Raw genomic sequence first — 72,089 nt, forward strand, 5'->3', positions numbered from 1 at the left:
ACATAACATATGAAACATATGAAGAATGCTATGTCAATTCCTAGATGCTAAGTAGGTGGGCTTGTTAGTGTTAGAGGTTAGGGTTGGAACCAAGGTTCAAAATTTTGTAATGTATTGGTTTGTATAGGGCGATACATATCGTATCTTTAAGGGGTTTGCACAGGAAATGCTACAAAATCATTTGTATTGTGTCATTCGTCATGCTGACCCCTTATCGTGGCCATATCGGGGTATATCGGGGATTTATTGGACCTATATCAGGGTGTATTGGGACTGTATTGTAACCATATCAGGGTGTATCAGCTGATACAATATGATTTCCTATAGGCAAAAAATGAATTAATTTTTTTTGAGAAAAAAAAGGCTTCTAACTCTCTCTAAAAACTTTCTTTCTCTCCCAAACTCACCAAATCATCCCTAGACATTCTTGGATTGTAAAATCTTAAGAAAAACCCAAAAACAACCTCTGAAACACAAGACTTTTGAGGTTTTTTTTCCAACATTTTAAAAAAATTGAAAAAATAAATACTTGTTCAATTTATTTGATAGTATGTTACAATAATTTGTGTTTTTTAATGCTTGGAAATTTATATACATATATATATATATACTCTCCTTATGTTGAAAATCCTATATGTTTTTGTGCTTTAAATAATTTTATTTAATTTTTTGAAGAAAATTTAGGAAAAATAAAAATAACAAAAAAAATTATATTTTTTGGTGTAATCTACCCATGAAGAATAATTGTGTCAGAGATCTATGGGTGATCTATCATATCCATAGATCTATTGAAATTTCTAAAATATTTATTTTATATTTTTTGTATTTTTTGAATAAAAATATAATTTTTTCAATTTTAGTTTGAAAAATATTTATTTTTTGTTAAGCTAAAAGTATTTATTTTTTAACTCTTTGTAATTTTAAAATATATATTTTTTGTCAGTTTTAATCCATATATCTATTGAAATTTATTGTAAAGTATTTATTTTTATTTTTTGTAATATTTATTATTTTCTAATTTTTGGTGTGATCTAACCATAATATTTACCATGTTGTAAATCTATGGATGATCTACCACACCCATTAAATTATTTTTCTATTACATTTTATTTTATTTTTTGAATTTTTGTATAAAATATAAAATAATTGTTTGAATAAGAAATTAATAATTGTTTAAAAAATTTTAGAAAACATTTCATTAGATAATTATTAAGCTTATATTTTGTAGTTATAACCTTATTAGAGAATACTCTTATGTTTCCTTATGTTGATAATGACATTTTTTTTCCTAAAAACCACTAAAAGTTGTGATTTTTTTGTATATATAGCTTAATTAGGCCCTATATTTAATGTTATTGATGTATATTTATGATTTATTGGATATCTATAATGTTTTCGTGCATTTCCATGTGTATCTTAATTTTTTGTTCATATTCATGCATATCAAAGGCATATCCTGATACGCCTCTTAAATTTGTCTTTCTAATACATTTACTGTTTCTAGTACTTTAAACCTTGGTTGAAACACCTATCATCAACCTTGGACTTGAGTTGACCTTAACATTACACAGTAAGGAAAGTCATTAAAAGAAAAGGTAGAGAAAAAGAAGGGTTTTACCTTTCCCTACCTTTTTGGCTGCAATTGTTTTTGGCACAAAACTATATATATGATTCAAAAACCCCTTTGACTGATTCATGAATACAAACTGGTTTAATTTTACACTGATAGTTGAAAAATTTTGTATTACAATCAGTTTCTGACTGTAATGAGTATAAATATGAATTCAAAGACTGAAATCCATCTTTTTTACATTAACAACTGTAAGTGCAAAGTTATTATTATTATTATTATTATTATTATTATTATTGATATTCAAACTCATGCCTTGTGCCCCCATAGGGGCCATAAATCATATTGTCATGGCATAGTACAATACTTTTTTATCAACTATTAATAACTCTTCTCCAAATGGTAGTGAAAATAGATATCAGAGCTTGATACCACATCTATTATAGGATTACCCAATTGACATACCAATCAAGCCACCACAGAGTTGATGTTTGTATTAATTTTTTGGATACAAACTTTGTTTTCATTTTAAATACAAACATGTCTTGAAAGTTGCAATAACTGTCACTATCATTCTAGAAATGCATACTTACCCAAACTTGCAAATCTGAAGGAGAGTACATTATGTATCAAACTGGCATTTGCACCACAAACAAATGTAGCCTTTCTTTCAAAACCAAATGCAGGATTAGGGTTGGAGCTAGAATTTTAAGTCAAGTACCCAATTCAATTTGAAGTTTTAACATTGCATTAGGCCCAGGTCAGACCTATTCAAATTTTAATAAAATCCAAACATGCAGAGCCCGCCTCAATTGTACCCATTGGAGCACCCTGATCCCGGGGGATTGGGCTTGAGACCTTTTGTTGACGTTAACTCGATTCAACTCAGCCTGATTTGCATACGTAACGATTCATCCTCTGTTCATGGTTCGGTGTATATCCTTGGCTTCTTGTTGGCATCCCAAATCACATTTTTTTATGGCCAGGACCAATGATTAATAAGAAAAGAGTTGATGGTGAGATAATTTTCACCACACTATATGAAAAAGCTTCAACAAGACAACAGGTCTTTCTAACTGATCCTAGAAGATTTTCTTTTATTGATGAAATTTTCATAATGGAAGGTTTTATTTTACACTTAAAATGCCACATTTATGAGGTAAAGGTGTCAATTTTGTCAAACTGGAATCATATAAGGTGCAACTTGGATGGGCCCAACGTAAGCTCAGTCTGTCCCATCCCAAAAGCTTGAGTTTTATCATTTTTCTTTTGGGCCGGGCGTAAACCTGATCTTTGTGTAACCTGAGTATGCAAAACCAAATCAGCCCCTACAACATCCCACAGCACATTCCTGTTGTGTATTGAGAATATTTCCCCATGATAATTCCAAAAATAATGATTTTATCATCAGGAGATATTCCTAATACACAGTGAGAATGTACTGTGGGACGTTATGGGGGGCAATCTTGTGGGGGTTGATTTGAACTCTGATTATGTACTGAACTTTTTTTCCATGAAATTTTAGGAGTATCATTTACGACTGTTGGAAGCTAAAAGAGAGGTGCAAGAAAGGAATCATCTATAGGCACATCTACCGTTAGATGAATCAAGCTGCTGATCGGTTGGCCCACCAGAGCCATGAAACCCAGTCATCTGTACATGATTTTGTTTCTTTAAATTTCTATAAGCTTCCTTAGTTTTTTGTCTTTACTTGATCTAGTGATTTGTGGGGACGTGTTACCCCCATCTTGTGTAGCCTTTCTGATTTTATAAAAAAAAAAACTGTCTTCAATCGTAGTACAGCTCAAACCCATTCCAGTTAGGCCGCTAAATATATACTTGCATATGTAAAAATTCCTATTTAATGATTTAGATAAGCTTAGGGTCATTTTTTAACACATTAGGCTTTAGGCCAAATAGACCCCCCTAAGCCTTAGTGATCAATTGAAGCCTATCCGGACTGAGTCCAACATGAGTGTATCAAATTTTAATTTTGGGCTTGTTTGGACAGATTGGATTTAACCTCTGGGCTCGGGCCTTAACTGATAGGTTGGGTTTCAGTTGAACATAAAACAAGCCCAACTCACCCAAATTGCATCTCCTAATAATTAAACACTTATAGTAGGTTGGACAGTCAGAATTGGGAAAAACAGCCAAAACGGTTTTTGAGTAAACCAGTTATTAGAAATGTTGAATTGTTCAGATTTAATCAAAAAAGCATGTCTACTTTAATCTCTAATATTTTCTATTTTTTTTATTTTTGTGTATTTTATTTTAGCTAAACAAATGGTTGAACCATTCAACCAGTGACCCAGTAACTAAAACGGTTCTATATATGTTGAGACCAAATTTGATATTATTGGAATTAGTAACTTCCAACCATTAAACAGTACTCTACTCCCCAAAGCTTTTAGCCATCCTCTCCAACAGAGAAAGATAGATTGTTTCACGAGCTGATTCATGGGGATACAATTTGGGTGGACTCGGATTGAGCATTTGTTAAAATTTCAAGGAATTAATACAGGGAAAATTTTTAAATGCGCACCCAAGTTCTATCCCTACCAATTCGTTGATATCATTACAGACGAGTTGTAGTCTGAAGATAGATCCTCTTGTGCAACTAAAGATAGATCCTTCACTGATGGCCCAAACCAGAGAAAAATAGTGATTTGGTGGATAAGGATACCCCAGGATATCACCTTTTTTTTCGGGTTAAGCCTGAAATATTTGGTCCTAGCACGAGTTCTAAAATTTCCAGGTCTAAACATAAAACCTAGGTTTAAACCTAAGAAGTTTCTGGATTAGGCCGGGCCAGGCTGGAAATGATCACCTTTCTTCTCAATTGAGCTAAGCCATTCCAAGTCCAACACGAGCATTAGTTTTTAGGTTTTGTCTAGCCAATTTAACTACAATACTAGCACCAAGTTAGAGTGACTTAATTATATGTTAGTTTTTATTATTTTTAAATGGACTTTAAATTAGTAAAAATTAAGTTAAAATCATACGTTTCTATTATATTGATTATTATTTTTTATTACTATTTTAATATTATTAATAAAAGTTAAAAAAATAATAATAAAATTATTAAATTTTTAATAATAAAATGAATTTAATATACTGTTACTAATTTTTATTGTTACTTTAGAACATTTTAAAAGAAAATTTTAGATGTTTTTTTTGGGGGACGTGAGATAGTTTAGGGGATGATTTTTTTCCACTACAAATAGTTTATGAGTTGTTTTAGATGAAAGAATTTTAGGAGAGGATATGCTTTAGGTGATCAGGAATGTATGAGAAAGTAGAGATTATATTAGAAAACTATAAGAATTTACAAAATTAGAAAAAAAAGTATTGGGAAGGCAGAAGTGTGACGCTAACTTGGACAACTACCTTTTAGGAATTAATCCCATTCGCACGCGTGAGAGGGTGCTGACATGGCACCCTCTAATACAAGAGAATCTGCAGGGATAAATGTGCAGGAGATCCCAACTCCCTGGAACGTAGGATCTCCTGCACATTCATCCATGCAGATTAGAATGAATCTCACATGTGCGAGTGGGATTAATAGAAAACAAGGGTTAAGGATTAAGGGGTTTTTTCTTTCTCTTTCGTTCAAATCTTTATCCAATGAATGAACTGAATAACGCTTGTAGAAAAACAATAATAAAGGTTCAGAGAATCAAATGCCTGGCTGAGATGACTCTCTCTCATATCTTTCACTCCAAGCTATTAAGTATCAACTATCAACCAAATACCAACTGTGATCCACGAAATACAAGACATCTATCATCGATCTTAATTTTTTGTTCAACAGCCAATGATTTTCACAAGATTTGAAACTCTAATAAGCTATAGTTGACAATTTCAATATTTTTTTTTTCTGGATTTCCATTGCCTTAAGGTTTCAGATAATCAAACACCTAGCTGAGGCAACTCTCTCTCTCATACCTTTCACTCTTGCTGATTTTCTGCTTAGTGATATTCAGTTCGTTGGAAAGTAAACCCTTGTTTTTTATTTGATAAATAGGAAGGAGAAACCATTAACCCCTGTTTTTTATTTATTTTAAAATTTAATATAAATTTTAATATATTAAAAATGGGATGGAGAGGCGTTTGAAACATCTGTTAATCTCACTCGCACATGTGACATCCATGCATGAGATGGTACTGACATGGCACCCTCTGATTTGATGTACAAGAAGATCTGTAGGGATGAATGTGTAAGAGATCCGGACTCGTAACTAACATGGTAATGCATGCATGAAATGACATTGATCAATACTAAGAAGGTAAAGAAACAATACTAGATGCAAACCAATGCCTGAAGTGACATAAATATATAAATCAAACAATTGAACAAGGGAGCTGGAGATCATTTTAGGTTCAAACTGCAAAGAATGATGGTCTCAGTTGTGACTCTAGCTCCGAACCCAAATTAAACTCCCCATTCTAACTCCTCCCCATGGTCAAAAGCCCTTGTTCCTTTAACTTCTTTTGCATCTTATCGAGTATGAAGATCAATGATGCACTCATGATTCCATAATCTCTCAATGTCTTCCAACTATTTTGCAACTTTTTTGGATTCAACTTAAGCTCGGCTTCAACTTGCTCAAGGACTGCAGAATCTGCTAGATGAAGAACCCAAAACAAAGAGTTGCAGTTAGTGATTCCAAGTGGCTTCATTGCCTCGATGACACAATGTACGATGTTCTCAGAGATGATAGTGGGAGTTAAAGAAAATAAAGCACTATAGAATAAACATACGATGAATGGATAACTATGGCAGACCGACCCCTTATGTATTTATAGAGTTAGCAAGCATGATTACTATAAGACTCTTTGAGAGTTCTAGATAGAGTACAATAAGAAGATAAGAAGATAAGGAGATTAGAGTTAAGATTAGGAGATGAGAGAAATACAAATTAGATTCAAACTCATAGAAGAAAAGAGTTCGATTAGAAGAAGATATGGCACTTACATCGAAGCAAACATATAGCATATGTGAAGCTTTGTTCTTCTCTAAAAGTCCACACGAAGCATGGTTGCACCCCCCAGAGTAGCCTTGTTGGTAAAGGAGACATCCAGATTCAAAAGGTAGTATCAACGGAGAACGTGAGAGACCTATTGACTAAGCCACTGACACAGAAAATTTGAGAAACACGTGGATAGTACACGACTGAGGTTTATATCCGATTGGACCAAAGTGCAAGTAGGAGTTGTTAGACAGTGTATGCCCTTACCTCCAATCAAAATGATGTACATAAATATTTAGTTGTAAATGAATAAAGTACATTGTTGTTTCATGTTAATATTGGTACATTTCTATGTATTTACCCCTTAAACTGGATATTTATGAGACTTGTGTTAGTTTATAATGTTCTCAGTCATTGGATAGACTTGGGGAGTTTATCTTGCCAAGGCTGACACTGATGTATTGCCAAAGAAGTTGGGTCAGCTTGTCTCAGCTACTAAGGTTAGACCCGAAGCACATGCAGTATGTGTTTGGATGAAACACTAAACCTTGACCATTTTTTAGTTATGCCCTCGACCTTGGAGATTGATGGGCAAAACTGGAATCTTACACATAACTCTGAACTACACTAGGTGTTAGATTGGACTATCTTTGATAATGCCAATCAGTGAGATCCATCAAGGGTCAAAACCTAGGTGTGTTGGGGTAGTCTGAGAATTCACCTGAGTAGGTGAGCATAGTGATAGGATTGGCCCCTTTGTCGAACAAAGTGAATGATAAGGTTTACACTCTCTCTGATGGAAATTTAAACTACTGACAATGAATTTCAATTGTATTTGAAATTTGATTTTGTAAAATATATTTATGATATATATAATATAATATTAATGTTTTATGAAAAATGTTTGCAGAAAGGTTTTAATTCCCAAGATCCATCTAAGCAAAGAGTGTGATATTGCACCTTGTAGCCAATGGAGAATTCCTTATTTGTCGTGCAATGTTTGATCTTTATGGGCTGAGAGGTTAAGTGTAAGAGACCATTACAGAGTTGATTACCTGATAGGTTTTATCTTACTCAAGTACATTATCCTTAGGTCTTCAAAGGATGGCTGAATTCAATGATCAATTAAGTGGTTGGGCCCATATTGAGCCCATAGTGATGTGCTCAGGGGTTCACTGCATTTAGTAGTGAATTTGGCCAAGCCTTTCCACAAAGGTTGGGCCGAACCCATGTGAACTTATGTGAGGTCATTGTGGGGTCCCATGCCATACAAATCAGGCCTAAGTTGGCCATGAAACACCTTGGATCGTGATCCTTATAGCTGATGGGCCTAAGGCCCATAATTAATATGATTAATTAAACTGGCACATGACAACTGCCATGGGGCGAATCTGAGTATGGAACACCTATTCTTATAAGAAGATAAGGTTTATCTCTAATTAGAGTCCATATCTGATTTGGATCTAGATTATCTCCTAATTAGATTAGGAGATAGCTCCATAAGAGCTTATAAAAGATGAGGGGGCAAATCAGCCAAAAACAACTTAATCACTACATGAAAAATGACTTTTAGCAGTAGTCAAGAAAAATTGCCACTAGAACTTCTACCGACAGTTGGGAAAATGCCACTAAAAGAAGTGTTGCTAGAAGTTCTAGCGACAGCTTTCTTAACTGTCGATAAAAGCAAAAAACTACCGCTAAAACTTCTTTAGCGGCAATCAATAATTGTTGCTATTAGTTCGGTGCATGGTTTTAGTGGCAGTCATGACTGCTGCTAAATCTATTTATACATTTTTTATATGACCTGTATTTTTTAAAATTTTATTTCTAATTTGCTTCAAATAACTTGTTTTCTCTACATTTGATGAACATACAATTTATCTATAATTTATGAGGTCTTTACATGAATTCTTATACCGGTTTTATTCAATTTTGCCCTAATTTAGCTTAATGCCAAAAAAGATTTCAAGGGTAATCAATTCAAGAAAAAGAATGCAAAAGGTAAGAAAAGAAGGCAAAAAATTACCAATTTCAGCCTAGCTCAGCCATGAAAGCAAGAAAGCATAATTCGGCCCATGTAGTGCATGTTAATTCCTTTGGAAAACATAAGGAAAGAAGCCTAGCAAGGAGAAAATTTAAGCCCAGCAAGAGGAGGCCCATTCTCAGCCCAAAGAACAGCCTAGAGTGTAGCTAACATGTGCTAAGAAGGAGCTTAATTGCAGCCCAAAGGAGTTAGGGGCGGCAACCCTTAGAAGGTTCTTAAGAGAGCACTCTAGAAGGTTCAAAGGGGGTGTAATACACCCCATTCTAGAGGCTTCAAGAAGGCGCAAGAGCTCCCTTGAAAATCTATATAAGGAGGCCTCTAGAGGGGGGAGAGGTGTTCATTTGCTTGAGTTCAAGGCTTTCCCATCCCTTGGGGTTCAAACACCTTGAAGAGAAGAAGAGAGAAAAAGAGCTAGGCACAAGAAAGAGAAGGAGAAGGGCTGAAGGAGTTCAAGCTAGCAAGAAGAGAAGGTTTTTTTTTTGTTTTTTTTGTTTTTGTTTTCTTTTTTCTTTTTTTTTTCGGAGTTCAGAGGAACTCAGATCTGCAGAACTCAGACCTGCAACACTCAACCGAAAAGATTTAGTTACTTTGTTGTTTCAGCCTTTTATTTTTCCATTACAAAAAGAAAAAAATTAAAATGAAAAGAAAAAAAAAGAATTGAATGACTGAAGGTAGGGCAATTGAGAATTTAGATCTAAACTCAGACCTGAATTCTATTGTTGCAAAACTGCTCAGTTCAGATCTGAGTTCCTCTTAACTCAGACCTGAACTGATGCAAGTTTAAGGAGAAGAATTGGGTGTCATCACTACCCCAATTCACCCTATGATACATCTGACATACCCCAAAGGTAATTGGATAGCAAGGAATGAGGAAATTCATATCTGAACTGGTACAAATCTGAACTACAGTTGAGGACTGAACTGATACAAAGCACATTTTGGATTTTGGGTGAACTGATCCTTTGCTTTATCCACTTATAACCGAGTTAATATGGCTAAGGATGTGTGTGTTTGAATTTTATAATTGAGATGTCTCAGATATTTAATAAAAAGCAGCACTTTCCAAGTATTTCTATTAGCATTCAGATCTGTAGCATAGCTGCTACAGTACAACAGTTAACAGACCTGATTTCAGGATAGGTTTGTGCTTTCAAGCACCCGCGCACTCTCGGATGTTCCTTGCAAAATTTCAAAATTTTTTTTCTATGATGACTAGCTTTGATTTCTATGGAGAATGAACATGAGGTCTGATCTGAATTTAGACCCAGATCTGCTCTGCAACTTGCTAAATTGCAACACTAGCAATAATGCGGACCTGATTTCAAGTGACTGCAAAAGTTGTGTGGAATGAATAGCTTGGTTTACATAAACTAGAAAGCTATGGGGTTGATATGGTTGATGTGGACTGATATGCACTTGTATGAACTTGTAAGAAATCTGACATGAGCTGAATTAACTGTGGGCTGAATTGCTGCCATTAATCCGAATTGTAGCAGCACATACAGGTTGTATGCATTGCATACCTGATTTTAGGTCTTAGAAGATCTTTAAAGATTATGAGCTATACACTTACATAGCTCAAAACCCTAAAACCAAGCCTGGCTCAGGTCTGGTTACAACTCAATTCAGATCCTCTGAATGTACCTTGAGAATTCAGCTCTGATAGCAACCTACAGTCTAGCACAACTAAATTGGATATGAATTCGGATGCTGCAATTAATTAATGTAGATAAGGCATGCAATTTGGAACTTTGAATAAGATTTGGATCCCAGCCCTAATTCAAATCAGATCTGATCCCAGCCCTAATTGATGTATCCTTGAGTGCAGCACTTTTTCTTCAGATCCACTGTCCTAGCATCTGGTAGTTGTTGTATATGATTGAATAAATAGCTGTGTATTTGATTTCAGCTGCTATAAAAATTCACAATGACCACTGATTTCAGTATCAGTGGCTACTGTAATTTCAGATCTGAACTCATATCCAAAGGTGGTTGTTCTCAGTAGGTAAGTTTGCAGATCTGATTTTAGGTCTCTGCAATCAATTGAGGCATACAAGACATATAAGTTGAGACTTGAAAGAGAAGTCTTAAGCTCTTGAGTTCAAACTTATTTCAGACCTAATTGCATCATATTTCAAATCCACTTATTGATATTAGGTTTCTTTTGTAAGTAACTGTTCTCAAAAGCTAAGATTTCAGGTCTGATTCTATAAGGTTAGAGCCTGAAGAGCAGCCTAAAGATCCTAAATTCAGCAATGATTTCAGATGTGTTTACAGTAGATCTTAGATATGTTTACTTCTATTCATTTAAATTTAGAACAGTGTGTAATAAACCCCATTGCTAATTTAGCTAGCTCTCTTTTCCATTGATGATCTACTTCACACTTAGGCTGGTCTAAGTTTCAGTAATGGAGCTATGTTTTTCTAGTTTGCAAATTTCAAAATATATATATATATATAATGATAAAAAAGCAAATAACTTTGGTTGTGTGCCATTCTGTACATCAACAATCTTTTTTGCTTGGCTTTTGATACTTATTCTTGAAATTTTTCTTGTTTATAGAATTTAGACTTCTTAGCTTTGTAAATTTCTCTTTAACATGTAAATTGCTGCTAGATTAGGATTACTAATTGGTTAAATTATTTACATTCTTTTGTATTGTGTATAGTAGTCTTTTTATTGCTTGGCTCAGATTATTTAGAACAAAGCTCCTGATCTCTCAAGTTTGAATTCATTTCTAGCAAAAAGAGGTTTCCCACCAAAGTATCCATTTTATTATCTAGGGAGTCTTCTATTCACCCTTCTTTTTACTTGATATTGCTCTTGTTGGTTTTATTGTGATTCCCGAACACTGGGAACATTGAGGACAATGTTCATCTTAAGTGTGGGGGAATGAGCCTGAGGCTAGGGTGTGGGGGCTGAAACCATGCACCTCATTCACCCTAGCACACATATGCAGGCAATGACATATCCAAGTAGACTGGAACCCCTTAAGCTCATTGCTATTTATTGGGTGAATTTTAAGAAGGAATACAATGAGTTGAGGGAGGCCAATGTATTTGTTAAGTTTTTATTCTTGTGAATGACCCAACTTAGTATATGCATGAGAAAAAAGGAGAGCTGAATATGTCTTTCAGCACAACTAGCCTTAATTACCTTCATGTGTATGAAAGCACTTGATTTCATTGTTAATGGTCAAGAAAACTAGTGCACATTTGAATTGCTGATACATGATATTCAATAAGGACAAAGCCCAAATTGACTCCACTATTTTGATCTGAATAGTAAAACTAGCAGCTCAGAACATGAGTCTTGTTAACTACCTCAAGCATGTGACCAGTGTGAGATGGAGCATAAAATGCACTCACACCAAAAAAAAAAAAGAAGAGTGTGAGATGGAGAATAAAATGCACTCACACTAAAAGAAGAAGAAAAGGGTGAGGCAGAGCATAAAATGCACTCACCCCTAAAAATAAGTGATGATGGTAACAGCTGAGGTTCAAAGGGGCATACTAAAGTTGAACTCTCATTAAGATATAGTTACAGATGTGAAACTTAGTGCAATTTGATTATTAACTTTGACAATTAAGGATTTGATTTATATATTGATTGGGAGTGAAGGTTGGACTTTGAAGAAATTCATATTCTCCTTTCCTTGGATCTTATACATGTGTTAAATGGTAATTTACAAGAATAAGAGATGAACACTTACAAAAGTTCCCCGACCACTCAATGCATTTCTATATTAAAAATTCACCTGATAAATGGTGAGAATAGAGGGGGGGAGAATGTTCAGTTTATGGCTGATGTCTTTTCTTGAGGACAAGCAAAAGCTTAAGTGTGGGGGTATTTGATGAACATACAATTTACCTATAATTTATGAGGTCTTTACATGAATTCTTATGCCGATTTTATTCATTTTTGCCCTAATTTAGCTTAATGCCAAGAAAGATTTTGGGGGTAATCAATTCAAGAAAAAGAATGCAAAAGGTAAGAAAAGAAGGCAAAAAATTACCAATTTCAGCCCAGCTCAGCCATGGAAGCAAGAGACCATAATTTGGCCCATGTAGTGCAAGTTAATTCCTTTGGAAAACCTAAGGAAAGAAGCCTAGCAAGGAGAAAATTTAGGCCCAGCAAGAGGAGGCTCATTCTCAGCCCAAAGAACAGCCTAGAGTGTAGCTAACATGTGCTAAGAAGGAGCTTAATTGCAGCCCAAATAGCATCCCAAAGGAGTTAGGGGCGGCAACCCTTAGAAGGTTCTTGAGAGAGCACTCTAGAAGGTTCAAAGGGGGTGCAATACACCCCATTCTAGAGGCTTTAAGAAGGGGCAAGAGTTCCCTTGAAAATCTATATAAGGAGGCCTCTAGAGGGGGGAGACGTGTTCATTTGCTTGAGTTCAAGGCTCTCCCATCCCTTGGGGTTCGAACACCTTGAAGAGAAGAAGAGAGAAGAAGAGCTAGGTGCAAGAAGGAGAAGGAGAAGGGCTGAAAGAGTTCAAGATAGCAAAAAGAGAAGAAGGTGAGTTTGAATTTGGGGAATTTTGATTCAGAGATCTTATGTAATAATTCCTTTTATTTTCATCTTTCTTTGGTTTGAATTCAACTTCTTTTTATGTAAATTTTTCTCTCCCTCTTCCATTCTTTCTTGTTGAATTTAAGGCTGTAAAATTTCAGATTAAGTAATCAATTTCTTTCTCATTCGAATGGATCTGATTTGTTCTTGATGTTTATTGAATAAAGGGTGATTCTAGATCAAATTAGCTAATTTATCTTTCAAAACTCAGATCTGAAATCTTAGATATGAGATTTGTAAGATCTAAATTGCTTGAAAAAGAATTCAGATCTTCAATTTTCAGGTTGGCCAATTTGAACTAATGCTTGGAATCCTTAGAGTGCTTGAGAAAGACTCTAGGAATTCAGATCTACTATTCAAGAACTGAATTGGATGCAAGGTTAGAGATAACTTGCACAATTCAGTTGGTGATCAATTCAAATTTAAATTGATGCCTTAGATATGTTTGAAGAAATGCATGCATGAATGATTAGATTCTTGCTAGAGATAGAAGAACTGTCACTCATGCATAGGATGAACATGCGCTTGAGAGAGGTTGTTCATGACCTTGGGGTTTTACCAAACCAAGGCTTAATCATGTTCTATTCGAATGACTCAAGTTGATTGATTGCTAAATCTTGAAATTGAGTTTTATTGCTTACTCTTTTAACTTGAATTGAAGGCATTTGAGCCAATGTTTTAGATAGATTTTAGCTTATGATTTTAGTTTTTGAATAAAGTTATATTGTGTTGTTATTCAGATAAGAATTGACCAAATTAGCATTAATATGTTTCCTAAATCCTTGTGGTAACGATACTCTATTCATTACTTTACTACTTGAACAGCTAGTGCACTTGCTAGTGTCACAATGAGCCACATCAACATTCATCGATCTAAATTGAAATGAAATACAAAAATCAAAACATCAATTACAAATAAAATTCAAAAATCTATTCTCCATTCAAAACATTTGAGTCACAAATATATTTGTTTCAAATTGGTAGATTCTTCATTTGCACAAGAGATGTTCCCTTCACAATGCCATTTTGGGAGATTTTTGAATCAAGACTCAGCCTGCTGAAGGGATGAGAAATCCATCCTATGGACGCCCAAAGATTGCGGAATAAGGGGCGAATTTCAAAAATTTTATCTCTCCCTTCAACTGGGAATCGTATTCCCCATTTAGAAAATCATATTTTCAAAGATCAATCTTGAACCATAAACTGAACCAGATCTGAACCAAAAGGAGTGGGAGAGGATTATACCTGATACGGAGAAATACTATCTCCCAATGGAGGTGTTCACGCCCAAGGAAGGATCCAAAATCTGCTCCCAGTAAAGATGGCGCAGTGAAGGATGGAAAAGAATCAGCAATGTTCTTCAAAAGAACTTGACCCTTCGCAAGAATCAACTGGACGGCTTGTGAGTACAGCTCCAATCAATCTTTTCCCAAAAGATTGAAATCAAGATCCAATCTTGATTTTTCCCAAGAACTGGAGATCGAACTGAAGGAATGGCAATGGCAGGAAGGTGGCGGCAGAAGAGAATTCGCAGTATGCAGGAAATCTCTTAATCTCTCTTTCTTAAAGAGAAGAATGCTATTGATGTTATTGTGTTCTTCAAGGCTGCCGCCCCCTTCCCCTTTTACAATCTTAAAGGGTTCAGCTCCAAATCTGATTAGGAGTTGCTAATCCAAATCATATTTGGGTTAGAAGTCCCTTAGTGATAAGGGATAATCCTTATCTTATCTGCAGATCAGATCAGCTGTCTCCTAATCTAATTAGGAGGTTCCCAGATCTAAATCTTATTTAGATCTTGGACTCTCTGAGTGGATAGGGTCTAAGCCCAATCCTTTTAGCTGACCCACTTCAGAATTCGCCCCCTTTAAATGACTGATCAATCAAATCAGCCCAGTTCGAAATGGGCTTAAGGCCCATTTTGGTTATGTACTCAAAAAAACTTTCAAATTGCTGCCCAGTTGAGCTTCCTTGTATGGCGTGGGACCCAAGCATTGATCTACACATCAGCCACATGGGTTCAGCCCAGCCTTTGTTACAAGGCCTGGCCGAATGCACTGCTGAAGACAGTGTACCCCCTGAAACCCATCAAATGAGATCTATGGGCCCAACACTTACACTAAGTGGTCCCTGGGCCAAGCCACCTTGTAACACCCAGGAACTGTGGGCAGATGCAAGATTAGCCCATCAGGCATTATCCTCAATGGTCTTACACTTAACCTCTCAGCCCATAATGATCATACACTGCCCGACAAGAGAGGACCTCTCCCTCGGCTGCAAGGAACAGTGTTGCACTCTCCACTCATATGGATCCCGGGAATTAAAACCTTCTTGCAAACAATTTAGAAACCATATATATATACTTTTATATCTTATATAAAATATATTTTGCAAAACAAATCTCAACGGTTGAAATCGGCTGCCGGCAGTCTTGGTTTCCATCAGTGAGAGTGCATCCCCGATCATTACCTTTGTCCGACAAAGGGGCTGATCCTGTCACTATGATCACCCACTCAGATGAATTCTCGGACTGTCCCAACATACCCATGTTTTGACCCCTGCTAAGGATCTCACTGATTGGTACATCAAAGATAGCCCAATCCGACACCTAGTGCAGTATCATAATCGAGTCTAGGGGTCGGGTGTAACTTTCCAGTTTTGCCCATCAATCTCCAAGGTCCAGGGCAATACTGGAAATCTGGTCCAGTTCAAAGATTCAATTAATCCTACACTGTATGTGCCTAGGGTCTCACCCTGGCAGCTGAGATAGGCCACCCCAACCGACTTGGTGGCACCACAGTGTCAGCCTTGTCAGGATAGGTCTCCCCAGACCGACCCACCGGCTGTGAACATTCTAAACTAACACGAGTCTCATTAAGTGTCCAGTTTAAGGGTATTACACAGAAACATACCAAGGGAACATGAATCAAATATGTATCTTTATTCATTTACAATAAACTCATAAAGTTCATCATTCTGATTGAAGCTAAGGGCATACAAAACTGTCTAACACCTGCATGTTCTACTTCTGTGATCGATATTCTCTTCATCAGCAAATAGCTGCTATTCTGAGATGAGTTTCTCAAAGGTTCCATATCAAAGGGATCCTCACTTTGAGCAAACAACCTGTCTTGTGAATCTAAGCTACTTCCTAAAGATGAATTCTCATGGAGTTATAATTCCCCGTATGAATATATTGACCCCTCATGAGAATCATATATGCACTTGATGTTCTTGGCCATAATGCCTTTGACTTTCCACCTCCTTAGGACAAAAATGGTTGTATTCCTCTTGCTTGGTGCAGCTACATGACTCCTGCCTATGTCCACTACCCGAATCCCCTGTATAACAACACAAGAAAGATCTTGCCTTGCACATGCATATGCTTCATCTTTGGATAGCTTTTTATCCATCAATCTTCTATGGCAAAACCACCCAGATAATAATCAGATTTATATAAAATTAATTTCAGATTATTCGCCCATTAATTTTGGGAACAAATTTCCCAAAACCCATATCTGCGCAAATCGGGTAGAACACCTTCTGCCCATTTGCACAGGTTCAGATCTGAAACTAGATGGTTCAAGATTTGAACCATGGCTCTGATACCACTGAGGGGATGAGAGATCCATCCTATGGACGCCCAAAGATTGCGGAATAAGGGGCGAATTTCAAAAATTTTATCTCTCCCTTCAACTGGGAATCGTATTCCCTATTTAGAAAATCATATTTTCAAGGATCAATCTTGAACCATAAACTGAACCAGATCTGAACCAAAAGGAGTGGGAGAGGATTATACCTGATACGGAGAAATACTATCTCCCAATGGAGGTGTTCACGCCCAAGGAAGGATCCAAAATCTGCTCCCAGTAAAGATGGCGCAGTGAAGGATGGAAAAGAATCAGCAATGTTCTTCAAAAGAACTTGACCCTTCGCAAGAATCAACTGGACGGATTGTGAGTACAGCTCCAATCAATCTTTTCCCAAAAGATTGAAATCAAGATCCAATCTTGATTTTTCCCAAGAACTGGAGATCGAACTGAAGGAATGGCAATGGCAGGAAGGTGGCGGCAGAAGAGAATTCGCAGTATGCAGGAAATCTCTTAATCTCTCTTTCTTAAAGAGAAGAATGCTATTGATGTTATTGTGTTCTTCAAGGCTGCCGCCCCCTTCCCCTTTTATAATCTTAAAGGGTTCAGCTCCAAATCTGATTAGGAGTTGCTAATCCAAATCATATTTGGGTTAGAAGTCCCTTAGTGATAAGGGATAATCCTTATCTTATCTGCAGATCAGATCAGCTGTCTCCTAATCTAATTAGGAGGTTCCCAGATCTAAATCTTATTTAGATCTTGGACTCTCTGAGTGGATAGGGTCTAAGCCCAATCCTTTTAGCTGACCCACTTCAGAATTCGCCCCCTTTAAATGACTGATCAAATCAGCCCAGTTCGAAATGGGCTTAAGGCCCATTTTGGTTATGTACTCAAAAAAACTTTCAAATTGCTGCCCAGTTGAGCTTCCTTGTATGGCGTGTGACCCAAGCATTGATCTACACATCAGCCACATGGGTTCAGCCCAGCCTTTGTTACAAGGCCTGGCCGAATGCACTGCTGAAGACAGTGTACCCCCTGAAACCCATCAAATGAGCTCTATGGGCCCAACACTTACACTAAGTGGTCCCTGGGCCAAGCCACCTTGTAACACCCAGGAACTGTGGGCAGATGCAAGATTAGCCCATCAGGCATTATCCTCAATGGTCTTACACTTAACCTCTCAGCCCATAATGATCATACACTGCCCGACAAGAGAGGACCTCTCCCTCGGCTGCAAGGAACAGTGTTGCACTCTCCACTCATATGGATCCCGGGAATTAAAACCTTCTTGCAAACAATTTAGAAACCATATATATATACTTTTATATCTTATATAAAATATATTTTGCAAAACAAATCTCAACGGTTGAAATCGGCTGCCGGCAGTCTTGGTTTCCATCAGTGAGAGTGCATCCCCGATCATTACCTTTGTCCGACAAAGGGGCTGATCCTGTCACTATGATCACCCACTCAGATGAATTCTCGGACTGTCCCAACATACCCAGGTTTTGACCCCCGCTAAGGATCTCACTGATTGGTACATCATAGATAGCCCAATCCGACACCTAGTACAGTATCATAATCGAGTCTAGGGGTCGGGTGTAACTTTCCAGTTTTGCCCATCAATCTCCAAGGTCCAGGGCAATACTGGAAATCTGGTCCAGTTCAAAGATTGAATTAATCCTACACTGTATGTGCCTAGGGTCTCACCCTGGCAGCTGAGACAGGCCACCCCAACCGACTTGGTGGCACCACAGTGTCTGCCTTGTCAGGATAGGTCTCCCCAGACCGACCCACCGGCTGTGAACATTCTAAACTAACACGAGTCTCATTAAGTGTCCAGTTTAAGGGTATTACACAGAAACATACCAAGGGAACATGAATCAAATATGTATCTTTATTCATTTACAATAAACTCATAAAGTACATCATTCTGATTGAAGCTAAGGGCATACAAAACTGTCTAACAGCTCCCACTTGCACTTAGGTCCAATCAGGTACTAGCCAGAGTCCCATGCTTTCCACGTGTTTCTCAAACACTTTCTGTGATAGTGGCTTTGTCAATGGGTCTGCTACATTTTCCGCTGACGCTACCTTCTGAATCAGGACTTCCCCTCTACCAACAATCTCCCGCAGTACGTGGTACTTCCTCTCGATGTGCTTCGACTTCGAGTGGGCTCGTGGCTCCTTAGCCTGAGCAATGGCTCCATTGTTGTCACACAACAATGGGATGGGTGATGTGCTGGACGGAACAACTCCCAACTCGTGAATGAACTTCTTCATCCACACAACTTCTTTGGTAGCCTCACCTGCGGCAATGTATTCGGCCTCGGTCGTGGAGTCTGCAGTGGACCCCTGTTTGCTGCTTTTCCAGCAAACAGCACACGATCCTCTCGTGAAAAGGTATCCAGATGTAGACTTTCTATCATCTGGGTCTGACTGGAAATCGGCATCTGTAAACCCTTGGATCTGTAGTGAGCTACCGTTGAACACCAGACAAAACTCTTTTGTCCTTCGAAGGTACTTAAGTATGTTTTTCACAGCAGTCCAATGCTCCTGCCCTGGGTTGGCCTGAAATCTGCTTACTACACTCACTGCCTGAGCAATGTTAGGACGAGTGCACAGCATGGCATAAATGATGCTCCCTACGGCAGAGGCATAGGGAACGTCTTTCATGCCATCAATCTCCTCAGAAGTCTTGGGAGACATCTTCTTGGAGAGAGTGACTCCGTGCCTGAAAGGAACATTTCCTTTCTTGGAGTTTTCCATGCTGTATCTTTTGACTATTTTATCAATGTAAGCAGATTGGGATAATCCTATTATCCACTTCGATCTATCTCTATAGAGTCGAAGACCCAGTATATAGGAGGCTTCTCCAAGATCTTTCATGGAGAATTGCTGTGAAAGCCATACTTTCACCGTAGTTAACATTCCTACATCATTCCCAATGAGTAGAACGTCATCTACATACAGAACCAAGAAAGTAACCTTATCCCCACTGTACTTCCTGTAGACACAGGGTTCATCCGGATTCTGCTCGAATTCAACGGATGTTCCAACTTCTAGAAGCTTGCTTAAGCCCATAAATGGATCTGTTAAGTTTACATACCATGTTTTCCTGACCTGCAGCAATGAAGCCTTGCGGCTGCTGCATATAGATATCTTCAGTAAGATCTCTATTCAGGAATGCAGTTTTGACATCCATCTACCAAATCTCATAATCATGGTATGCTGCTACAGGTAGCAGGATCCTAATGGATTTTAGCATGGCCATAGGCGAAAAGGTTTCCTCATAATCGATGCCTTCTTTCTGAGTGTACCCTTTCGCCACTAGACGAGCCTTGAAGGTCTCAATCCTGCCATCGGGGCCCTTCTTCCTCTTGTAAATCCATTTGCAACCGATTGCTTTTACCCCGGAGGGTGGATTTACTAGAGTCTAAACTCCATTGGCCTCCATTGAGTCCATCTCTACTCTCATGGCCTCCACCCACTTCTGGGAATCTATGTCCAACATTGCTTCCGCGTAAGTCATGGGATCATCCTCACTAGTCAAGGTTTCCACCAGGTAACTATCCTGGTCATAACCATAACGGACTGGTGGCCTGGATGCCCGAGTGGATCTTCTAAGTTGGTCACTACTTGGAACTTGTGAGACATCTCCCACTGCTCCTGAGCATTCCTCATCAAGAACAACTTCCTGACGATGGGTGTCCAGGATATAGTTGGTTTCCAAGAATTGTGCATTTCGACTGCAAAACACTTTCTACTCACTTGGGTCATAGAAAAGGTAACCTACAGAGCCTTTTGGGTAGCCTACAAATAGGCAACGGCTGGTCTTAGATTCCAACTTGTCTGCACTCGTTCTTTTAACGTGTGCTGGACAACCCCAAATCTTCAAGTGTCTGACACTTGGTTTCTTTCCGGTCCAAAGTTCATTTGGAGTATTCGGAACCGATTTGGTTGGAACCCGATTCAGCACGTAAATCGCAGTCTCTAATGCATAACCCCAAAAGGATGTGGGTAACTCTGAGTGTATGAGAAGCGACCGGACCATATCTAATAAGGTCCTATTCCTCCTCTCTGAAACACCGTTAAGTTGTGGTGTAGCAGGAGGAGCTAATTGTGATACTATCCCATTGTCCTTTAAGTAGTCCCTGAATTCGTCAGAGAGATATTCGCCACCTCGATCTGATCGAAGGGCTTTAATTTCTCTCCCTAACTGTTTCTCGACCTCTTGTCTAAACTCTTTGAACTTTTCAAAGGATTCAGACTTGTGTCTCATTAGGTACACGTAACCATATCGTGAAAAATCATCTGTGAAGGTGATGAAATACACGTGTTGTTTTCGTGTCCTAACACTCAGGGGACCACATACATCAGTATGTATTAGGTCAAGTGTGCCTGTACATCTTTCAGGCTTACCGTTAAATGGCCGTTTCGTCATCTTGCCTTGTAGGCAAGGGTCACAAGTGGGAAGATCTTCTACAGCTAGAAAATCCAAAGGACCATCCTTTACCAACCTTGTGATTCGGTCAACACCGATGTGGCCAAGTCGGTAATGCCACAAACACGTGGGATTAACTGTATCACGGGCTCTCTTCTTGGGGTTTTCAACCGACGTAGTTTCGATTATGTTAGTTTCTAGAGAAGGATGTAGAACATAGAGACCGTTCTCCAGTTCCCCGTATGCGATGAATCTGTTATTTCTTTTAATAGTAATCGTATTACTAAAGAAGACAGAATAACCATCTACACACAGTTTTGAGACAGAAATCAAATTTCTTCTTAAATTTTGTACATAAAGACAATCTTTCAGTACAATTATTCCTTCTCTAATATAATTCCACGATTCCTATGGCCGTGGCTGCAACAGTTGCAGTAATCCCCAAGTAGAGTGTGACTTCTCCTTCACTCAGCCTTCTGCTTACCTTGAACCCCTACAGTGAGTTATACGCATGAGTTGAAGCCCCAGAGTCAATACACCAGGACGCAGAAGCTACCAACAAATTGGTTTCTATAACACAAGTTTCGAAGTTACCTTTCTTGGATTCCAGGTAGGCAGGACAATTCCTTTTCCAGTGGCCGGTCTTCTTACAAAAATGACAGGCATCTGATGCCTTGTCCTTCCTCTGTTTCTTGGGTTTGGCAGCCTTTTTCTGGGGCTTTCTTTTCGCCTTCCTTTTCTTGCCCGATTTGCCAGTTTCAACAAGCATGGCAATGGGCTCATCCTTTTTAATCAATTCTTCGGCCCTCTGCAACATATTGCTGAGTTCCTGCAAGCTGACGTTCAGCTTGTTCATGTTGTAGTTCATGATGAATGGATTAAAGGATGGAGGCAGAGAGTTGAGAATAGCATCGATCTGAGTTACCAGATCCAGCCCGGATCCAAGAGCCTCCAGTTCGTTGATATAGCCCATCATCCGGAAACAATGGTCGTGAACTTGTTAGCCCTTGGTCATCTGTGCGGTCATGAACTGTTTCAAGACCTTCTGCCGAGTAGAACGATTCTGCTCTTCGTACATTGTCCTAAGACTGTCCAATACATCCTTAGCAAGTTCGATCTGATCGAACTGCCACTGAATTGGATTGTCTAAGGAGGCAATGATATAGCAGCGGGCAAGGGAGTTTTTCTCCTCCCATTCTTGGAATTCTCTTCTTCGGGCCTCAGAAGCCCTATCCCCCGGACGATCCGGGGCAGGATTCTTGGCTACCTTGTCCAATTTCTCAGAGGTTAAGACCAACATAAGGTTCCTGTACCAGTCAGCATAGTTTGGGCCTTTCAACTTGTTGTCATCAAGTAGCTTTGCAAATGATCCGTTTGCCATTTTCTGATAAAAGAGCAAACATCAGTCCACGAACTAATTCGATTCATCTTCATTTCATAGATTTGGATTTTAATCTACGATCCATTTCCATTTATTCGTCTCTGAGATTTCCCTCCTTTCTCAGTGACGGAGACTACGGGTTGTCTCTGGAAATGTGGGAAATCACATAGGGTGCATGAGGCCAACTGTTTCAGCTGCATAACCCCACCACCTTTCTGTGAATGATCATATCCACTCATCATATGAGTTTTCCCTTTGGCCTCTGTCAGACAAGGTTCAGAGCCGTTTTCAGGTAAACCTTTCTGTCCAGTGAGTGCTTACCCATCATATTCGTCAACGCCAAGGTACCGTGAGAGAGTTCCCATTTTCTGGTGAAGCCCCTCCCACATCGGTCTATGACGCCCCTATCATCTTATGAAACACTTAGACGAGCCCAACAGCAAATGGATAGCCCATTTTCTGGTGCGTTTCCTCATTACTGAAGGACCCATCCTCGTGCTAATGATGGAAGGCCTTTAGAGAGTTCATCATATGAATCTCCCTATCACATGCACTCATATCAACTAGAGGGAACAGATAATTACGCCCTAGTTCTATTTTTAGGTCAAACCAAAGTGACTCCCACTGACTTTCTTAAAGCCAGATTTTGGTGGGCCTAAATCGGCTAGGGTTCCGCACGAGACCTCATGATGAGGTGTGGGGCCCTCCACTGAGGGAGGTCATCCAATGACCAAAAGGGACACCATGGCAATGATGTGCATTCAGCCATGGTGTGCGAAAGAGCCACTGTCGATTGAGCATGGGCCAAGTACTTATGGCCCATGTACGTAGCACATCACACATCCATACATCACATGTAGGGATAAATTGATCCAATCAATTAATTATTTGTAAAGCCCATTTGAAGCCCATTTTAAATCCATAATATTAACCATTAACGTTATCTAGGTATATGGGCCGAACGGTTCAACCCATATAGCTTTATGTGTTAAGTGGGCTTATAGCAGTTTTAACTGTTTAAAACTGGGCCTTTACAGGTTGGGCCGAATTAACCATTTAATTAAATATCAATCCTTAGGCCCATTAGTGGGAAATTAGGGCTGACTTTCAGCCTTGATTAAACCCTAGATTCGGTTCAAACAGTTTGAACCAATCTTGGTTCGAATGGGTCTAGGGTTTGATCTTTAATTAAATATTTGATTCAAGAAATTAATATGAAATTAATTACTGATAAAAGAAAAACAACAATCAGTAAATCAGGGCTGTTCACACAATCCATCCTGCAAAACAGAGGTTAAATCACAGAATGCAGTTTCACAAACTGCAAATCGCAGATACCGATTCTCCCATCTGCGAAATCTTCTTCTCTGCGAAATCTCCCTTTCTGCGCCGCCATCTTCGATCCAAAATTAAAATAAATAGAAATCCTATTTCTATTAATAATTACATCAGATCGAATACCTATACATTCAGTCTAGAAAAAAAATTATTTACAGACCAAATGTAATAAATAAATCAAGAAACTGCAAATCTTGCAGGTTCCCTACGCAAACCAAGATTTTGATCTCCTCTTGTACGAACAGCCCATAAATCAAGAAAATCATAAAGAACTATTCTAAATAATAATCAGATTTATATAAAATTAATTTCAGATTATTCGCCCATTAATTTTGGGAACAAATTTCCCAAAACCCATATCTGCGCAAATCGGGTAGAACACCTTCTGCCCATTTGCACAGGTTCAGATCTGAAACTAGATGGTTCAAGATTTGAACCATGGCTCTGATACCACTGAGGGGATGAGAGATCCATCCTATGGACGCCCAAAGATTGCGGAATAAGGGGCGAATTTCAAAAATTTTATCTCTCCCTTCAACTGGGAATCGTATTCCCTATTTAGAAAATCATATTTTCAAGGATCAATCTTGAACCATAAACTGAACCAGATCTGAACCAAAAGGAGTGGGAGAGGATTATACCTGATACGGAGAAATACTATCTCCCAATGGAGGTGTTCACGCCCAAGGAAGGATCCAAAATCTGCTCCCAGTAAAGATGGCGCAGTGAAGGATGGAAAAGAATCAGCAATGTTCTTCAAAAGAACTTGACCCTTCGCAAGAATCAACTGGACGGCTTGTGAGTACAGCTCCAATCAATCTTTTCCCAAAAGATTGAAATCAAGATCCAATCTTGATTTTTCCCAAGAACTGGAGATCGAACTGAAGGAATGGCAATGGCAGGAAGGTGGCGGCAGAAGAGAATTCGCAGTATGCAGGAAATCTCTTAATCTCTCTTTCTTAAAGAGAAGAATGCTATTGATGTTATTGTGTTCTTCAAGGCTGCCGCCCCCTTCCCCTTTTACAATCTTAAAGGGTTCAGCTCCAAATCTGATTAGGAGTTGCTAATCCAAATCATATTTGGGTTAGAAGTCCCTTAGTGATAAGGGATAATCCTTATCTTATCTGCAGATCAGATCAGCTGTCTCCTAATCTAATTAGGAGGTTCCCAGATCTAAATCTTATTTAGATCTTGGACTCTCTGAGTGGATAGGGTCTAAGCCCAATCCTTTTAGCTGACCCACTTCAGAATTCGCCCCCTTTAAATGACTGATCAATCAAATCAGCCCAGTTCGAAATGGGCTTAAGGCCCATTTTGGTTATGTACTCAAAAAAACTTTCAAATTGCTGCCCAGTTGAGCTTCCTTGTATGGCGTGGGACCCAAGCATTGATCTACACATCAGCCACATGGGTTCAGCCCAGCCTTTGTTACAAGGCCTGGCCGAATGCACTGCTGAAGACAGTGTACCCCCTGAAACCCATCAAATGAGCTCTATGGGCCCAACACTTACACTAAGTGGTCCCTGGGCCAAGCCACCTTGTAACACCCAGGAACTGTGGGCAGATGCAAGATTAGCCCATCAGGCATTATCCTCAATGGTCTTACACTTAACCTCTCAGCCCATAATGATCATACACTGCCCGACAAGAGAGGACCTCTCCCTCGGCTGCAAGGAACAGTGTTGCACTCTCCACTCATATGGATCCCGGGAATTAAAACCTTCTTGCAAACAATTTAGAAACCATATATATATACTTTTATATCTTATATAAAATATATTTTGCAAAACAAATCTCAACGGTTGAAATCGGCTGCCGGCAGTCTTGGTTTCCATCAGTGAGAGTGCATCCCCGATCATTACCTTTGTCCGACAAAGGGGCTGATCCTGTCACTATGATCACCCACTCAGATGAATTCTCGGACTGTCCCAACATACCCATGTTTTGACCCCTGCTAAGGATCTCACTGATTGGTACATCAAAGATAGCCCAATCCGACACCTAGTGCAGTATCATAATCGAGTCTAGGGGTCGGGTGTAACTTTCCAGTTTTGCCCATCAATCTCCAAGGTCCAGGGCAATACTGGAAATCTGGTCCAGTTCAAAGATTCAATTAATCCTACACTGTATGTGCCTAGGGTCTCACCCTGGCAGCTGAGATAGGCCACCCCAACCGACTTGGTGGCACCACAGTGTCAGCCTTGTCAGGATAGGTCTCCCTAGACCGACCCACCGGCTGTGAACATTCTAAACTAACACGAGTCTCATTAAGTGTCCAGTTTAAGGGTATTACACAGAAACATACCAAGGGAACATGAATCAAATATGTATCTTTATTCATTTACAATAAACTCATAAAGTTCATCATTCTGATTGAAGCTAAGGGCATACAAAACTGTCTAACACCTGCATGTTCTACTTCTGTGATCGATATTCTCTTCATCAGCAAATAGCTGCTATTCTGAGATGAGTTTCTCAAAGGTTCCATATCAAAGGGATCCTCACTTTGAGCAAACAACCTGTCTTGTGAATCTAAGCTACTTCCTAAAGATGAATTCTCATGGAGTTATAATTCCCCGTATGAATATATTGACCCCTCATGAGAATCATATATGCACTTGATGTTCTTGGCCATAATGCCTTTGACTTTCCACCTCCTTAGGACAAAAATGGTTGTATTCCTCTTGCTTGGTGCAGCTACATGACTCCTGCCTATGTCCACTACCCGAATCCCCTGTATAACAACACAAGAAAGATCTTGCCTTGCACATGCATATGCTTCATCTTTGGATAGCTTTTTATCCTTCAATCTTCTATGGCAAAACCACCCAGATACCTGATTTTCTGATAATCCTATCTCTTCTACAAGTTGTAACTTCATTGACTCTGTGGGGTACTTGTGTTCTGGATAAAATAAAGTTTTTGGTAAGAGACATTTCTTAAAAGAATTAAGTGAACTTAACAGCAAGTCAGAACAGTAAAAGTTGAAGTGTATGTGGATGATATGCTGGCTAAAAGTTGAGCTGCATTGATCATATTGACGACCTAACAGAAATATTCGGGGTGTTAACAAAGTACCAACTTAAACTCAACCCAAATAAGTGTGTCCTTGGTGTCACATCGGGAAAATTCTTGGGATTCATGGTAACTCGTCATGGCATCAAAGCTAACCCTGAAAAGGTACAAGCAATACTAGACATGCGACCTCCAAGCTGTGCCGAGGAAGTTCAACGACTAATTGGATGAGTGGTAGTCCTCAGTAGGTTCATATCTGGGCTCGGAGGTCGGTGTCTACCGTTCTCCAAAGCAATTAAAAAGCTTAAAGATTTTGAGTGAACTCAAGAATTTCAAAGTGCCTTTGAAGAACTTAAGCAATACCTTAGCTCGCTTCCTTTGATGAAGACACCATAACCTGGAGAAGTGTTGTCCTTATACTTATTAACTAGTGACAAAGTCATTAGCTCTGTGCTTGTATGAGAGGTAGATCGAGTTCAGCATCCCATCTACTTTGTCAGCAAAGTACTGCGAGATGCAGACACTCGATAGCCAAACATAGAAAAGCTAGCCTACGTCTTGATCGTGTCTGCTCGAAAACTCCGACCTTACTTTCAGGTGCACATAGTCGTAGTCCTCACTAACCAACCACTATGACAAGTGTTAGCAAAGCCAGACGTCTCAAGGAGATTGGTTAAATGGTCGGTTGAACTCAATGAATTCAATGTGAGATATGAACCCCGACATGTGATCAATGCACAAGTTCTTGCTGACTTCATAGTTGAATGCACTTTCTTACGAGAACCTACCTTGGGAGAATCGCCTACTACATCGGTACCTATCCCTGATTCGGACCCATTGACGACCTGGGTTTTGCATGTAGACGGGTCATCAAACTGGAAGGGCAATGGTGTTGGGCACATTTTGATCAGACCTAGGGAGGAAGTTAAGTTGGAATGCACATTGCGTTTCGGGTTCAAGGCCTCTAACAATGTAGCAAAATATGAGGCATTGATCATCAGGCTCAACTTGGCTAGAGAAATTGGGGCAACAAAGTTAGTGGTATATAGCGACTCTCAGCTCGTAGCCCACCAGGTAATAGGACTCTATCAAGCTGGGGAGACCACTATGGCCAAGTATCAATCTAAGGTACAAGGGTTACTTTGTCATTTTGAGGAGTTCCATATCCACCAGATTCTAGGTCATAGAATGTCTAGGCTTATGCACTATCAAGACTAGCTAGGTTAGCAGATGTCAGCTCTAAGAGGACAATGCAAGTGAAGGATTTGCAGCAGCCAAGTATTACAAATATATCTATTGTCGAGGTCGTTCCAGTGTTGGCACCCGAACTGAACTAGATGGACTCAATTTTGAGCTATCTACAGACAGGAGCTTTGCCCTCAAATTGGCTATAGGTGAAAAGGATACAAAGGAGGTCAGCTCGGTACACAATCATCAGGGACCAGCTATATCGAAAGTCATTTACCTAGCCCTACCTCAGGCTTATTAGACCTTCTAAGGCTAAACGTGTGCTTCAGAATATTCATGGAGGAAGGGGCATATACAAGAGGTAGGTCACTAGCACAGAAAGCTCTACAACAAGGATATTATTGGCCTACCATGAAGGTAGACGCACTCCGCCTTGTGAAGAAATGTGATCATTGCTAGTGCCATGCTAATGTATCTCCTAACTCATTTTTGACCTCCAGTATCATGTCAGTCCTTGGCCCTTTGTCTAGTGGGGAATTGACTTATTGGGACCTTTTCCAGTAGTGTCAAGGCAACGAAAGCAGCTCGTAGTCACTAAAGATTATTTCACCAAATGGGTAAAAGTCGAGCCACTAACCATAATCACATCATGTAACATACAAAACTTTGTTTGGAAGAACATTATCTATAGGTTTGGCTTACCACGGGTGCTCGCCTCGAACAATTGAAAACAGTGATGATGTTGGATTCCATAATTGGTGAAGAGAGATGGGTATCCACTAGCGGTTTACCTCAATCAACCACCCACAAACTAATGGGTTGGCCGAGGTGACAAGTCACACATTACTACAAGGATTGAAGACCCGACTAGGTCAAGCTAAAGGACGGTGGGTTGAATAACTCCCAAGTGTGGTATGGGTGTATAGAACTACAAGTTGAACAACCACTAGAGAGACACCCTTCAACCTAGTGTACAGGACAGAAGTAGTAGTCCTAGCCAAGCTAGAAGTGCCAACACTATGGACCGTAACTTATGAGGAAGACCTCAATGATGATGAGCTCAGGAACAACTTAGACTTAGTTGAAGAAACAAGTGACAAGGCTCACATAAGGACAATGGTGTATCAACAACATGTAGCTCGATATCACAATGCCCAAGTTCGTAAGTAGAGCTTCAGAGTGGGAGACCTCATCATTAAGAAAGAGATTGTACCTGAGCCGGGAGTAGGAAAGCTTGGTCCAAATTAGGAAGGCCCCTACAAAGTTGTCGAGGTATTGGGTCCAATGACCTATAAGCTATAAACTCTAAGTGGGTGAGCTATACCACGCACCTAGCATGCCATGAACCTGATTCTCATAACTGGGAACCTCATTCTCATAACTGGGAATTTGTTGCAACTTAGTTCTAATAAAGTTCTTATAACTTATTCTAATAAAGTTCTTAGTTTTCAGTGATCGGATTTGTTGCAACTTAGTTCGGAGTAAAATCGAACTGGGAACCTCATTCTCATAACTTAACGCTGTGTTAAAATACTATTAAAACATAAAAGCGTTGAGGCAAGGTTCAAAGTATCGATACGTATCATGCTGGGAGCTTCCCAATATGCCTCTACAAGGGTTGTATCGAGTCAGACCATGGTTCGGAGGGTAGCTGGGACTTAAATTGACCCCTCTGAACTAGTTTTGAAAAAAAATAAATGAAACATAAAAAAAGTATAGATACAGGCTGATACGCCTTACCAGCATATCGACCTATGTTGACACTTTGAACCTTGCATTGAGTTACTAACTCGACTCCCTATCGGGATGACTCGAGCAAACCGAGAAAGTCAACTTGGGAAAAAGGGGTAACGGTTAGGGATTAGTAACTCAATTGAGGTTTTAAACACATGTGTGAATGGCAATAACTCAGCTGAAACCATAGATATGGCAAAAAACGTACACTTTCATTACTAGTTAAAAAAGTTCTGTACAAAAAGAAAAAGGAAAAAAAGAAGAAAGACCAAGAACAACAAAGTTCTTTCAATTTATACCGAGCTCAACAACTCAAGGGTACATCTAGAAGATAGAAAAGCAGATCACTGGGCCTGGTCGCTAGGAGTGGTAGACCTGGGATTGTCAGTCGTTGGTTGGTCTCCATTTTCCTCCTCCTCGGGCTCACTCTCCACATTAGCTGCCAAGATGAGCTCCTTGGGCTCTTGTTCTACTTTCAACTCACAGATCGAGTAGTCGGGTATAGTGGATGAGAGGAGTTTGCAGAGTCTGAAACCCTTTATAATGAAAGGGATGGCGAAGTCAAGCTTCTCAGCATCAAACTCCCCCAAGAGCTTGAAAGCAGCAACTGCCTTCTCACCAGCCACCTCTAGCTCAGCCTTAAATTCCTCCTCACGCTCTGTGAGCTTTGCCTTCAGAGCCTCTTCCCTCTCTATGTTGGCATTGAGTTCGATGAGTGACTTCTGGCACTTCGAGTTGGAAACCTCTAGCTTCTGCGTCAACTCGGCAACAACAGATCAGAGACTAGAGACCTCACAATCAAACTCGGCCTTCATAGCAGCGAAGTCATATTTGACCTGGGCCTTCTCCATTGCCAAGTTATTGATCTAGCATAGGTAGCCCTCCTTAATCTGAGTCATATTATCAACTCGGGCCTACTGACTACGAGCTTGGGCACAAACCCCCTATGCCATGGCATTGGCCTGAAAAGGTAAATGTTTAAGTAAGCAACCCAGTTGAATCAACATAAAAGAGGATAAGAGCAAAACTTACCTTCACGATGTGGGAGAAGAGATGAGTCTCCAAAACATCAAAGGGGAGGTTCTCCATCTCCTCCTAAGACATTGGTAGTACCACACCCTTACTCAGCATGCAAGCGACTACGAATTGTCTAGTCAGGATTCCAGATAGGCATGCACTCGGGGGGGGGGGGGGGGGGGGGGGAGGGGGCAAAGTAGAGATGCCCTCTATTGTCAGAGTTGAGGAGGGAGACCGAGCAGTAATTCTCAAAACCACTTCAGAAGGAAGGTGTGTTGGGGTTCCCTCCCACTGAGCCTTCACCTCGGTTGCAGAAGCTAGGGAAACTTCATCTTCCAAAGTAATGACCACCATCGAGCTAGTGGAAAGTCGAACAGCGGCGACTTCAAATGACACCCTCCATGGTCTTCCTCTTCTTCAGCCTCAACCTCCTTGGAACTGTCATCCTACTAACAAGTCGATCCATATCTGAACCTGGATCTAAAAAAAAGGGATCAGTACTGAAAACAACTCAGAAAGGAGAAAGCAAGAGAAGTGACATGAACTATGTTCCAACTACCTCAGCATCCTTGGCATAGGCCAGCTCGCAGGAGAGCATCCTCGGTCAAGTAATCATCTATCTTCAACCTGAGACGTGCAAGCTCTTGTAATTGATTTTGTGCCTCCGATGACAAGAGCGGGCCCTCAGGGTCAGTGACAGCTGCGACCCACTGCTTAATGAAGTGCCAAGGGTCGTCATGGACAACAAAGAAGTATTTCAACTTCCAATCTAAAACCTTGCTAGGAAGACCTTTAAGGAATTTCTTACCGGACTTAAAAGCGAAGTAGAGAAACTTCTCATCCCTAGGATGTGCTTGATAACACACAAAGTAATGAAAGCTTGGATGTCGATGGGGATGCCATGTGTATGACAAGCCGAGATGACATCAACAATTATTCTGATGGCATTTGGGGTGAGCTGCCCCAAAGTAACGAGGAAGACACACAAAACATCGATGACTATATCAAGTAAGGGGAACCTTAAACCCGCAATGAAGTGTTGCTCGAATATGCAGACCTCATTGTCAATATGGTGCCAAGGGGCCTCATTGGGAGTAGGAAGTCTGAATTGGAACTCATTGGGGACCCCGTAAAGAAGTCAGATCCTTTACAGGTTGGCCAAGGTAGATTGAGGAGTAAAGAGCTCAGTAGGACTGATGACAAGCAAGTTCGGGATAGAGATGTGTTCACTAGGAACCGAGGTGAGTTCCCTCGAATCCCTATGAGCCTGAGAGGCTGACTCCATGACCTCCCTATACATTTGTTTGACTCTCTCCATCTCAGCAAAATCTTCCACCGTGGAACTCAACATTGAAATACTAAGCAAATAGAAAAAAGAACTCGGGAAGAGAGGACTCACCCGGGACAAGCTGGGAACGAAGATGAGCAAATTGGAACAAGAAGAAAACCAAACTTTAGTGGACCTCCAACCTCAATAGGACCACTCCAAGGATGAATGTTCAAATGGTCCCCCCTTGGGGACTCTATTTATAGCCAAAAGGGGTTGATGTCGAACAGTTGCGATCGAACGGTCTCAACGGCTCAGATTTGCGACCGTTGGGCTTCTTGAGGTCCTAAATCAGTTTAAAATGTTTTTGAAGTTTGACAGTACTTAACCAACACTATTTCAAGTTCGTGCATTCCAGTTAGAATGCTTCATAGAGCTCCCCCAAACATGTCACCAAATAAGGAGGTAGGGGTAACAAAAGAGTTAACACCCAAATAGGGGACATAGTCAGGTACTTCCTTCACCTGAGTTTAGTCACCTCGGCTTCGGAATTGGGAGGCAAGTGATGAAAGTAAATCTGACCTCCGAACTACCAAATACGTGGCACATTTGGGTGAACTTACAACCTTGCCTTCAGCATAGAGATCATCATCTTGCCGTCACCTCAAAGGATAAGAGTTACCTTAGCGACATATAAGACCACCTCGGGCTTCTCAACTCAGCCTGTATGTACAGGCATTACTGGCCTCCAAGGAGACCTCCCTGTCGAGACGAGCTCCCACCTAGGAGAACTCCTTCCTTATTAGCAAGATGATATCCCTTCCAGGAGAGCTCCACACTTCGACACTTGTCCATTAAGTGACCACTTGGCGGCACATGCAACAAGACCATTAACACATAAGGTAAGCCTACCAAGTAGCCGGTTTTGGGCCCACTTCAAACATTGGAAACATGGAGGACAGATCACCACAGCAAGTCATAGCTATGCACCAAGTGGCCAATGCATGCTACGGGGTGGCTTAACAGGTAGCCCTGATTAGGCTCCATGTGCCCGAGCCGGATTCTAGGTGTCTCGACTGGATACCAGCTACCTAAATCAAGCCATAGATGTCTGGGCCGAGCACTATGCGGTCGAGCTCGAGTAACAAGTGTCTCGACAGAGTCCTAAGTGTCCTACCCGAGCTCCACCAAGGCAAAGCAAGCTCCGGGTGTCTCAAGCTACGACAGGTGTCCTACATCTATCTAACACATACATACTCTGACAGGTATCTTGAATCCTATATAAGGGGCAGGTTAGCATTCAATTCATACTTTATAACTCACTGAATTCTCAACCACCCTCTAGACAACTCGACATACTGACTTGACCGTCGGAGCTACAAGCCTGGGATATCGCCCTAGGCCCTTTGACCTCGTTTTCCTCCTTATAGGATACATCTGAGCTATTCTAGGGACTTAAGCACTTTTCAACTACATCAATTCCCTCAAATAAGAGAATGCCATTCTAACAAGAATGGGAATATGATTCTGGTTTTGCTCAACCAAACAATTGGAATCGGATTCCAATTCTAGACCCTTGTTCCTAAAAATCAAATGGAGCCTTAGTTTCTTTGTCTTGGCGTTTAGCTGTATTTCTAATTGATAAGTATTTCTCCTGTTTCTCGTTAAAAAAAATATTGATAGATATACATATTCACCCTACTCATAGTAGGTTGCAGCCACACATGAATAACATCTCTTGTAATTGTATGTTTTAATTCATGAGAAATGTTCGCAGTGTACAACTGCAATTGTTGTAAGGTGGGTAGGATCATTACGTGATTAAAATCCGGATTTTATGTGATGATCGGATTAGCTGAATTTGATGGCTGTGTTGGGGGCTGTATATAATGCCCCATGTGAGGAGAACGGCAGATCGTGTAGGATATTATCCACCACTCAATTTTTCACTTCACGTGCACGACTGATATGGGGCGTATCTCTCAACCACTCAATTTCTCACCTCACGTGCAAGACCGACGTGGGGCGTTATTAGTGGTTATACAGCTTCTGATATAGTCATCAAGCACAGCTACTCACGGCGCATATGGTTTAAGGTTTACGGTTATTTTGTTCTGATTGAGAATATATGATTCCAATTTGACGTCTGGTAAACACGGAATATTCAAATCAAACATTTTTCGTCAGGCTTCCGCAAATTCGGCGGCTGCGATTATAGTAAGGGCCTATATTTTGATGGGCTATGATTGCGGAAGCGGTGTACGAGCAGGTTTATATATTTTCGTTCCATTTGTATTCTTCTTCCTTTCACACACTCGAAATTCTTTGGAGACCAGGGCTTCGACCTAGAATTCTCCCCAGAACAAGAAACATCCTCGATCTTCTCTTGTCATGAAATCATGACATCAGGTAATGTTCCTGGAATTCCAAAATTTCATTTTGTTTCCATGGAATTCGATGAACCCAAGCTAGAAATTTGCATACTTTCATAAGATAAGGCTTAATTTTTCAATCGAAGATACAGAGAAACAGCGAAAAATCCTAAATTTTACGTGATGCCCATCTCTTATTTCAGCGAGCGGATTCAATTTCTCCATTTTTCCTTATCTGGGCAAAGATTTATTATCGAAATTATGTTCAATTTGATGTGGGATTTCGGAAAATAAGGAAAATTGGCATGTATTAAAATGGAGAATCAATTGTGTTTCGGTGATAGTTGTGTTGTGTGGCTTCATTATTTTGTAAGTCATGTTGTTTATCTCTTAAATGTTTATAATCTTTTGCAGAGTGTGCCTTGTCAATTCCTGCAGAAGTCGAATTGGCTTCTCGTTTGAGAACTGTGCAGTTCCTAGTGACACAAAGGCCCTGGCTTGGTATGCCTTCTTAATGCCACAGTATTCATTTCCTTTTCCATTTCAATCCTATTTCCTGCTCTGTTTGTGATTTTTTTTTTTCTGCTTCATGATAGCTGCGTGACGACTGAGACTTTAAAATGATTGTTTATCTCATTAATGCTGTATTTGCGGATTTCAAAACCTACAAAGATCAAATGTGTGATTACTTTTTTATGTTTTTCTCTTGTGCTCTAGATCTTTATGGAAAGAGAGTTAGACCTGTTGCTCCTTTCGGAAGTACGAGTAGTAAACCTTTCGTTGATCCAGCACTTATTCATCGTTGCTTGCCTGATGAGCTACTCTTTGAGGTAATGTATTTCAGGATGTTTAAGACATTGATGCCATAATATCTCTATGGTCTATGGTATTGAATGATATACGTTTTTGAGCATTTGAAAGTTGTTAAGACTTGTTAAAAAATGCTTTCCCCACAGTAGAGGCCTTCTTCTTTAAGAAGTGTTTTTCTTGCATTTCAGTTATTAGTTGCATCTCAATGGTCTGAATTTGAGCCAACTTGAAATTTAGAATTGTGAGTATATACTTGTTTGAAACTCTTTTACTGCTACCAATTCCACATTATTTCTTTTGGATGCTATACTGACTGTATCTCATTTTATTTCTGTCATTTCTTGACATATTTGACTTATAGGTTTTAGATAATCATGCTTGAGCATAGACCATGGGTGTTATCCTACTTCCACTTTCACTGTTCTTGCAAAAGTTGTTCAATACCTTTTACAGGCTTTTGAATTCTATCTCCAAAATATAAAACAAGAAATGGTGGTACCTTATCAAGGGTTCACCTTAAAATCAAACAAAAAAAACTTGGTTTTCAACTTGGCTTGGAATTGAAACCGACTCAATTTTTCTGAGAACCCGTGAACTTTTTTGCTGAAGAAATAAGGAAGTTCAATTTATTATCTTCTATATTATTCAAAAAACAAATTATGTTCCTTTTCCATCTTCCCTATTTTGCTCTTTATTTTCCCACTCCCCTTTTTAGTTTTCCATTTTGCCCAAATTAATCATTTATTACATTTTATGGATCTCTTGCTGGACACTCTTGGAATTGGAAAACCAGACTTCTGGTAATTTAGAACTTTAAAACCTTGTTCTGTTGTTCTTTGGTTTAAACTCTTGAAGGGTGTTTGCCCATATGTCTGATTTTTCTTTTCAAACCAAAAACAACTGCCACATCAGTATAATCGCATTGTTTTTGCTGGTGTGGTAGTTGTTTTCCAAAAGAAAAATAAATACATATTGGTGAAGCCTCTAAAGCAATTATCAAAGAATAAATAAATAAATAAAAGTGAAGTTCTCAAAAACTTTTCTGTTTATGAATTTTCATGTATAGGTCTTTGCAAGAATGACTCCTTACAGCTTAGGCAGGGCAGCATGCGTTTGTCGGAAATGGAGATATACAATTCGAAATCCTCTGTTTTGGCGCAGTGCATGTCTAAAGGCTTGGCAGGTACATAATCTGCTTTCAACATTTTTATCCTTTGAACCAAGTATAAATGTCATCCAAGCTAAACATAGGACCTCTTTCTCTGAAGCTTTCTGGACCAGCAGAAAATTACAAGATCTTGCAGTCTAAATATGATGGTTCTTGGAGGAAAATGTGGCTTTTAAGGCCAAGGGTTCGTACTGATGGTAACTTCTTGTTATGGATAAACCTTTTTCCCTTAACATAATTCTTTTTCTCAATCTCTAAGTTTATTAAAACCAAATTATTAATAGATTTATGGTTCCAGTTTCACTCCCCATTTTAGCAGTTGCATCACTGTGATACTTGAAATATGAAAAAGTGCCGCATAGACACTGGAGTGTATATCAGGAATATGCCATTAAATTAAATATCTGATGTTGGTTGGATCTCCCAGATCTATAGAATGGTCCAAATAACAGAAAACAAATTGGTTAGTCTTTCCATGAGAACTTTTGAGTTTTTTTTTTTTTTTTAAGTGTAGAGTCCAATTAAACAATTATTTAGTTATTTACATTTACAGATTTGTAAAGGTTTTTAGTATGCTTTATTAGGTAATTTCAATTGCTTACCATTTTCTCTGCAAGCTTTCCTGCAAGTGGGCCTTTCATGTTATGGCATAAAAGAGAAAGCTTTACATGTGATCAGGCTATTAAAAAAAAATACAGTTTTCTGGCCCTCTTTAAAAGGCCTTGGGTAACAGAAAGGTTCTGGCCCAAAAGTTTTCTCCATTTACCAAGATTTTATGTCTTAAGAAGTAAATTCTACTATTGGTAGCTTGTTTAACCTCGATTTTTTTATTTATTTCCTTCCAAGAGGTTTTCTGTTTCTGTCATCTGCAACAGGGCATTGAACCTTCCATAGGTGTTTTCTGTAACAAGTCATTCCATCCTACATGTAATAATGTACACATTGGAAGATGCTGTTTCACTTACCTATTTACTGACTTGATTTATCATCAATTCCATGCTGAACTATGATACCCAGATACCTATTAGAAGGGTGCTGTGTCATATTGAATGCATTATTTTTAGTGTGAATTCCACATGCACATCTTGACCAGTCGTGTCCTTACCATATCTGGATAACATAGGTACCAAAACCTATATTACCATGTTTATCACTATTTGTCGTGATCAAGCATGGACTCTCATTTTTTTTTACTAAATTTATTCATAGTAATGCAATTCCAGTTTGAAGGTTTGTCAGGAATCTCTGTGATCCTGAGTTTCTCTTTTTTCTATGGTAGGACTTTATGTGAGTAGGAATACTTACATTCGTGCTGGAGTTGCAGAATGGAAGGTTACCAATCCTGTGCATGTGGTATGCTCTGCTTCTGTTTCTTTTCTTTCTTTTTTTTTCGATTCTTTTTTTTTTTTTTTGAGAATTAACCAGAATTCACTAGGAAAGAAAAGGTATTTGGCTGGTTCAAGCATCATGGAATTTGATTACTCAGTTTTTTAGATGAGGTTCAGTTACATAACAAGTATCAAATACCACTATTGTATGTTTATAAGAACAAAACTATGTTAATATCTTTAAAACCTAGGTGCAAGAAACATGTTCATTTCTACTTACTGTTAATTTATAGATAAAATAAATAAAAAAATAATGTTGATTCGTTTGAGAAGACTAAGAGTTCTTCAACAACCAAATCCTGAGTTCTCTCCTTTCGAAAACCAAACATACAATTGTCTGGAGAAATAATCCATTTTAGAATTTTCTGAGGAAGTCATATCTGATTTATCTATCTGTTTGCGGTGGTCAGTTTTTAACCAGCTGTTGGTGATTCAGACTCTTCTTCCAACTTAGCATATTAGTATCCCCAGAAATACTGAGAACCTATGTTAAGAAATATATATTTCCATTGAGCATCCATTGATTACAGAATGTGAGAATTTTAGAAAAAATGTCATCAGTTATCTATTAAGAGTGGGACTCGCCAAAAGATCTGTGGAGCATTATATTATAAGTGGTCCACTTCTTGAGGCATAGCTTTCTAATATTGTGGATTTAGCCATTGTAACCAACGCTTAGTTTGGGAAGAGTGCAAATACAAATATGTAGAGTGCAAATACAAGGTTTAGAAATGCAATATACAAGTTTTGCACGGTACATATTTGTATTTGTACTCTTCCCAAACTCAAGCCCAAGTTTCAAAAAGGGTGCCTTCATCATCTGTTATTCTGTTAAAATAAAGAAATCAAGATGCAAGAAAAAGAAACAAAATGGGTTGCATGGTTAAATCATGACCCATTTCCCTGACCAGTTAGGTCATACCATAAAAACTGGTGAAAACCATGTCCCGGTTTCACATAACCAACTTTTTTTTCACTTTTTTCTTTAAGTTTTTAATCCAATAAAATACAAAACCACCCACAAATAGATGAAGCGAAACACCCTGTTTTGTTCCTCTAAAGCCCTAAACATGTAAAAAGTTTAAATCCCTAGTTTTCGCCCTTTTTCGTTCTCTTCTTCCTCCCTTCTCCATTTCTCCTCTCTTCTTCAAATCTGCAATCACCATTATCAATCCAGACCCAGCGACTTCTCCATTGTGAAACCCATAACCCAGCAACTTTTCCATTGTCAAATCTTCAATTTATCTCCTTCTGTTCATCTCAAAACTTCAAGAAATTTCCTCAGTTCATCTGTATGAACCAGTAAGAAGAAAAGCTAGGGAAGCCAGTGGCTGCAGCCCCTTTTTCAGCTCACTCCTCTCTCTTATTCCAATATTTTTATGAAGTTTTAGTTCCTTTCCATTGGATCTATCTATTCTTGGTGCTTTGGAGGATTTCTCTATCTTAGACGTTCCTCTCTTGGATTTGCAAGTATGCCCAACTCATCGCTTACTTCTCAGAAAAAAAAATTAAATAAATAAATAAATAAAAGAGTTGAGAGGAGAAAACATTCTACTATTCTCTATTGTTTGCATTGATTGGCTATTGGTGAAAACGTGAGGAGTGAATTTGATCGCAGGTATGAAAGCTCAGAATTGTTAAGCCCTTCTTATGAGAAATATAGTAAGAAATGGATTTATAAATTATAATTTCTGGTTGAGGTTTAAATTTGAATAAAGTCATAAGACAAACAATGTTGAACATTGTTTTTATGTTGAAGAATACTTGTTCAAGTGTTAAACATTTTTATAAATATGGATTTATAAATTAAATGTATGTTCAACATTGTTTCTGTCAAGGAAACATTAAAACCTAAAAGCGTAAATTGTTAAGTCTGGTCTCTAAATAGGTTTTATTCTCTAACAGTTTATATGTTGAAGATTGAAGAATGCTTTTTAAAATGTTCAACATTTTCTTATTTTTAATATTTTTATATGTTAATTAACATTATTTTTTCATATTGATTAACATTATTTTTTATTTATTACATCATCACGGTTCGACCCTCAGTTTGACCATGGTTGAACCTTTGACATGTGACCCTCTCCCTTTTCTAGTTCAATGCCCGGTCTGGTTCTCTGAGCATTGGTTATGACAATTCTATTTATAAGGAAAGGGGGGATTTTTCTGTTTTATCGGTATTCTCATATTTTTTTTTCTTTGTGCTTTTGTAGGTGTGCTATTTCCGCTACATGAGGTTTTTCCCATCTGGGAAGTTCCTTTACAAGGTTATTTTCTTGTAACTGGATTTGCATTTTTAAATTTCTTGGAAGATCTTCTCTTTCTGCATCTGAATCTGTTTTACTATGCTATTAATCTGTTTGGTCAGAATTCTTCCCAAAAAGTGAAAGATGTGGCAAAGTGCATGAACTCTCGTGCATCTAAAGCTGATTGTGTTTATAGCGGCCACTACACATTGTCTGATGATAAGGTACAATTCTTTACATTGCTGAGTCTTATAGAAATTAAATGCACATATCGCTTTTTGTTTCTCTGATATTCATTATATGGTTATCTGATTATTTCTGTTCTTCATTTGTAGGTTGAAGCTGCTCTATTATACCCAGGCTTGAGACCTACTGTTTTGAGAATCCGCTTAAGGTCTGTCATTGTTTGTTTGAATTATTTCCATTGTATATTAGTCAGGTTAGCTGGATCTTTTTAGATATCATGTGTTGTGGATGCTTTTATTGGAAAGAAATACAGCCGCAAACAGCAACAGTAATGGGCGTTAAATTCAGTGTTCCTATCTTATCTCTTAGCTAGATTCAGTGTTCCTATCTTATCTCTTAGCTATCTTATCTCGTAGCTAGATTCAGTGTTCCTATCTTATCTCTTAGCTATCTTATCTCTTAGCTAAATTCAGTGTTCCTATCTTATCTCTTAGCGATCTTATCTCTTAGCTAAATTCAATGTTCCTATCTCATCTCTTAGCTAAATTTAGTGTTCTATCTTATCTCTTAGCTAAATTCAGTGTTCCTATTAATTAGGCAGTAGCATTATTATTTAAAGATAAATATTTGTTAGGAAGTTTTCCTAAAGAAGGACTCTTACCTTCTTGTAACTTCCTATTTAAAGGAGCAGATGATATTCAATAAAATTATCGATATTTTCAGTCAAGAAAGAGCAGAGGAGAGTTGGTGATCTCTTTAACAAATCACCATTAAGGCGCTAAAGATAGGTTCCTCGAGAAAAGGGAGAAACAAGGGAAAACAAGAAGTTTTCCCCGTTAACTGATCTGTGATGAGATCCTATTCACGGGCCCTTAACAATTTGGTATCAGAGCAAGTCATCATGGGTGACTTTGAGCAATTGAAGACTAGGGTTCATGATCTGGAGCACAAACTCGTGGAAAACAGCAAGGAGCCCTCATTTTTATCAATAACTTTAAATATGGTGGGGGTAAATTTTGTCCTTAAAAAATTATAGAAATATTCTTGCGCGAGATCAAGGACGACGTCCGAGAATTGAGGCGCTTGATGGAGTTATATTTTTCCAGCAAGGAAAAGAGTTCAGAAGGGGCTGCAACCACAGACGACCGCCAACTAGACATGGCAAAATCGTCTGGCGAGCAACAGGTCGTTGCCCAGGGAACCACAATCGTTCCCAAATATAGCAGGCTGGAATTTCCTTCCTATAGTGGAGCTGGAGATCCTTTGGGATGGCTGTACAGATGTGAGCAGTTTTTCCTTAACCAACAGACAGAGGACAGGGACAAGGTAGGATTAGCCGCATTCCACATGACAGAGGAGGCGCAACTCTGGTTTTATAGATTGGAGCAGGAGGAACCTGGGCTCAGTTGGACCCAATTCAAATCCTACTGCCTTCTCAGAGTTGGGCCCCCATTAACAAGCAATCCATTGGGCGAACTAATCAACCTCAAGCAGACTGGAACTGTGGATGAGTATCAGCGTCAATTTCAGACCCTCCTTGCAAGAGCATCTTCAGTACGACCAGACCAACAGGTTGACATGTTCATCACGGGATTAGTGGAAACTTTGAGGGTGGATGTGGAGATGCAAAATCCCCCCAATCTGGTTACTGCTATGAATCTGGCTCAAGCTTTTGAACGAAAATTGCAACTCAACCGCGGTAGTATCAGTATAGGGCGGCCTCAAACAACATGGGCAGCCCCGTAACCACTCGGAGTGGCTCCATCTCCAGCAGCCAGCCGAGAACAGAAACCACAGACGAGCAAAAATTCCAGATTGACATCCAGTGTGGGAAGCAGCATTGCTACACCCCCTATTAAGCGCTTGTCCAGGGCTGAGATGGCGGAACGCAGGGCGAGGGGACGGTGTTTTAATTGTGATGAACTTTACTCAGCAGGGCACAAGTGCAAGAGACTTTTCTACCTCCTAGTGGATGAACAAGAGGAAGATGATGATGAACCCTCTTCATTGGAACCCGAGATTTCTCTCCACGCAATTACTAGAATAAAAACCTCTCAAACTATGCAATTGCAAGCGCAGGTAGCAGGGAAACCAATACCGATCCTTGTTGACTCAGGAAGCACACACAATTTTGTAAGTGAACAAGCTGTCCTCCAGCTGGAACTGCCAATGGAAATCAAACTGAGACTGTAGGTAGCCGTAGCAAACGGTGAAAGAGTACACAGCCCAGGCATTTGTAAGGGAGTCCAAATACAGGTCAATTCTGAATCCTTCTTTGCTGATTTGTTTGTACTATCCTTGGATGGATTTGGTGTAGTTCTTGGGGTGAAATGGCTGATCACTCTAGGCCCAATCCTATGGGATTTCAACGCCCTAACGATGACCTTCCACTTGAATGGGAAGCAAGTCACTTGGCAGGGTAAAGTGGTGAAGGCCAAATACCCACAGGTTCATGTGCTCCAAGATGAAATGACACACGTAGCAACCATGGAATGGCTCACTGATTTTTCAGATGTATTCCAAGAACCCAAAGGACTTCCTCCTTCTCGAGCTTGCGATCACTGGATCACTCTGGTGACGAGTTTAAAACCAGTAGTAGTAAAGCCATATCGCTACCCACACCTACAGAAAGATGAGATAGAAAGGCAATGTGATGAAATGCTGGAGCAGGGGATCATCCGCCTTAGCCATTCCCCTTTTTCTTCCCCGGTCCTGTTGGTGGCAAAGCGGGATGGTACTTGGAGATTTTGTGTTGACTACAGGGAGCTTAATAACCGGATTGTCAAGGATAAATTTCCTATTCCCATTGTGGACGAGTTATTGGATGAACTTCATGGTGCCTTGTATTTCACAAAACTAGATCTAAGATCAGGGTACTTTCAGGTTCGAATGGCTTCCGAAGACGTTGAGAAGACTACCTTTCGAACGCATCATGGCCACTTTGAGTTTCTAGTTATGCTGTTCGGTCTCACAAACGCCCCATCCACATTTCAGTCCTTAATGAATGAGGTATTTCAGTCCCACCTTCGCAAATTTGTTTTAGTATTCTTTGACGACATTTTGGTTTACAGTAAAACATGGATAGAACACATGCATCATCTGAGGATTGTTTTTGAGCTACTGCGCCAACACAAGCTCTTCCTTAAACGATCTAAGTGCTCCTTTGGAGAGCGCCAGGTCCTTTACTTGGGTCATGTCATTAACGGCAAGGGTGTAACAGTGGACAATTCCAAAATTCAAGCGATCAAAGAATGGCCCAAGCCCAAATCCGCCAAGGCTCTACGCGGGTTCCTCGGTTTGACAGGATATTACCACAAATATGTACAGAATTATGGCGTGATGGCTGTCCCATTAACCAACCTACTGAGGAAGAATGCCTTTCATTGGGATAATGCAGTTGACACGACTTTTGAAAATTTAAAGAATGCCATCTCCACCATTCCAGTTTTGCAATTACCGAACTTTGATCTTGAGTTTACAGTTGAGTGTGATGCATTCGGAATAGGGATTGGTGCCGTATTACAGCAACAAGGGCACCCGATTGCTTTCTTCAGTCGTAAACTAGTTGATCGTCATTTGAAATTGCCAGCCTATGTACGCGAATTGATTGGGTTAGCTAGAGCAGTCCAACACTGGAGACCATACTTGTGGGGAAGATTATTTGTTGTCAAAACTGATCACTATAGCCTCAAGTACTTGTTGGAGCAGCGACTTATTACTTCTCCCCAACAACATTGGGTTAGCAAGCTGCTTGGGTTTGATTTCCGGGTGGATTACAAGGCGGGATCTTTAAACCGCGCCGCAGATGCATTGTCTAGGTGCGAAGAGGACACTATGCTCTTTTGTGGGATTTCACGTCCTCGAGTCACCTTATTGGATGACATCAAGAAAGAGATGCCACAATCAACAGAGTGGATGACTCTTGTTCAGAAAATTCTGTCTGGAACTGCAGACTCCAATTGGGCCCTTACAGATGGGCTTGTGATGTATAAAGGACGGATATATCTCCCGGCTGATTCCTCTTTGATTCCCTCCATCATCTCCAGTATTCATAACTCCACCCATGAAGGTATTCAGAAAACATTGTATCGCGTCCAAGCTGATTTCCATAGGCAAGGTATGAAGGCCTCTATTTGGGACTTTATACAAAACTACTCTATTTGTCAACAACACAAATGGAAAAATCTGCATCCAGCTGGTCTTCTTCAGCCCCTTTCGATCCCAATGCAGATATGGGCTGATATTTCCATGGATTTCATAGAGGGACTGCCCAAGGTTGGAGGAAAATCAGTTCTTTATGTAGTGGTGGATTGTTTCTCTAAGTATGCCCATTTCATCCATCTTTCTCATCCGTACAGTGCTACTTCTGTCGCCCATGTTTTTTTCACTCACAATGTTCGTTTGCATGGGTTACCGGAATCTATTGTCAGCGACAGGGACCCGGTTTTTACTAGTACCTTTTGGAGGGAATTGTTTCGGTTAAATGGTACCACCTTAGCCTTTTCTTCTGCTTATCATCCTCAATCAGATGGTCAAACTAAGGTGGTGAATTGAACGATTGAGATGTATCTCCATTGCTTTGTTGGGGATCAACCGAGATGGTGGGTTGATTGGCTTCCTTGGGCCAAGTATTGCTATAACACTACCTATCATTCTTCTTTAGGAATGACACCCTTCCGAGTTGTTTATGGTCGTGAACCTCCTCGTTTGTTGTCCTATGAACCTGGTTCTACTCGTTTGGAGGAGATTGATCGTTCCTTACAAGAGCGAGATGCTCTTTTGGCTGAAATTTCTCTTCGCTTACAACAGGCACAACTTCGCATGAAGCAAGCCTATGACCAGCATCATCGGGAATTATCGTTTGAACCTGGGCAGTTTGTTTGGTTGAAACTTCAGCCTTATCGTCAGCGCTCTTTGAGTCACAGGGCTGTTCCTAAATTAGCTCCTAAGTTCTATGGGCCTTTCAAGGTTTTGCAGCGAATCGGTGAGGTTGCATATAAGCTAGAACTTCGAGAGCACAGTAGGATTCATGATGTTTTCCACATTTCCTTGCTCAAACCGTTTAAGGGTGTTCCTCCTATCAGTGTTCCCTCCTTACCACCTTTGAAGGAGGGCAAAATCATTCCCCAACCTTAGTCTATTGTTCGTTCCAGAATTAATCGAGGTGTTGTTGAAGTTCTGGTGGAATGGGCCAGCTTACCATTGGCTGAAGCTACCTGGATTCCTTTGACTGTGTTTTAGGACACCTATCCTGAATTCGAGATTGAGGACGAGCTCTTAGTCCAAGAGGGGAGTAATGTTGTGGATGCTTTTATTGGAAAGAAATACAGCCGCAAACAGCAGCAGTAATGGGCATTAAATTCAGTGTTCCTATCTTATCTCTTAGCTAGATTCAGTGTTCCTATCTTATCTCTTAGCTATCTTATCTCTTAGCTAAATTCAGTGTTCCTATCTTATCTCTTAGCTAAATTCAGTGTTCCTATTAATTAAGCAGTAGCATTATTATTTAAAGATAAATGTTTGTTAGGAAGTTTTCCTAAAGAAGGACTCTTACCTTCTTGTAATTTCCTATTTAAAGGAGCAGATGATATTCAATAAAATTATCGATATTTTCAGTCAAGAAAGAGCAGAGGAGAGTTGGTGATCTCTTTAACAAATCACCATTAAGGCGCTAAAGATATGTTCCTCGAGAAAAGGGAGAAACAAGGGAAAACAAGAAGTTTTCCCCATTAGCCAACCTGTGACGAGATCCTATTCGCGGGCCCTTAACATCATGTAATAAATAAATTTGTATCTTTTGGTTCTGAAGTTGAAAATATGTTGTTGCTCTACTGATTCACCCAAAAATGAAAGCTCTTAAATTGTAGAAGGTACTTCATATTCCCATTGGTAGTAAGTCTGACTATCCTGTTTAATAGGTTGAGAGGAACAACAGCAGGAGCAAACAATCGCATGGATCTTCTTTCCCTTGTTACAAGTGGTGTTAATGATAATGAACTTAACAACCATGATGATGACATGCTTGGTGTGGTTGAAGGGTGGCAAGATGATGAGACCCACAACCCTGATGTACCTGCAATCTCACACAGGAGGGGACTTGTGCCATTTGTCTTTGTTCCATTTGAAGAGGTACTTTTTTTCTTTTGATATTTTGGAAGAAATTACAAGCCACGGGGTACAATGACCCTGTGCATTACTGAAACAGATATAAGCAAGACTATTACATCTAAAAACCAAAGAGCAAATTTGACTAATATGCTCATAATTTGCTAACCAGTCCTCTGCATAATTCACCTCTCTCAAAATGTATGTACATGACTGTATGGGATTATTAGACCATAGACCTGGCACACTTTATGACATTCTTCAAGGAGAGCTTTGATATTCCATGAAGGATCTATTCTTCTCTTCACCCCACCGATAACTATGCTAGAATCCCTTCAATGATGATCCTATTATGCCAAAATATTTTGTTGCTAAGCCTGCTATCCTATGAGCTTTGAGAGCAGCCCATGCTTCCCCTATGTCCTTGCTGATGACAAAGTGAAGCTTTCTGAACCCATCTCTCACAATGACACCAAGAGCACAATGATCATCCTCTCTCCTTGAGAAATTGAAATTTATTTTGATTTCTCCACAGTCGGGCAGCTTCCATCTAATAAGAAATAACTTGTCTTGACTGTTTGAAGGGTTCTCTAACCTGCAGTTTGGCTGCAAGAATTCAGTATTAAAAGCTCTAGCTCTGTCAAGCACTAGATCTGGTGGATAACTCTTGTTCTCAAATGTTTTACAATTTCTGTTCTTCCACAAGCACCACAACAGCATGCTTTCTAAATCTCAGAAACTATGATTGCTATAAAGAAACCTTGTTGATTGGCAAATCCATTATACAATAAGGAAATAAACCAATGACCACTTTAGCCATAAAAATCCATTATTAAAAGGGGCATTTTTGTCCCGTCCAAGTGTCGGCAACTTTCCCCCAGGTGGGAAAATTATTTACCCACCTGGGAGATGGGTAAGTGATACCCAGGAAAATAAATTTTCCCTGGTCCCCACATAAATCTAAAATAAGAACATAGGCTTCTTGGTCAATGGGTTTGTGAATCCCATTGACCAACTTTCCCCCTCTCAAAATCCAAAAAACGAACGCCCCCTAAAACATAGTATGCTTAGCTGTAATGTTACCACTAGAGGTGAAACTTGGCTGGGCCCGAGTTTACATTTTACATGCTTCAGGCTGGGCCTATTCAAAATTCGGCAAAAGCTCAACTCAAGCCCTCCCATGTTGCACCCCTAGTTACCACACATCTACTAAGATAATTACTTTTTTCCTTTGGTCATCATCATCACCTAAGAGTTGGCTTCCCTTAGTCGTCACATTGCAATATTTTGAGAACTCTGAATTAAATCTGCTTATCTCCTTTCATAAGTAACTTAGAAACTGCAATATTTCGAGAACTCCGAATTAAATCTGCTTATCTCCTTTCACAAGTAACTTAGAAACCCATATCAGTACTTGCTATTTACCTGCATGCAAAATTGTCATATAATTCCTTTATTGAACACATTTCTGTTCGATGGAGAAATCTTTCTTCTGGGATAAGTTGCAAGGGAGTAAGAATTTTGACTTCTTTCTCAAAGGCCATTAATTCTTATAGTATAAAATTTCACCATGAAATGACACCCTGATCTTGTATGGTACAGGTTGAAACATCAGTTCTGAATCTCCCTGTGGACAAGATGGATTATTTCGTGCCAGGATAATGCTTGAATGCGTGAGAACTTCCACCTTGTAAATATGTATTATTCAGAAAGGTTTTTAAGATATGCATACTCTGATATTCTTTATGGTGTGAAAAGTTTTAGTGTTTTAATAAGAAGTAAGAACAAAGCGTCAAAACATGCAAAGGTATTTCAATGGTCTTTTATTTTTCTTTCTTGTTCTGGTGTCTCTCCTTGCCTTCATCCCAATGTAATTTGGGCTGTCTTTCTGTATCAGATGGACGTTGTGTGTAAATAGTGTGATCTTTAGTCCATTTCATCATGACTTAAAAATCTTTGAAGTAGGGGACGCCAAAAGCTACTTTGAGGGAACTGGACCAATTTTGTTGGATTTCTCCCGTCTCTAGTTTCAACTTTCAATTTGCTAAATATGGTTTTCTACACTGCCCCACCGTGGTACCGTAAGGCTTCTTTTCTTTCTTTTTTTTTTTTTTTTCATTCTGGTAATCGAGATTTAGATGTTGTCAATCCCAAAGTTAAACAGTATTAGGATTTGGAACGTTTAGCTGACATCTTTTTGTCTGATCACCTTCTCAGTTTCTCTTAATCGAAACATTCTAACATCTGCACACCTGCTATATTTACAGCCAGAGGAGCTATTTTTATCAGCATATAGCAAACAGTTACAAAAAGAATATTGTCTATTGCTCTTTAGTTGCTGAATCTTGTTATAACTATAGCAAATATTTCATTTGAATATTAACTACAACGCCATGCATCTTGAACATATGATAGGTTTACGAATATGCATAGAAATTCCTGCCTTCAAGGGTGATCGGCTCTTGAATTGGCATAGTATATCACGGCTACAAAATTATCCGGTATGAATTAGGTGATTTGCATAATTGCATTTGTCGGCATTTCAAGAGATTTTAAAAATTGAAAGCAACTAACATGCATTATTATTATTATTGTTATTATTATGCAACTACAAATCAAACAAAAATATTACAAAGTTGTTCCAACCATGACAGTGGTGGTAACCAATGTTTTCTTTTTAATAATGGATTTTTATGGTTAAAATGGCAATTATCTTATTTACATGAAAAATAAAAGAACATGGATAAATGTACTTATCTAGGTAAAATGACAACTGCATTTACCTGGGTAAATAACTGAAAAGCGAATGGAGCCCAATACCAACTACAAGGGGAAACTTCAAGCACATATTACTCCCTTATAGTAATGGTTGAACTAAAAGAGCCCAGATCTCCTCCAAGTAAAAACTCTGCATCACATGGTGTCCAAGCTGCACATTGGGAACACCTTTTGTATGTATGTTAAATTCATAGGGAGATATTCCCAATGTGACCAAGTGACCGGTTCCATTTTCCCCAAAAAATGGATTTTTTCCCAAAATCGTTGATTTTGGTCAGTGAACCGTTGAACCGGGCAATTAATCGTTCGAACATTTTTGACTATTTTTAATTTTTGTTAGAACAGGCTGAGCATTCGGTTTGAATGGTCAAACCATTCGGCCCAGTAACTGGACCCCTGACCGATTCGGTCTCTGGGTTGATTTTAAAAACCATGGTTGGCCCGTGCTTGTTGAATGCATAGTTTTTGTTATAGGAGATTCTATTGTATTGTGTTTCAAAATGAGTTGAGATGGGATGTGGAAAATTATTAGGGTTATTACTTAAAACTCCCCTTTACCCATTTCTCTTGAACTTACTCTGACCCATTCCATCTATTAACATTAATGATCATTAACAATTGTCCCACTAGCGCACTAATTATTTTTAATGATCAAAATAACCTTGTTCCTCTATTAAATGAGCATTTAAAAATAAGGAAAAAAAAGAAACAAAAAATATTTTTTCTTCTGCAACCCAAAGGTCCCAAGCCGATTTGGATGAAGAGAAAAACCCCCCAAATCTCATATAGAGGGATGGTATAATAGATTTCATGATCACCCATTTTGGGTTCATGGCAAACTCAAATGCAGGGGTTGTATTGTAAATTTGCAGAAACCATTCATCTACTGATAAGGCTATGTTTGTTTTGAAAGCAAATAAAATGTAATGTGGTGTTTGATTGCACTTTTCAAACGTTTGAATCTGAAAATGTTGCTTTTTAGATGCCACCTTTGTTTGATGTTGTATCTGAAATAGGGTCTGAAAACTTTTTTTAGATCTGAAATTTTGACTGAGCCTAGTCACTTAATGCGTTCAGACGAGTTTCAGACGTGGCCAAAAGTCAAAACTACCCCTCCCCATTCGACCTCTCTTTTCTCTCTCTCTCTCCCTCTCTCTCTCTCTCTCTCTCCTCCCTCTCTCTCTCTCTCTCTCTCTCTCTCTCTTTCTCCACCCTGTATTCCCATCACCGCCACCGCAAGTCTCTCTCTCCCCTATCTTCTCTCTCTCTCTCTCTCTCTCGCTCTCTCTCTCTTCTCCCTCTCTCTCCCTCTCTCTTTCTCCACCTTGTATTCCCATCACCGCCACCACAACTCTCTCTCTCCCCTATCCTCTCTCTCTCTCTCTCTCTCTCTTCGCCTTGTCTTCTCGCCATCGCTGTTGCAACTTGCAACGGTGGCTCTCTCCCTCTCCTCCTATCATCTCTCTCTCTCTCTCTCTCGCTCGCTCGCTCTCGCTCTCTCTCTTCACCTTGTCTTCCCGTTACCGCTATTGCAACTTCAGGCGGATCTCTCTCTCTCTCCCCTATCTTCTCTCGCTCTCTCTCTTCACCCTATCTTCCCACCACTACCACTGCAACTTGCAGCGGCTCTCTCTCTCTCTCTCTCCCCCTTGTCTTCCCACCACCACCACCGCCGCTGCAAGTTGTAGCGGCCGCTCTCTCTCTCTCTCCCCTATTTTCTCTCTCTTTCTCTCCCTCTCCCTCCCTCCTGCTACAACATGCAGCAACGATGGTTTGGTGAATAATAATAATATTTGTATTAATTATTAATTATAAATTATTTTTATTAATTATTAATTATTTTAATATTTTTATTAAACATTAATTATATTTTATTAAATTTACTTGTGCTATTTATTATTTATTAATTATTTTTATTAACTAGTAATTTTTAATTATTTTATTAATTTTTAAAAATTATTTTAATTTTTATTTGTGTAATTTATTAATTAGTAATTATTAATTATTTTAACATTTTTATAGTCATTAACTATTTTTTTAATTTTAATCATTTCATTTGTTAATTAGTAATTAGTAATTTATTATTTTTTATTTGTATTGTTTCAATATTATTTTGAGGTTGAAAATTATTTTTTATGAGATAATGTGAATTGAATTCAACATTTCCAAATAGTATGTTTTAGGGGTAAAATAGTAAAATCAATAAATTTCAAATGGTAAAGGGTTGATCCAACACAAACAAAATTATGGATTTAGATCCTCTAAAAAGTAGAAAAGCATCTATGCCTCTTGTTAGATTTTAGACACTTTTAATATCTTTTTAACTTTTCAGATTTTAGACACTTCTAAATCTCTGACAAGGTATCTAGAGGCTTTGAAAAGTTATTTAAAATGAAAAAAAGTGAGCGGAGTTTTAGATAATTATTATTTTGTTGCATCTGTAAACATGATATGCCCATGTTCTAGTAATCGCAATTGCGAGCACCAGAGACACATCAATAGCATATACTATTCACCTCATGGAATGAGCATTTGAAAAATGAAAAGGGGTGAGCAAAAAAAAAACTAAAAAATCGAATTGATCGAAACCGAACCGAAAAATTGAAGTGAGACCAAAAGAGATACCTGATAACATGTTATTTGATTAAGAAATACCTGCAAGGTTGGCAGAGTGGGAGGACTTGTTAAGTGGTGCTATTAGCTGTTGGTATTGCTCTAGAGTAAAGGGAAAGTTTCTAGTAGATTGGTTTCTATTACTTTCACTTGAGACTTGGTTTGCATTACAATGTGAACCATCCTTCCTGTAGAGACCGTGACCTAAAGGATACCCATGAAGCTTATAACACTTATCCTTTGTATGTCCAACCCATCCATAGTTGTTGTAAAAAATCCAAGAAAACATATTCGAATGGCACCCAAGCTGAAAGTAAAAGTCGAGACAAAGAGAAACAAACACAGAGAACACACATATTTACATGGTTCAGATTATAGCCTATGTCCATAGGCGAATGAGGAACAGAAATCTACTATAAAGTTGGTAATGTAGAAGAAATACAGAATTGTATTCTCACAGAAAACCCTTAGCCCCAAAAATACACCCAATGTATCACTCGTCTCTCACAAAACTAAAACTCAATATATAAGAGAAAAAACCCCTGAAATACATGACTTTTCGTATTCGATTCAAACTTATAAAATGAAAATTTGCCTTCAGATTTTTCTCAAATTAATTCAGAGCAGATTCATGAAGTTGATCGCTACAAAAAATTGAAAGCACAATCATAAAAATAGTAATCATAAGTGGGTTATTCTCATCTTCCTGTTCCTTCTTTAATTTGTGTCATTGCATCTCTGTTATCAATAGTAACATCTCTGGTAAAAAGTGCAGCTAAATCTGTATAGGTGCTACCAATCATGATGTCACGTTGCCATTCTTCTTGTAAAATGAGGGAAAAACCTGATTGATGTCAAGAGATGGATCCATCATGAGGATTTGTCCTTCTAGAGCAATGCAAGACTCATTGAGTTCCATTAAAAATCGATGACCCGATTCTGTTGAATGTAATAAACAAGTGAATTCATGACGCCACAGGAACAGGTAGGTAGGCAAGGGCTTTAATTCATCCCACAAAGTTTTTAGCTTAGTGAAATAAAGTGAAACAGATTATTACTCTTGCCGCAAATTAGAGATTTCACGTTGGATTTGAAAGATTGCTATCAATTTGCAGAGAACCGTTGTTTCAAATCATCCCATATTTGCAACGTTGAATCTCCATAGATCGACTCCATATTTGCAACGTTGAATCGTCACTGAAAGGTCGAGAAACCATTTATTTTTGGTAACCAGAAGCTAAACAAGGAAATAAGAAATATAATAGTATATACAAGGTAATATATCACTAGAAATAATTTTTTTTTAAGTTTTAAAACTTTGAGATGATATTTGGCATCCCTTAAAAGCTTATAAAATAAAAAGTAAAAAAGAAAGAGAAAAAATATAATATCAATAATATCGATATGCATTGATACCTAACTTTGGACTTTGGGCATCAGACATCTTGATATTTTGATCCTTGTATGCATGACGCATCTTAATAGAATGTTTGGGATCTAATTTAAAGCATTGCATTCAACATGACATTTGGCATTTGAAGTAATAGCCTTCCCTTTGGGTCGATCTGAATTTGCATTAGAAGGATGAATGGTATCGTTAGTCATTGATGTCCAATGCAGGCTCAGTCGATCGATGCATCAGTGACTAATGATTTAATGAGCTTTGAAGGGAATTTGAGGGTGGCATTAATATATATATGGTGAGTTGATGACCCCAGAGAATGGGCATGGACGCCGTATCTCCTAATCATATAATAGGCTCCGTCAAACAAACGTTGAATCGAGGTATTTATGTATGTCAATTTGCATTTGCGAGCATTTCTTTGATATGTAAAAAAGTAATGATTATCAGAATAAAAATGTATTTGTTAATATTTTTGTATTATGAGAAGAAAACATTATTGTACCTATTTTTTAGATACAATTTTGTCTTCTTTTGATAATTAACTTTTTGACCAAAATTAATGCAAAAACTGTTTAAAATGTGAACCATATTATTTACATTCATGAACCGAAAAATGGGTAAATATGTAGTGTACATATTTACATCTGCATTGCAACCAAACGTAGCAATGACAGAATTTGAGTCGGATATATAGACCTGATTTTCAGAGAAATATAGATCTGATTTTGAGCCTTGATCAATATAACACTGAACTTCTAGCATTTCATGAATCTGATGCCATATATAGACCTGATTTTTACAGAAATATATCTTGCTTGTCATTTGGTAGTGATTCTTTTGTCATTTGCATACATAAATTAAGTACGAGTTGAGAAATGGTGAAAGCTAGCATCCATGTAGCAAGAAATGTAGGTCAAGGACCTCAAGGTTGTCTTCTCGATTATTGGGATTTCATGACCGAATTGTGAACTTGTTGTAGAATGTAGAGTGCCGACCAAATTAATAAATCATGCATTGTTTGGCCAAACTTAACTTATTGATTGTGATATTTGGGGAGGTTATCGTACAACCTCTTTGAATGGTTCTCATTATTATTTTTTTTTGAGTATAGTTGATGATTTTTCACGAAACACTTGGGTTTACTTAATGCATCATAAATCTGAAACTCGTAGTATTTTTATTTCTTTTTATAAGCTTATTGAAACTCAATTTGGTCACCCAACCCAACAAGTTAGGAGTGACAACGGCCTTGAATTTGACATGGATGGTTTTTTTAATGACAAAGAGATTGTTCACCAATAAAATTGCATTCGCACTTCACAACAAAATGGAGTTGTTGAACAGAAACACTGCCACATCATTTAACTTACTTCATTAACCGAACACCCACTCCACTCCTTCCTAGTAAAAACCCATATGAAATCCTCTGAAGGGATGAGAGATTCATCGTATGGACGCCCAAATCTTGCGGAATAAAGGGGCGAATTTCAAAAATTTTTCTCTCCCTTTCAACTGGGAATCGCATTCCCTATTTAGAAAATCATGTTTTCAAGGATCAATCTTGAACCATAAACTGAACTAGATCTGAACCAAAAGGAGTAGGAGAGGACTATACCTGATACGGAGAAATAATATCTCCCGATGAAGGTGTTCACACCCAAGGAAGGTTCCAAAGACTGTTCCCACTGAAAATGGCACAGTGTAGGATGGAGCAGAATCAGTAGTGTTCTTCTCCAAGAACTCTGTCCTTCGCAAGAAACAGCAGGATGGCACGTGAGCATAGCTTCCTATCAATTCTTTATCAAAGAACTGATGTCAAGATCAAATCTTAACTTCTCCCACAACTAGAGATCGAACTGAATGTCTGGTGGCTGTAGGAAGGAGGCAGCAAGAAAGATCTTTGCAGGGACTGCAGAAATGTTCTGGTGACTGAATGTCTGGTGGCACAGTGTAGGATGGAGCAGAATCAACAATGTTCTTCCAAAAAAACTTGACCATTCGCAAGAATCAATAGGATGGCTTGTGAGTACAGCTCCAATCAATCTTTTTCCAAAAGATTGGTATCAAGATCAGATCTTGATTTCTCCCAAGAACTAGAGATCGAATTGAAGGTAACGGTGGCGGCAGTAAGGAGGCGGCAAGAGAGTATTCGCAGGGTGCAAAATTCTCTATTCTTGTGATTTCAGCACTCAAGAGAATCTGAATGTGTGTGTTCTTTAGGCTGCCGCTCCCTTTTTCTTTTGTTAATCCTAAAGGATCAGCTCCTAATCCCATTAGGAGCAGCTTATCCAAATCATATTTGGATCAGCCCTCTCTTTAGGTGATAAGGTTAAATCTTTATCTTATCTGCAGATTAAATTAGCTTTCTCCTAATCTCATTAAGAGGATTCTAGATCTGAATCACATTCAGATCTGGACTCTCTGAGTGGATAGGGTCAAGACCCTATCCTACCTGCTAATCCATCTCAGAATTCGCCCCATTATCAACTAAATAAATAGCCCAGTTCGAAATGGGCTTTATGCCCATTAAGCTTATGTATTCACTTAACATTTCCTAACTACTGCCCAGTTGGGCTTCCTTGTATGGCGTGAGACCCAAACATTGATCTACACATCAGCCACATGGGTTCAGCCCAGCCTTTAATACAAGGCCTGGCCGAATACACTGTTATGGACAGTCCACCCCCTGAAACCCATCTTATGGGCTCTATGGGCCCAACACTTACCCAAAGTGGTCCCTGGGCCAAACCTCCTTGTAACACCCAGGGACTGTGGGCAGATGAAAGATTAGCCCATCAAGTATTATCCTCAATGGTCTTACACTTAACCTCTCAGCCCATAATGATTATACATTGCCCGACAAGAGAGGACCTCTCCCGTGGCTGTAAGGAACAATGTTGCACTCTCTACTTATATGGATCCCGGGAATTAAAACCTTCTTGCAAACATTTTTGAAACCATAATATATATATATTTTTATATCTCATATAAAATATACTTTGCAAAACAAATCTCAACGGTTGAAATCGGCTGCCGGCAGTCTTGCTTTCCATCAATGAGAGTGCATCCCCGATCATTACCTTTGTCCGACAAAGGGGCTGATCCTGCCGCTATGATCACCCACTCAAATGAATTCTCAGACTGTCCCAACATACCCAGGTTTTGACCCCCGCCAAGGATCTCACTGATTGGTACATCAAAGACAGCCCAATCCGACACCTAGTGCAGTATCATAATCGAGTCTAGGGGTCAGGTGTAACTTTCCAGTTTTGCCCATCAATCTCCAAGGTCCAGGGCAATACTGGAAATCTGGTCAGGATAGGTCCAGGGCACCCCAACCGACTTGGTGGTCAGGATAGTTCCCAGGATAGGTCCAGTTTTGCCCATCAATCTCCAAGGTCCAGGGCCTGGCAGCTGAGACAGGCCACCCCAACCGACTTGGTGGCACCACAGTGTCAGCCTTGTCAGGATAGGTCTCCCCAGACCGACCCATTGGCTGTGAACATTCTAAACTAACACGTGTCTCATTAAGTATTCAGTTTATGGGTATTACATAGAAACATACAAAGGGAACATGAATCAAATATGCACTTTTATTCATTTACAATAAACTCATAAAGTACATCATTCTGATTGAAGCTAAGGGCATATAAAATTGTCTAACAGCTCCCACTTGCACTTAGGTCCAATCAAGTACTAGCCGGAGTCCCATGCTTTCCACGTGTTTCTCAAACACTTTCTGTGTTAGTGGCTTCATCAAAGGGTCTGCCAGATTCTCCGCTGCTGCTACCTCTCAACATCAACCTCCTGTTGTCACACAACAGTGGAATGGGTGATGTGCTGAATTCCAAATTTAGGAATGAACACTTTCATTTATAAGGCAGCCTCACTTCGGCTTGGGTTGTGGACTATTAATTTGCTACTTAGGACCCCTGTTTGCTGACATTTAGGAAACAACACACGATCCTATCGTGAAAACATATCCAGATGTAGACTTTCTATCATCTGGACCCGACTGGAATTCGGCATCTGTATACCCTTGGATCTGTAGTGAGCTATCGTCGAATACTAGACAAAACTCTTTTGTCCTTCGAAGGTACTTAATTATGTTTTTCACAGCAGTCCAATGCTCCTACCCTGGGTTGGCCTGAAATCTGCTTACTTCACTCACTGCCTGAGCTATGTCAGGACGAGTGCACAGCATGGCATACATGATGCTCCCTACGGCAGAGGCATAGGGAACGTCTTTCATAACATCAATCTCCTCAGAAGTCTTGGGTGACATCTTCTTGGAGAGAGTGACTCCGTGCCTGAAAGGAACATTTCCTTTCTTGGAGTTTTCCATGCTGTATCTTTTGACTATTTTGTCAATGTAAGCAGATTGGAATAATCCTACTATTCGCTTCGATCTATCTCTATAGAGTCGAAGACCCAGTATATAGGAGGCTTCTCTAAGATCTTTCATGGAGAATTGCTGTGATAGCCATACTTTCACCGTAGTTAACATTCCTACATCATTCTCAATGAGTAGAATGTCATCTACATACAGAACCAAGAAGGTAACCTTATCTCCACTGTACTTCCTGTAGACACAGGGTTCATCCGGATTCTGCTCGAAGTCAAACGATTTGACAGTAGAGTCAAAATGGATGTTCCAACTTCTAAAAGCTTGTTTAAGTCCATAAATGGATATGCTAAGTTTACATACCATGTTTTCCTGACCTGCAGCAATGAAGCCTTGCGGCTGCTGCATATAGATATCTTCAGTAAGATCTCCATTCAGGAATGCAGTTTTGACATCCATTTGCCAAATCTCATAATCATGGTATGCTGCTACAGCTAGCAGGATCCTAATGGATTTAAGCATGGCCACAAGCGAAAAGGTTTCGTCATAATCGATGCCCTCTTTCTGAGTGTACCCTTTCGCCACCAGACGAGCTTTGAAGGTCTCAACCTTACCATCAGGGCCCTTCTTCCTCTTGTAAATCCATTTGCAACCGATTGCTTTTACCCCGAAGGGCGGATCTACTAGAGTCCAGACTCCATTGGTCTCCATTGAGTCCATCTCTGCTCTCATGGCTTCCACCCACTTCTGGGAGTCTATGTCCAACATAGCTTCCGCGTAAGTCACGGGGTCCTCACTAGTCAAGGTTTCCACCATGTAACTATCTTGGTCATAACCATAACAGACTGGTGGCCGGGATACCCGAGTGGATCTTCTAGGTTGGTCACTACCTGGAACTTGTGGGACATCTCCCACTACTCCTGAGCTCTCCTCATCAAGAACAACTTCCTGATGATGGGTGTCCAGGATATAATCGGTTTCCAAGAATTGTGCATTTCGACTGCAAAACACTTTCTGCTCACTTGGGTCATAGAATAGGTAACCTACAAAGCCTTTTGGGTAGCTTACAAATAGGCAACGACTGGTCTTGGATTCCAACTTGTCTGCACTCGTTCTTTTAACGTGTACTGGACAACCCCAAATCTTCAAGTGTCTGACACTTGGTTTCTTTCCGGTCCAAAGTTCATATGGAGTATTCGGAACCAATTTGGTTGGAACCCGATTCAGCACGTAAATCGCAGTCTCTAATGCGTAACCACAAAAGGATGTGGGTAACTCTGAGTGTATGAGAAGCGACCGGACCATATCCAATAAAGTCCTATTCCTCCTCTCTGAAACACCGTTAAGTTGTGGTGTAGCAGGAGGAGCTAATTGTGATACTATCCCATTTTCTTTTAAGTAGTCCCTGAATTCGTTAGAGAGATACTCGCCACCTCGATCTGATCAAAGGGCTTTAATTTCTCTCCCTAACTATTTCTCGACCTCTTGTCTGAACTCTTTGAACTTTTCAAAGGATTCATACTTGTGTCTCATTAGTTACACGTAACCGTATCGTGAAAAATCATCTGTGAAGGTGATGAAATACATGTGTTCGTTCCGTGTCCTAACACTCAGGGGACCACATACATCAGTATGTATTAGGTCAACTGTGCCTGTACATCTTTCAGGCTTACCGTTAAATGGCCGTTTCATCATCTTGCCTTGTAGGCAAGGCTCACAGGTGGGAAGATCTTCTATAGTTAGAAAACCCAAAGGACCATCCTTTACCAACCTTGTGATTCGGTCAACACCGATGTGGCCAAGTCGGTAATGCCACAGACACGTGGGATTAACTGTATCACGGGCTCTCTTCTTGGGGATTTCAGCCGACGTAGTTTCGGTTATGTTAGTTTCTAGAGAAGGATGTATAACATAGAGACCATTCTCCGGTTCCCCGTATGCAATGAATCTGTTGTTTCTTTTAATAGTAATCGTATTACTAAAGAAGACAGAATAACCATCTGCACACAGTTTTGAAATAGAAATAAAATTTCTCTTTAAATTTTGTACACAAAGACAATCTTTCAGTACAATCGTTCATTCTCTAGAAAATAACTCCACGGTTCCTATGGCCGCAGCTGCAACAGTTGCATTAGTCTCCAAGTAGAGTGTGACTTCTCCTTCACTCAGCCTTCTACTTACCTTGAACCCCTGCAGTGAGTTACATGCATGAGTTGAAGCCTCGGAGTCAATACACCAGGACGCAGAAACTACCAATAAATTGGTTTCTATAACACAAGTTTCGAAATTACCTTTCTTGGATTCCAGGTAGGCAGGACAGTTCCTTTTCCAGCGGCCGGTCTTCTTGAAAAAACGACAGGCATCTAATGCCTTGTCCTTCCTTTGTTTCTTGGGTTTGGCAGCCTTCTTCTAGGGCTTTCTCTTTGCCTTCCTTTTCTTGCTCGATTTGCCAGTTTCAACAAGCATGGCAATGGGCTCATCATTTTTAATCAATTCTTCGGCCCTCTGCAACATATTGCTGAGTTCCTGCAAGCTGACGTTCAGTTTGTTCATGTTGTAGTTCATGATGAATGGATTAAAGGATAGAGGCAGAGAGTTGAGAATAGCATCGATCTGTGTTACCAGATCCAGCCCGGATCCAAGAGCCTCGAGTTCATTGATATAGCCCATCATCCGAAGACAATGGTTGTGAAGTTGTTGGCCCTTGGACATCTGCGTGGTCATGAACTGTTTCAAGACCTTCTGCCGAGTAGAACGATTCTGCTCTTCGTACATTGTCTTTAGACGGTCCAGTACGTCCTTAGCTAGTTCGATCTGATCGAACTGCCTCTGAACTGGATTGTTTAAAGAGGCAATGATATAGCAGCGGGCAAGGGAGTTTTTCTCCTCCCATTCTTGGTATTCTCTTCTCCGGGCCTCGGAAGTCCTATTTCCCGGATGATTCGGGGCAGGATTCTTGACTACCTTATCCAACTTTTCAGAGGTTAAGACCAACATAAGGTTCTTGTACTAGTCGGCATAGTTTGGGCCCTTCAAATTGTTGTCATCAAGCAATTTTGCAAATGATCCGTTTGCCATTTTCTGATAAAAGAGCAAACATCAGTCCACAACCTAATTTGATTCATGTTCATTTCATAAATATGGATTTTAATCTACGTTCCATTTCCATTTATTCATCTCTGAGATTTCCCTCATTTCTCAGTGACAGAGACTACGGGTCATCTCTGGAAATGTGGAAAATCACATAGGGTGCATGGAGCCAACTGTTTCAGCTGCATAACCCCACCACCTTTCTGTGAAGGATCATATCCACTCATCATATGAGTTTCTCTTTTGGCCTCTGTCAGACAAGGTTCGGAGCCATTTTCAGGTAAACCTTTCTGTCCAGTGAGTGTTTACCCATCATATTCGTCAACGCCAAGGTACCGTGAGAGAGTTCCCATTTTCTGGTGAAGCCCCTCCCACATCGGTCTATGACACCCCTATCATCTTATGAAACACTCAGACAAGCCCAACAGCAAATGGATAGCCCATTTTCTGGTGCGTTTCCTCATTATTGAAGGACCCATCCTCATGCTAATGATGGAAGGCCTTTAGAGAGTTCATCATATGAATCTCCCTATCACATGCACTCATATTAGCTGGAGGGAACAGTTAATTACGCCCTAGTTTGATCTAGGTCAAACCAAAGTGGCTCCCACTGACTTTCATAAAGTTAGATTTTGGTGGGCCTAATTCGACTAGGGTTCTGCACGTAACCTCTCGATGAGGTGTGGGGCCCACCACTGAGGGAGGTCATCTAATGACCAAAAGGGATACCATGGCAATGATGTGCATTCAGCCATGGCATGCGTAAGAGCCACTATCGATTGAGCATGGGCCAAGCACTTATGGCCCATGTACGTAGCACATCACACATCCATACATCACATGCAGGGATAAATTGATCCAATCAATTAATCATCTGTAAGGCCCATTTGAAGTCCATTTTAAATTCATAATATTAACCATTAATATTATCTAGGTATATGGGTTGAATGGTTCAGCCCATATAGCTTTAAATGTTAAGTGAGCTTTTAGTAGTTTTAACCTTTTAAAATTGGGCCTTTACAGGTTGGGCCGAATTAACCATTTAATTAAACATCAATCCTCAGGCCCATTAGTGGGAAAATTAGGGCTGATTTTCAGCCTTGGTTAAACCCTAGATTCGGTCCAAACAGTTTGAACCAATCTTGGTTCGAATGGGTCTAGGGTTTGATCCTTAATTAAATCTTTAATTCAGTAAAATAATATGAAATTAAATACTGATAAAAGAAAAGCAAGAATCAGTCAATCCATGGCTGTTCGTACAATCCATCCTACAAAACAGAGGTTAGATCACAGAATGCAATTTCACAAACTGCAAATCGTAGATAGCGATTCTCCCATCTACGAAATCTCCTTCTCTGCGAAATCTCCTTTTCTGCGCCACCATCTTCGATCCAAAATAAAATAAATAGAAGTCCTATTTCTATTAATAATTACATCAGATCGAATACCTATTACGTTGAGTCTAGAAAATAAAAAAAAAAAATTATTTACAGACCAAATGTAATGAATAAATAAAGAAACTACAAATCTTGCAGGTTCCCTGCGCAAACCAAGAATTCGATCTCCTCTTGTACGAACAACCCATAAATCAAGAAAATCATAAAGAATAGTTCTAAATAAAAATCAGATTTATATAAAATTAATTTCAGATTATTCGCCCATTTATTTTGGGAACAAATTTCCCAAAAACCCATATCTGCGCAAATCGGGTAGAACACCTTCTGCCCATTTGCGTAGGTTCAGATCTGAAACAAATTGGTTCAAGATTTGAAGCATGGCTCTGATACCACTGAAGGGATGAGAGATCCATCGTATGGACGCCCAGATGTTGCGGAATAAGGGGGCGAATTTCAAAAATTTTTCTCTCCCTTCAACTGGGAATCGCATTCCCTATTTAGAAAAACATATTTTTCAAGGATCAATCTTGAACCATGAACCAAACCAGATCTGAACCAAAAAGAGTAGGAGGGAGGATGTACTTGATACGGAGAAATAGTATCTCCCAATGGAGGTGTTCACGCCCAAGGAAGGATCCAAAATCTGCTCCCATTGAAGATGGCGCAGTGCAGGATGGAGCAGAATCAGCAATGTTCTTCCAAAAGAACTTGACCCTTCGCAAGAATCAATAGGATGGCTTGTAAGTACAGCTCCAATCAATCTTTTCCCAAAAGATTGGTATCAATATCAGATCTTGAATTCTCCCAAGAACTGGAGATCATACTGAACGTAATGGCGGCAGTAGTAAGGAGGCGGCAAGAGAGTATTCGTAGGGTGCAGAATTCTCTCTTCATGTGATTTCAGCACTCAAGAGGATCTGAATGTGTGTCTTCTTTAGGCTGCCACCCCCTTTTTCTTTTGTTAATCCTAAAGGATCAGCTCGTAATCCCATTAGGAGCTGCTTATCCAAATCATATTTGGATCAGCCATCTCTTTAGGTGATAAGGTTAAATCCTTATCTTATCTGCAAATTAGATTAGCTTTCTCCAAATCTCATTAGGAGGATTCTAGATCCGAATCACATTCAGATCTGGACTCTCTGAGTGGATAGGGTCAAGACCCTATCCTATCTGCTAATCCATCTCAAAATTCGCCCCATTATCAACTAAATAAATAGCCCAGTTCGAAATGGGCTTTAGGCCCATTAAGCTTATGTACTCACTTAACCTTTCCTAACTGCTGCCCAGTTGGGCTTCCTTGTATGGCGTGGGACCCAAACATTGTTCTACACATCAGCTACATGGGTTCAGCCCAGCCTTTGTTACAAGGCCTGGCCGAATACACTGTTATGGACAATGCACCCCCTGAAACCCATCTTATGGGTTCTATGGGCCCAACACTTACCCTAAGTGGTCCTTGGGCCAAGCCACCTTGTAACACCCAGGGACTGTGGGCCGATGAAAAATTAGCCCATCAGGTATTATCCTCAATGGTCTTACACTTAACCTCTCAGCCCATAATGATCATACACTGCCCGACAAGAGAGGACCTCTCCCTTGGCTGCAAAGAACAGTGTGGCACTCTCTACTTATATGGATCCCGGGAATTAAAACCTTCTTGCAAACATTTTAGAAACCATAATATATATACTTTTATATCTCATATAAAATATACTTTGCAAAACAAATCTCAACGGTTGAAATTGGCTGCCGGCAGTCTTGCTTTCCATCAGTGAGAGTGCATCCCCGATCATTACCTTTGTCCGACAAAGGGGCTGATCCTGTCGCTATGATCACCCACTCAGATGAATTCTCAGACTGTCCCAACATACCCAGGTTTTAACCCCCACCAAGGATTTCACTGATTGGTACATCAAAGACAACCCAATCTGACACTTTGTGCAGTATCATAATCGAGTCTAGGGGTCGGGTGTAACTTTCCATTTTTGTCCATCAATCTCCAAGGTCCAGGGCAATACTGGAAATCTGGTCTAGTTCATAGATTCAATTAATTCTCCACTATGTGTGCCTAGGGTCTCACCCTGGCAGTTGAGACAGGCCACCCCAACCGACTTGGTGGCACCACAGTATCAGCCTTGTCAGGATAAGTCTCCTCAGACCGACCTACTGGCTGTGAACATTCTAAACTACCAAGGGAATTACACAGAAACATACCAAGGGAACATGAATCAAATATGCACTTTTATTAATTTACAATAAACTCATAAAGTACATCATTCTGATTGAAGCTAAGGGCTTACAAAACTGTCTAACAGGTTCGGCCCAGCCTTTGTTACAAGGCCTGGCTGAATACACTGCTATGGACAGTGCACCCCTTGAAACCCATCAAATGGGCTCTATGGACCCAACAGTTACCCTAAGTGGTCTCTGGGTCAAGCCACCTTGTAACACAGGGACTGTGGGTAGATGCAAGATTAGCCCATCAGGTATTATCCTCAATGGTCTTACACTTAACCTCTCAGCCCATAATGATCAAACACTGCCCGACAAGAGAGGACCTCTCCCTCGGCTGCAAGGAACAGTGTTGCACTCTCTACTTATATGGATCCTAGGAATTAAAACCTTTTTGCAAACATTTTAGAAACCATAATATATATACTTTTATATCTCATATAAAATATACTTTGCAAAACAAATCTCAACGATTGGAATAAGTTGCCGGTAGTCTTGGTTTCCGTTAGTAAGAGCGCATCCCCGATCATTACCTTTGTCCGATAAAGGGTCTGATCCTGTCACTATGATCACCCACTCAGGTGAATTCTCAGATTGTCCCAACATACCCAGGTTTTGACCCCCGCTAAGGATCTCACTGATTGGTACATCAAAGACAGCCCAATCCGACACCTAGTGCGGTATCATAATTGAGTCTAGGGGTCGGGTGTAACTTTCCAATTTTGCCCATTAATCTCCAAGGTCCAGGGCAATACTGGAAATCCGGTCCAGTTCAAAGATTTAATTAATCCTACACTGTATGTGCCTAGGGTCTCACCCTGGTAGCTGAGACAGGCCACCCCAACCGACTTGGTGGCACAATAGTGTTAACCTTATCAGGATAGGTCTCCCTAGACCGACCCACTAGCTGTGAACATTCTAAACTAACACGAGTCTCATTGAGTATCCAGTTTAAGGGTATTACACAGAAACATACCAAGGGAACATGAATCAAATATGTACTTTTATTCATTTACAATAAACTCATAATGTACATCATTCTGATTGAAGCTAAGGGCATACAAAACTGTCCAACAATCATCTTTGGTTCTAAGCCTTCATACACGTCTTTGTTTGTTTGTACTATGCAAATATAACAAACCCAACTCGAACAAAATTTGGTCCGCATGCATGCAAGTGTATTTTCTTAGGGTATCCAAATGCCAAAAAGGGGATCGAGTTTATGATCTCGAAACTCAAACCACTTTTGTTTCTTGCAATGTTGTCTTTCATGAAGATGTCTTCCCCCTCTCCTCGAATGAAACTAATACCTCTCCTATATATTCTACCATTGCCCATGCCAAACTTACCTATCACTCCACCTGTTGGATCAGTGGCCCCACAATTTTTACATAAGTCATCTTCGGATCCCTCTTCACCTTCCCTACGAATCTCTTCATCATTGGAGTCTTCTGCCCCTCCTAGGTGGTCCACACGAAAACAACATGCACCTTTATACTTTCATGATTATCATTGTCAAACTGCTACTAGCTCCTTGCTCAATCCATGATCTACTTCCTTGATAGGAACCTCTGTAAGTACATCACACCCTCTCTCTTGGGTTTTACCTTATGGTAAATTATCTCTTGCTCACAAAGCATTTTAAGTGTCCATCTCTTCTACCTAAGAATCCCATAGTTTCTAGTAGGCTATGCATGATCCCTTATGGAGGGAGGTTATGGCTAAGGAGATTTAGGCTCTTGAAGCTAATAATATTTGGACCCTCACTTCACTATCTATAAAAAAAGTATCTATTGGATGCAAGTGGGTCTACAAAATCAAGTATAAATCTGATGGTTCCATTGAATGATATAAAGATCATCTTATTGCTAAAGAAAATGATAAAAAATGGGCTTGGTTATCATGAGACTATTGCTCCTATAGCAAAGCTTGTCACTATTTGTTGCCTCTTAGTGATTGGTGCAATTCGCAATTGGAATTTATATCAACTTAATGTCAATAATGCTTTTCTTCATAGAGACCTAGACGAAGAGGTTTACGTGGATATCTCTCCTGGATTTTCATGATAGGGGGAGCATAGGATATGTAGATTAAACAAATCACTTTATGGTCTTAAACAAGCAACTCGACGATGGTTTGCAAAATTATTTGCTATCTTGATTGTAGCAGAGTACACAGTCACAAACTGATCATTCCCTATTTACATGCTTGATTGCTAATTTTACTGCTATTCTCATATATGATGATATTATCTCTGCAGACAATGATCTTTCTTCTATTTAGTGTCTTAATGCTCATCTTCACAATCAATTTCAAATTAAAGACCTTGGACCGTTGAAATATTTTCTTAGTCTTAACATTACTCGCTCTTCTAGTGGGATTCACTTATCCCAATGCAAATATGGTTTAGAAATACTCAATGAAGTTGGTTTTCTTAGTTCTCGACCGTCTTCTTTTCCCATGGAATAGCGACTCAAGCTTACCTCCATTGATGGGCTTTTGTGCTCTGGTTCTTCTTCCCATCTCTGGTTGGCGGGACATCTTCTTTACCTCACCATTACACCGTCCGACATTGCCTACTATGTGCAAGTATTGAGCCAATATATGGACAAGCCATGCCAGCCACATCTCGATGCAGCTCATCGAATCTTGCACTATATTAAGATGACTCTAGGGCAAGGATTATTGTTTTTTGCTTCTAGTTCTTTGCAACTTCATGCATACTGTGATTCTAATTGGGCCGACCGCTTAGAGTCTTGCCACTCTGTTGTAGGTTATTGTATCCTGCTTGGGGCATCACCCATTAATGAAAATTAAAGAAACAAAGCATAGTTTCCAACTCCTCTGCTGAAGCGGAATACAGAGCTACGGCCTCTACTTGTTGTGAATTCCAATGGTTATTTTATTTATTACAAGATTTAAAATTATCTCATCATCAGCCTACCTTCCTTTGTTATCACAATCGAATAGCTCTACACATTACTACTAATCCCATGTTTCATGAACGCATAAAACACATAGAGATTGATTACTACACTGTACGTGAAAAGCTTCAGAAAGACTTGATTTGATTTGCCCTACACATGTTTCAACTTCTAATCAACTTGCCAATGTTCTTACCAAACTCTTGGGTGTAGAACAATTTAACCATCCCACACACAAGTTGGGCATTCTCAACATTCATTCCCCAACTTGAGGGGGAGTCTTGCGATTTGGTACCTTGTATACATTATATGCTACCATGTGAATTAATATACATTACCTTGTCCTGGTTACCAAAAGTAAATGGTACCAATGTCAATTTATTGTAAACAAACCTATCCAATTCAATTCACATAGAAATTGTGTTATCATTGTTCTTGTGTTTAATTTTTCTCAATATTTATGTGTTTTTGGGTGTACCTATACGGATACCATACACTTGTTTGAATTTTGGGTTTATATATTAATTTTGTTGGACCAATGAGATGATCCTCCCCCAAACACAATGAGGAAAAGAATTGACCCTGAATCAATATATCCATGCATTCTTTTCTAAGAGTGTCCTATACACATCTTAAAATTGTCTTTACGATACTTGTTATGATTCATAACCAATGCTTTGAACCTTGTCAGATGATTATAAACTATTTTGATGCACAAGATCCTTCTACCAACTCAGTGAATAATGCAACCAATACTTTCTTAATGGAGGGTATGTTACTTCTACCTCTGGAGTTTCAATCAAATACTACGACCTCACCTGGAATTACATGAAAGTAAAATCAATGCATTCTTGCTCATGTTACGGTCATTTTTGTTTTGAAAAACAAAACATTCACATTGGTAGATAACCCCTTTAAACTTTGCAAAGATCTATTTTACCCTTCTATCACTTCTTGCATAGAATATTATATGAACAAAATACCCTCACTCTAGACTTCAAGTAACAAACTTCTTAGGATATAACAAATGACACTTTGAAGACTGTTAGCTTGCGTTTGGATAGGCGGGATTTGTGTTTTCAAAGCCCCAAAGCAGTTTCTGGTTTAAAAGTGTTCCGAGTTTGGATTGTGTTTCTCAAAAGAAGAAAAAAAAAAAAACTTACCAAAAGCGTCACATTTTTGTCTACCACGGTTCAATGCCTGTTTGGGAGGCTTTCATACAATGGCTTCTAGCGTTACATGAACTAAAAACCCATAAAGTTGTTAAGCCATGTTTTGTGGAAAAAAAAAACAAAAAAAGCAAAAAATAAGCTTACATAAGCTGAAAAATCGACCTTTTGGTGAAACTATCTTACGCCCTAGTCATTTTATTTTGGATTTTGAAGGGGGAAATTGACCAATGAGATTGTGGTATGGGATATGCTATGAATAGAAGTATATCCCATAAATTGTACATATCAAACTGATACGGATGTATCGACCTATGTCGCCTTGTATTGGTGACATAATGATACCCACTAAGTTTATATGGGCTCATTGTCCTCATCTGTGACAACGAGTTATTCCAACCACTAAGTCCAGCTTTGACTTGTTCAACCACTTCTTTATAGAGGTGTAAAGTGGGCCGTGCCGGGCCGGCATGACACCTCTCGTGGGCGTGCTGTGCTGGCCCGCGGGCCACCACGGGCCGTGCCGTCATCCCTAGTGGAAATTTTGGGGGTCAGCCTGGCACGACCCACGGCCCAGGCCCAAGCGGGCCCGTACCATGTCGTGCCAGCATGCAAGCTTGGGCCAGGCCGGGCTGGGCCACAGGGTGGGCCTTGGGCCTAGGCCGAACCGGGCTGCACTGTTTTTTTTTTTTATTTTTTATTTTTATTTTTTGAAAATTTTGATTTCTTTTCTAAGTAAAATTGTAAAACTAAAATATTTAACTTTCTTATGAACTTTGGGAATTAGGAACTATTTAAAAAATTAAGAAATGAGAAATCTAAGTTATTTAATACATAAATGAAAAAAAAATACTTAACCAAATTGAAATAAGAATGGAGTAATAAACTGGAATAAAAATAGGAATTTTATTTCATTTAAATTTGAATGGTACAAATTAGTGAATTACAAATACAATGATTGGATCATTGCATACTTGGATGAATGAAATATAAAAATGGAATAAATTAATAAAATATAAAAAATACAATATGGTTACAAATAGAAAATACAAAATTATATTGTTAAAAAATTAAAAAATATATCAAATAAATTAAATAAAATTTAAAAATTTTACAATAATTTGAAAAAATGAAAAATTCTACAAGTAGTCAAATTCATGAATCATCATTCATGACTTTCATCATGTGCTTCGGGTGAAATGTCTGGTGTTGTATCATGCCCCTCTTTGTCTTGTAATCTATCTTCTGAATCTAGCCAATCCTTAAAGCAAATGCACATCTCTATGCTCTCATCGTTTATGCAACTTCTTTTGTCATCTAGCACCCTAGTACCTGCACTAAAACAAGACTTCGATAGAACTGTAGACATTGGAGGGGTTAGTAGATCATGTGCCATGGCGGTGAGAACCGGATAATTTTTCAAGTGTTTACTCCACCAAGCTAAAATATCAAAATTATTTGATACTTCACCTAAATTAGAAAAATTTGCTTGCAAATAAAAATTAAGTTCAGTAAATGAACTTGTTGTAGAACTAGCAAATTTTTGCCTTCTACTTATTAAATAAAAAAGCTTTTCTCTTCTACTACTGGGCTCAAAGTCAGAAGGAGAATGAAGAAGATGAATGAGTTGTAAGAATATTTCCTACAACTTCATATTCATACAAATTGTACATTCCAAATAATAAATTATTAATTTCTTTTTTTTTTATTTCCTATATCAATATTCGTATTTTCATAATATGTTTCAAGTAAAATATTTAAACCATCTTTCCTAATCCTAGGGTCTAATATTGTAGCTAAACAATAAAGGGGAAAAATGTTCTCCCAATATTTTTTAAATTTATTTTCCATAATTTCAACAATACATTGAAATTGTGGATTATTTCTATATTTGGAAAAACAATCACTAATTACCATTAATTGATACGATAAATTTCAACTAGTTGGATAATAAATTCCAGATAATTCATTTGTTGCATCATAAAAATATTTTAAAAAATCTCTTATACAAATTGCCATTTCCCAGTCTTCCTCAAATATCATACCATTAGGCATTTTTAAATTATAAAAATCAAAAGAATTTGTTTATGAGATATACAACTTTCTAACATAGCATAGGTAGAATTCCACCTATGCTTTACATCTAATATAAAATGTTTATATTTTAAACCATAATTTTGGCATAAATATTTAAATTCTTGTTTCCTTGCCCCTGAACTTATATATAATACAATTTCTAATTTTTGAAATAATATTTAAGGCATCTTAAATACATAAATTTAAGATGTGACATGCACATCTAATATGAAATAATTTACCATTTAAGCATGATTTTGATTGATATTTTAAAATATTTATTGCAAAATCATTATTGCTAGCATTATCAAAACTAAAGCATGCAAAGTATTTAAAATACTTGCAGCAATAGCTGGGCCACTATGTGGCCATTCAAGCCTATTAAAACTTAAAATTCTTTTATTCAAAAGCCAATTTTCATCAATGAAATGGCCGGTAACACAAATATAACTAATATTAAATTTGGATATCCAATCATCCGAAGTAATTGTAACTTTAGAATTAAGATTTGCTAACGAAGAAATTAAATTTTGTTTATATGAATAAAAAATTTTTAAAGCATCAGTTCTTATAGTATTCCTAGAAACTTTTTTATATTGTGGGTTTACAGAATGCAACCATTTTTCTAGCTTTGGATCTTTAGCTAACATAAATGGTTGTTCTACATGTACAATATACTTAGCAAGTTCTTGTCTCATTTTTTCTTGTGAATATCTAAAAGTATCAAAACTAGTCCCTCTCCCAATCTGTGTTTGGGTTGTTTCTCTCCCTTCATCTTCCTCTCACTCATCTGTGATCAGATGTCTGCCCAAACGACCTGTACCACCCTTACTATAATAACTAAAATCTTTCTTACATTTTTGGCAAACGACTCTTTTCCCCTTCCCCTCAATATCCTCTACTTTGAAAACTTTCCAAACTGGGCTACTCAGCTTAGAAGCCCTCCTTTTTCCCTAGTATCATTACTACCGAGGGTGAAAGTTCCACTTCCATCGACATAAATCGCATTAGTGCTAACACTATCGTGATGCGATTGAATGTCATCAATGGTGAACATGTTGGGGAATCGGTTTTGAGAAGAGCCGGCCATTTTTTTTTAATTCTAAAAAGATAAAAATTAATCTAATTCGACTTGCCCAGATTGTCGGTTCAAAATCCCAACTTGATTTGAAGCCTTTCAACGTCCAAGCCTCCCAAATTGAGATACTTGAGCTGGTTGAGCAAGCCTTCTTCTTGTTGAAAGTCGAAACTTCGATAAAGTTGAGACTTGAGAATTGGACAATGTAGAATCAGTCAATCAGCTAATCAGAATTTCTCAGATTGTAGATAATTGAGAATGTATGAGTATGAGAGAGAGAGAGAGAGAGAATTGTTGAATTGTTGTGATGAGAATGGTGGAGGATAGGGCTATTTATAAGAATTGAACATAATTAAATTGCTCAAAATACCCAAAAAACTATCTATTATTTAGTTGTTGGGAGGGGTATTTTGGTCATTGTAAAATTACTTATAACTTTACCCAAAATGTCCCCCTAAACTAGTTGTTATATAACTGTTAGAGGGGCATTTATGTCATTTTTTCAACCCCCATAAGCAAAATACAGAAATACCCCCCTAATATGGTTGTTGCTGTTGGGGGGGTATTTCTGTAACA

The 72,089-nt window shown here is 39.1% G+C and overlaps 1 protein-coding gene across 2 annotated transcripts; it reads left to right on the forward strand.

Annotated features, from left to right (window-relative positions):
• The first annotated feature begins 34,288 nt into the window (after nt 1-34,288).
• On the forward strand, nt 34,289-48,359 carry FBP7 (F-box protein 7). 2 transcript variants are annotated; one of them, XR_016081058.1, is made up of 12 exons: nt 34,289-34,540; nt 34,918-35,004; nt 35,221-35,333; nt 36,380-36,496; nt 36,582-36,678; nt 37,761-37,834; nt 40,083-40,136; nt 40,238-40,339; nt 40,451-40,509; nt 46,220-46,430; nt 48,009-48,213; nt 48,304-48,359. XR_016081058.1 is itself a non-coding variant. In XM_010249376.3 (11 exons), exons 1-11 carry the CDS (start codon nt 34,531-34,533, stop codon nt 48,066-48,068), a joined length of 984 nt encoding a protein of 327 aa, XP_010247678.1. In that variant the 5' UTR covers nt 34,289-34,530; the 3' UTR covers nt 48,069-48,359. The 2 variants fall into 2 exon arrangements, 1 of the variants encoding a protein (XP_010247678.1); XM_010249376.3 differs by having other exon boundaries at nt 48,009-48,359.
• Nucleotides 48,360-72,089: the final 23,730 nt, after the last annotated feature.

Source organism: Nelumbo nucifera, chromosome 1 (genome assembly GCF_055504915.1).
Source record: "Nelumbo nucifera cultivar China Antique chromosome 1, China Antique-T2T, whole genome shotgun sequence".
Classification (NCBI taxonomy): Eukaryota; Viridiplantae; Streptophyta; class Magnoliopsida; order Proteales; family Nelumbonaceae; genus Nelumbo; species Nelumbo nucifera.

Coding starts and splice junctions, on each gene's coding strand:
- FBP7 (XM_010249376.3), top strand. Junction 35,005..35,220: donor GACACAAAGGCCCTGGCTTG/GTATGCCTTCTT, acceptor CTTGTGCTCTAG/ATCTTTATGGAAAGAGAGTT. Junction 35,334..36,379: donor CTGATGAGCTACTCTTTGAG/GTAATGTATTTC, acceptor TTTCATGTATAG/GTCTTTGCAAGAATGACTCC.